The sequence below is a fragment of the Rhagoletis pomonella genome, unplaced genomic scaffold (assembly GCF_013731165.1).
Source record: "Rhagoletis pomonella isolate Grant_MI unplaced genomic scaffold, Rhpom_1.0 Rhpom_scaffold_00010, whole genome shotgun sequence".
NCBI classification, from domain to species: Eukaryota; Metazoa; Arthropoda; class Insecta; order Diptera; family Tephritidae; genus Rhagoletis; species Rhagoletis pomonella.
Window position 1 is genome coordinate 35,249,189 of NW_023458564.1, and position 72,089 is coordinate 35,321,277.

The 72,089-nt window shown below is 34.5% G+C and overlaps 2 protein-coding genes across 2 annotated transcripts; both read left to right on the forward strand.

Annotated features, from left to right (window-relative positions):
- Positions 1 to 29,718: 29,718 nt before the first annotated feature.
- Positions 29,719 to 36,739, forward strand: LOC118746284 (cuticle protein 8-like). Its single transcript, XM_036480125.1, has 3 exons — positions 29,719 to 29,884; positions 30,200 to 30,337; positions 35,367 to 36,739. The coding sequence occupies exons 1-3, from the start codon at positions 29,870 to 29,872 to the stop codon at positions 35,733 to 35,735; spliced, it is 522 nt and encodes a 173-aa protein (XP_036336018.1). The 5' UTR covers positions 29,719 to 29,869; the 3' UTR covers positions 35,736 to 36,739.
- Positions 36,740 to 63,490: 26,751 nt separating this feature from the next.
- On the forward strand, positions 63,491 to 63,925 carry LOC118746362 (histone-lysine N-methyltransferase SETMAR-like). The gene has a single exon (XM_036480217.1). It carries the CDS (start codon positions 63,491 to 63,493, stop codon positions 63,923 to 63,925), a length of 435 nt encoding a protein of 144 aa, XP_036336110.1.
- Positions 63,926 to 72,089: the final 8,164 nt, after the last annotated feature.

The window sequence follows — 72,089 nt, forward strand, 5'->3', positions numbered from 1 at the left end:
GTGTCGTGGAATATTAAAACGAAAGTATTTATCATTTATTTGGTATTTTTCTATTTTTCCTATAAAAAGATTGGCTTTGAAATGTAGATGCTAAAGATTATTAGTAAAAAATTTTAATTTTGGATTTTCTTAATTTTCGGGTTTCAGCTTCTTTTTGCATAATTTCGCCAAAAGTATTTTTCGAGCAATGGAATAATCACACCAAACGTTGGGAGAAAAGAGAATATTTAAACCTATTAATTTTTTAAGTTAAAACTTTGTTTTCTGGGAGTGGAAAGAAAGAAACAAAAATCCAAATCTTGGAAGGAGATGACAATCGTTCCCCAAGGTGCATCAGTCTGCTATTCATGATACGTAGACAATCACACTGAATGTGCTCTGAGGTTTCCTCCGCCAGCCCACAGAACCTGCAAAACGTCTCTACAGAAAGCTCCATTTTGTTCAGATGGTACCTTAACTTGCAGTGTCCTGTCAGGTAGCCTGTAAGAGTCCCTTCTGAGTTCCTCCTGGAATGAGTTATGAATTTCTTTGATTGTCTGATTCCCTTTGACTTATGACAGTGGGCAGCAATCTGAGATTCCTCCCAACTCCTAAGCAGTTCTGCAGTGTATACTCTAGGTGTACCACAGAAAGGCTCGGGACCATGCATTCACGTTTGGGCTCCACGTTTTGCGAGATAAACAGCCCTTTCGTTGCCTTCAAACCGTTCATGCCGAGGGACCCACCACAGCGTAACTCTATTATGGGCTCCTGGGCTATTCAGAAGACTTTTACAACTGTCCACAAACCTTTATGTCGCTCTAAAAGAGTCAAAGGCCCTTAGTACTGCCCGACTATCTGACATAATATTTATTATGGCCCCGTTTGTCCTTCTCCGAAGGCATTCTCGAACACAGACTTCGATTTCGACGATGAGCCCATTGGCAGACTTATCTGGAACCTTGGTCCAAGCACGTCTGTCCCAGTTTTCCCGTCTTCCACCTTTGAACCATCGGTATACCATACTTGGGACCCTTTGTCAATTATAGATATTATCGCTTTACAGCAGTCCCTTTCAGAAATTCTGATTTTGTAGGGCTTGTCAAAAGATAATTTCGATCGTATGATATCTGTGGGCTTGATAGCGGGATCTTCCAGAAAAGGCTTGAGAATCTCGAAGGGATACCCTTTTCAGAGTTAGATACACCATAATAAAAAGAATAAGTCTTAAGTTTTCAGATCAAGATTTCAGTTGGCTGCATCTTATATTTGCTTGAATCTTATATTTAAACACTCATAGTTTTTACTTGCAAAAATAAAACTCAATAAAAATTATTACCTCTGAGCGAAAAAATAAAAATCATAACATATTCAGTATTTGATAGAAAAAATAAAACTCAAGTAATAATTATTGAGTTTGACGAAATTACCACAGATGTATGGGTGGTAATGTTCTTTATGTTTTTCAATGTTTTAGTGTATTTTAAATGTATGGGTCTTAATGTGAAGTCAAATTTATTCTAAGTGTACATACTCGCCCCTGATGATGCTAATCTAGTTAGAGAAATGTTGGACAAAGAAGTGGAGAAGTATTTTTTCTTACACATGGAAAAGTAGATCGACCAGTCCATAACAGTAATCACATATAACAAAAAAACTAGATCAAAAGCCTACAAAGAATAATTATTTCCGTTGAACGAAAATATTCAAATCAAATACTGATTTAAATGATTTTACTTATAATGATTACAGCGCCAATTTTATACAAACTTTCTTGCTCAATTCACAGAGTTTTGCAATTTCGTAACCAAAGTCAAAACCGACTTCGGTTTTTTTAAAAAAAATTTTTTGTAACGTCACGCCAGCGTATATGTACATATGTTTGCTTACATATTTAAATCTGTACTATCAATTTTTGTAATTTTTTCTTAATAAACAGTCAACCCATCTACGGCCTATCGAATTATTAAGAATATTCATACATATATACATATCGTCGTTTAAAGTAAAAAACCGCGTAACTGACATTTGCTGCCAAAAATTGGATTTACTCTCACAAGCTCCTTATCCATTCGTCCTGAAATATATTAGCCAGAAATGAGATTGCTTTATAAAAAGAGAACCATTTAGAAATATGAGTGTTTTTATTCTCTAGAAAATAATTTATGCAACCTCACATACGCGGTTTTGTACTTTAAACGACGATTTACATATGAACATAACCAATTTATTTCCGCGATTTCCCTTTCTAATTTCACCCATTCGCATAAATGACATACAAATTAATATGCCAATATTCCACATTTCAATGCTTAACTATATTATGTCATCGGACATTCAAAATTGCACATTTTGTGCGGTACATTGCCCCAAATCTGCTGCTGCCAAGCATCACCGTAGTAGTGGGTGGAATATATTCAGCCACAAATAAAAATATGAAACCAGCGACCCAATAACCCAAAATATCTAAATCGAACATTCTCTTGGCTGTCGGGATACGAATTTGTTATTTTTTTTTTTTTTAATTTATTGGTGAATGTGTTGGTGCGGGTGGCATAGCCTTAGTAGTGGCGTACAATAAAAGCGCGCCCATGCCCAATGGTCATTCTTGCATAAGCGTGTCAATTTTTAGCTTAGCTTCGCTCAAGTCAAATCCCGCCACACGAGTTCCGAGCTGATCGAGCCGCTTTAGATTTCTGCGTCTGCCTCCTAGCGTATTCACGTACATGGAGCTAAGCAAATTTAAATTGCATGCTTTGTCATACTTAGGCTAAACAATTGTTTGCAATGAACGCTTTTATCGTTGTAATTTCATCGTGTGCCACAAAAACTATAACACACAAATCAAACACTAGAAAATTAAGGCAAAATGTTAAAAGAAATACTTACAAATATGTATACATAATGTAACTATGTCCATTATGGCATGTCGAAGTTGTGGCAGGAAAGCAAGCAAAAAATCGCCTTTGTTGTATGTAAAACCACCGAAGCACAATTGGCGTCTGCAGATATGGACCCTCAGCTGGGATGTGGCGGTGGCAATATTTGTTGTAACACAGCAGCCACATGGCAGTAACGACTTTTGAAATTTGCACTCAATAAATGTGGTAAATTAAGCGCATAATAGGAGCGCAATCGGCGGCTAGCAGACAGACTGTGTCAACTAGGAATGCGGGCAGCAACATATTGGCAAATGTGCAAGATGTGGCAAGTTGCTACATGCATACAAACATACATGCTTGTACATTGTATGCAAAGCAGTAACATCAGATGAGACACACTAAATACTTGAAGAATATAGAGAAAAAAACTGAGTCATCCAGCATCTTCGCTTATATTTTGACGATGTGCTTTTCTTTAGCAAATATATTTGAATGTTAAAATATGTTAAGTTATAGTGTAATATTTACATAGCTAAAACAAAGATAAGTTAGGCGACTTACGGAAGGTTTTAAGACTACGGTGAACTTTTGTAAAAACAACAATGGCGACCTAGTGACTGATGTCCAGAGCGTACTTAAATTATGCAGGGAACACTTTTCCACTCTACTGAATGGAAGCAGCAATGAAGGTAGTGGAGAAGACGAACCCAAGCCCACAGTCGATGAAGAGCGAAGCGATGTCCCATCAGGTGAATATGACGAAGTCCGCATAGCAATTACGCAGCTGAAAACCAACAAAGCTGCTGGAGCTGAAGTCACCATAAATTGAATCTGCTTAAATTCTACAGAATTTCCTCTTTAATTTGATACCCATACTTCTTCTCCAACAGCCGGTTTGACCAGTAAATTAAATGGAAAATAATGTTTTTTTTGTCAATTTCCATACAAAATTAAAATAATTTTTCACTTAAATTGCTTTCGTGAAAGTGGCTGTAAGCACAATTTACATTTTTGATTTACTGACTTCAGAGTGAAAAACTAAAAACGCAATTTTACTATACTTGGCCCATGGTTTCGCGAATGTATTGATTTTTGTGTGTTAAATTTACTGTCACACGGTGTTATATGTGCAATGAACTAGACATTTATAAAAAAATATGAATATTAAGGAGCTCACATTACTGCCATCAGTGGTAATAACAAATTCCGAAAATCCCGGGATTATTTGCCAAGCATACCGGGATTTTCGGAACCTAAGAAAGGCCGAGATCCCGGTATTAACAATCCTAGTAGATACATATCTTGTGTATTTATTTTATTAGAAAATTTAAGTTTAAAAATTTGTTTGAAAACTTTTTATAGATAAATGTCCTTTAATCTCTTTCGTCTGACATTGTTACCGATATCCTTAAATTAAAATTAATTGGTGAATTAAGTTTAATTTGATTTTTTATATATGTATACACGTGACAACCCTTCTGAGTAGAAATTCGAAATAAAGCCAAACCCATTTCGATTGTTACCATCATTTAATAATTCATTTCTTCATCGGATGAGGATGGATTTCTGCGCAGGAGTCCACACAAGTGGGACAAATTTTTACTGCCATTCACCTGGGAGTTGTCAGAAGCGATTCTTGTACGTAGCGTTCAAATTGCAGCTCACAACGTCCAGATATTTATATCGACGTATCCTCTGGCTGAAGTGAGAAGGCGTAAAACCTAGCGCACGCGTTCCCGCCAGGTTAAACCCCCGCCCAATGAAAAAGAAAAAATAGTTCATTTAGCTTATTAAAAAATTTGAATTCAATATTTTAAATCGGTGGCAACCCTCTTAAGATATACCAAAAATATTGTAAATAATCAAATTAAAGATATCTTACCACGCTTTTGATTGACACATATATTTTTAGATTCTATATAACTTGTGGAAACCCTCTTCAACATTTTTCAAACTAAAACCTTCTTAAACCTCTTTCGCCTGACACCCATTTAGATTTATACATCTACAGGCCGAGCCTTTAATTCGACACCTTAGTTTTGAAAATGGAACTCGCGGTGAAGACCTCAGACGTTAACAGAAAATGCCTTCCAGAATCATTTGAGTCCTTTTCTGCATAATATTGTACAGTTATTTTAATCTTGATCTAAATCCCAATCTTCATCTTAGTCTTAATATTAATCGTGACCAATCACACCGGTCATCACTTACTTTTTCCTGTTGCTTTTTCGTTTGGAATTACATAACGTCGGGTGTGTCGCATTTTTGTTACATCGATGTTTGCATTTACTTCCAACCGAAGGCAAAGAAAATTCGCTTCAAAAATATTTAACACAAATGCACCCAAAATAAACCTTTGTTAAAGCGAGGAAAAATCCATTCCACATTATTTTCTCCACGCGCGATTACGAAATGTGTAATAATGACAAACATACCGTTACGTAGCGCGAACTCGAAACATCGGAGTTGGCGAGTATTATCCTGCAAGTTTTTTATTTAATCATGCTCTCGTACGTACATACCGTGGATGTCAATTTCGTGATCCCGGGATTTTCGGGTTTTTGTAATTTCTTACAAAGCATTTGAAATATAGACAGGAAAATCTCCTTTTATAGCAAAAAAGCAACATTGAAAATCATTTTGCGATTACAACGCGGGGGTTCTTATGTTCAATGTTAAACTCTTCAAAAGACTGAAATAAAAATATTCGTCTTGTATCAAACCGGCCATTCAATTACACGATGTTACAAAATAAAATAAAAATGCACGAACTTTTTAAGTGACTTGGTACAGGTCTTAGAGTTGGCCGAGTAATTCATGAACCTGTTCTCAAAATATTTCCAACACCCTCAAATTCTCAACTTATTCTTAAAAAAACCATCTTCGTATGACTTTCAGCACAAAAAAATTTAGTTCGATTATTTTTAAACCAATTTTAAGTTTTTATATGGCTTCCGAAAGAAGTGAATGTTGTAGAATTGGAAAAAATTATAAAAATTTGTGTAAATTTCAGATTTATTCAAAAAATTTTCCATATTTTTACAATGTCCTCACAAAACTTATTATTCCTTAAAATAAACAAACTAAAATTTTGTTTTGTGCCAAAAGTCATGCGAAATGGTTTCTTAGGAGTAGGTTGAGAATTTGAGGGTGTTACAAAAATTTTAAACGAAGTTTCGTGAATTACTCAACCAGCCCTACGACCTGTACTAGGTCACTTATAAAGTTCCTGCCCAGTGTAACACCATTTTATAAATAATAAAATGAAGTTCTGACTTTACCATATGAAATTCAAATCATATTACACAGGTTTTGTCCCGCACAAAAAAAAAGTTTATAATATTTGTACAAAGTTGGAGATGCGCATTTATATGCAGTTGTAACAACGAGACAAATTGGCATCCCTAGTATATACATACATACATCATATTCCTATGTATGTACATAATAATTCTATCCCTGCTGTATATTTGGCTGTGCTGAAAAGAAATTTGTATGCTTTTTTATGCAGATGCCATAAAAATTACCATTTCTGATTGGCGACAGTTTTTTACGTACTAATTTTTTAAAAGAACAATACTTATTTCTTTAACATAGTTTTAGCAAAAATAATTATTTCTCACCGATGCTGTTGTATTTTGGGATATTTTTTTTTTTATGTACATTTTAATAATAATTTTGTACAGTTGCTAAATTTCTGGTTATAGCATGAAATTTTGACACGCTGATTACATCAATTGAAGGACGTTATGTATGTGCCAAGAATTGAGTCAGCAAAATGAGATAGGGTACCTAATGAGTAAAACGGTGACAATTCCGTCTAATTATACTACGTACCCATGCAAATATATGTATGTACATTTGGGTGGTTCTTAAATGTAGGAAGCGAATTTTTGCATCAGATTTTCTAAGCCTCAACCCCTACGTCGATGCTACTACTTATAGTCGAAGATATCACATATAAGACTTGGACCCGATTGGAGTCGGTTAAGGCGTGTCGCACAGGTGGCAAAGTTCAGATTACCCTATGAAAACGCCTTAACCGACTCCGATCGGGACCAAAATTTTTATGTGATATCTTTGCCTATGGTAGTATCGATTTTGGGTATAAGATGAAAAAGAATTTATTTTTATTTTTTGAGCCTCTATAGAAGAATCTGAACTTTGCCCCCTTTGCGAGATGCCTTAACCGTCTCCAATTGGAACCAAAATTTATATGTGATATCTGTGATCGTGGTTTTACCGATTGATGGGGTGAGACTGAAAAAAATCATTCAGTTAATTTTCAAGGACCACCCTAATGTACATACATCAAGTTGTACATATAAGCGTAAGAGTTCAGACATGTCTGTTTTTACATATATTATATAGAAATTAACAAAAAAATTGTGTGGCAGATCAATTAAAACCACAACAGAGACCTGCGATTGCGCGAGCTCCAGTTGGGTGGAAAAACATAGCCGCCTATAAAGTTCGCTTGTATATACAATACATAATACAAGCTGCAATAGAAGTAAGTACAACAAAGAAATATAAGTAACCAAATGTTAGCTTAGATGTGGCTGGGAATATGCGAGCACCTGAGCAAAGCCTGAAGCCAATATGCACTCACGTACACACAAGTACTAAGTGGCATACACCGGATATAACTTACGCTCAATTCGAAACTTATTGAAATCGATGCCAAACCCAAGCATTAGCCACGAAATTGCGCATAGTCTTTCACGAGTTCTTAACATTTGTTTTTTTTCTAAATGGTGACGCAAATCCGTTTACAGACTTTGAAACTCCAGTTTGCCGAACCAAAGTTTTTTTTTTTTGTTTACTGCGGAACTAACCACCGGTGCATTGTTGAAAAAGTTGCATGTAATTTGAGGCTTCTAATATGGTTTTGCATGTTTGAACGCGAAAATTCACAGGCATACTATGCCTCTCAGCGATGGTGTAGTTGTATTCGAAATGGATGACTTCAACCACGGTATTTCCCAACTAACTTCCAGCGACATTATTGAAGACAAGCGGTTTTATACATTTACATATGTTGCAAGTAACCATATTATATTAAGGGGGAATCATGAAAATATGAAAACATTTTGAATGGCAAAGTACTTCGAAACAAAACCACACAAATAGCAATATTTAACCAGATCATAGTATTGGTTGAATGACCTGAGTTGGTAAGTTGAACCGGCTGTATGGATAAACTTATTGGAACAGCACTATTCGATGGTGCATATATTTATGTATGTATGGATATGTACAAACGTTTAAATACATGAGTGAGCAAGCCAAAAGGAGGCAAATTGCCCTAGCCGGGCCCTTAACAAAGACAAAAGAAATTCAAATCAAGGCAATAACCTGCAGAAATACTTGCTGTTCCTTTTAAACCGCTTGGCTAACGAAGATAGTCTTTTCCAGCTGGAGCGGTGCTATTTGATAGAAGATTGGCTGTCTTTTCTATAGTATACACGTCAGCTTGGAAGTCGCTGCAGGCAAAAAGACTGACTGATCTGCATGATGCCCAATTACAGACCAGCATTGGTTCCTTTCGTCATCTTTGAACCACCAGTGTAAATTAGGGCTGCCATAAACCTAAGCCCATCGGCCAGAACACTTACATATTATCAAAGACGAATATGCTAGTAAATATGGTGTTAATAAATGTATTCCTTATAAGTACAGTTGCCTTGGTTCTGGCGTTGCATTATTCTGAAGTAATTTCTTATATTATAAGCCATGCAAGTATGTGACTCCTTCACATTCTATAGAAGCTAAAACCAGATTTCAAGACCAGGAATAAATAGGCCAATCCAAATTTTTTGAGATGAAACTTTAACTTTTTCATTGTCTCAAACCAACGCTCAAAATTTGACTTCATGATAAAAGAACGAATTTCTCTTGACTTTGACGTAAATTGGAGAAATGATTAGCGCCTCTAACTTGGTATTGAATGCTTGCCTTAACACCATTAGCAAAGTTCGACATATCCCACAATGCGCTTCGAGATCTTTTTTGCCACCTTGCATATGTATAACTGGAAGATAATTTAGGTAAGCTATCTTAAGTGAAGACCTTCTAAAAGACTTACCTAATAAGGGCTGAAAAAAGTGTTTCCCTGCGTGCCTCCTAAAAAGGTTTTCCTTTTAACTATTTACGCGAATATGCTTAAGTATATGTTTATATTAGGGCAATTCATCTAAATTCGTAAATGCCTCGGGGGAAATAAATGCCTTTCAGAAAAGCCTGTAGGGAGAAACTTAAGCTCCTGAAATTATCTGTTGCGTAGCATGATATTGTTAAATATGCTAGAAAAAGCGTTTAGTTATCGATTTTTAATTACTAATAACAAAAAGCTTAGTCTTCTTTTCATAGGAAAAATCTTCCAAAAATTAAATATGAGTCTGCATTGGCCTTAATTAAAAAAAAACCAGGACAATTTAAGTGTGGACCAAGACACCGGGACAATTTGTCTCAACCAGACCGCTTGATGTTCGATCATTAAAATCGAATGAAAAATAGTCATTCAAAAACTGATAAATCTGCAAAACCGTATTTTCTGGTCTAAAATGAAAAGTCGTGACCTCTAAATGATTTTTAAAAAATCTTTAAAAATAGGTAATAATATTTCTCATAAAAAGGAAGGAAATAAGGGGGTAGGGTCTTGAAATTAAAAAAAAAAGAATTTTCGATGGGCACTCTGAATATACATATTTAAAATTTTGGTTTGGCCTAATGTAAAAATTATCGATTGTAAAAATTTAAAAAATTAAGAGAAATATGTTTTTCTTTTATTTTATCCGATAAAAAATCCCAACAAGTCAGGTCCGAAAAGAGATTAGTATATACAATTTTAAATGCCTGTATATCCTCTTCATATTCGATCTTTGAAATCGAATCAAAGATAGTCATTCAAAAACTCATAAGTCTATAAAAAACCTCTAAATGACCTTTAAAAAATATGTAAAAATAGGCGATAATATTGCACATAAAAACTAATAAAATTAGGGGGGCAGGGTCTTGAAATTAAAAAAAAAAAAATTCAATGGGCGCCCTAGTATACATAAATATCGCCCTAATATGCAAAACCGCGTAACTGACATTTTTTGCCAAAAATTTAATTTGCTCACACAAGCTCTTGGCTCAATCCTTATCCATTCGTTCTAAATTATACTAGCCAGAAATGCTATTGCTTTGTAGAAAAGACAACCATTTTGAAATATGAGAGTTTTTACTTTCTAGAAAATTATCTATTCAGCCTCACATATGCGGTTTTACATTATCTTCATACGCGGTTTTGTACTTTAAACGACGATACGTATGTATATAAAATGTCATAAAATTGATTATTTCTTCCATTATTTCAGTGGGTAAGTAGCACGTAATTTTTTCCATACTTGACCCACTTTTTAAAGTTAGACAGCGAATTTGTAAGACTAAACAATACTCTTACAAATAGATATCTACCGAATCAGTCATTCGCATATAACTATGCGTGTGTTTGTTGTTATTTAGTAAAACACCCGCACAGTGTATTTGCTAGATTTGACCTTGAAGCGATTACCACCAATAAGTTTGATCGCATGTTTGTTATAGAGCCAATTTTCATTATTCTATTGTATGTATCAGGTTTACTTAGAAATAGAAAGGTCTTACAGCGTACTTCCTCTCACAAAATCACAGCATACCAACTAAATGGCAACCGTACAGCCTAATCTCTTTTGAGCTGAATTGTTTTTTACCAAGCCAATTGTAAAGAAATGTGGGCATTTAAGTGCACATAAATTTATACGCTGTTTATTCAGTTACAAGGCCAATAGGTACATTACATATTTTTTTTTTGTTTTTCACCCGCAAAGATGACAACTACGTAGAAATATACATATACATACATAGTATGTACATATGGACAATGCACTTTTATATCACGTTTATTTAATACATACATATGTGCTTACATACATATTTATGACTGATATATTAAATCGATAAAATTACTACCGCTGAGTCAAATTCCATTTATTTCTCTTATAAAAATCACAAAAATGAGTTCGTTGCGACAAATATAAAACCAAATTTTCCAACTGCGAAATGTATGCAAACAAATATATATGCACCAAAATTGCATACCAACATAATTGTGTCTATGCTGTCTTACATACATATATGTATGTATCACTTATTCTTTGTTAAAAGTTAACCAAAATTATGCAAATTTATTACTTATAGCGTGAAATGAATAAGTACTGAGATATTTCTTAATTTAAAATTAATAAAAAACAATGGAATTTCAATAACGTTTTATAGCTACATATATGTAAGTAACTTAATTGCCAACATTATTTAAAAATAATGACATCTATAATAGTGGAAAATCAATTATCATAGCTATTCGCCTGATGACTTCAATTATCAAAAATGAAACCGTTATTGAAGATTACAAAAATAATAATAATCGTATAAGTGTAAAAGGTTATACCACAAGGACGAATTAGTTACATACATATATCGTCTTAATTGTTTATACTTATTTACTCATTCCACAGTGTCCGCTGAAAATTACATAGGCAAATTAAAAATGTTAGCATTCCGATACCCTACTTATCCTACTAAGGAAGTTTGTATGTTTATGTGTTTGGATGTTTGGGAAACCATCACGCAGAAACGACTGAACAGAATTACATGGGATTTTCTACACACATAGCTTATGGCCTAGATTAGAAAGTGGACTATTTTTCTTAAGAGTTGCCACCTGTTAAAAAAGTTTAATCTAAGTAATATGTGGAAACGACTGAACGGATTTGATTGAAATTTTGCACACAGATAGCCTATGGCCTCGATTGAACAATAGGTTACTTTTTTTAAGAGTTGCCACCTGTTAAAAAAGTTGAATTTATTTTATATGCGGAAATGACTGAAATTATTTGCATGCAATTTTGTACACACATAGCTTATGACCCATATTGGAAAATAGGTTACTTTTCTTAAGAGTTGCCACCTGCTAAAAAAGTTTAATTAAATTAATATGAGGAAACGACTGAACGGATTTAAATGAAATTTTGCACAGATAGCTTATGGCCTCGATTTAACAATAGCTTACTTTTTTTAAGAGTTGCCACCTGTTAAAAAAGTTTAATTTATTTAATATGCGCAAATGACTGAACTTATTTGCATGAAATTTCGTACACAGATATCTTATGGCCCATATTGGAAAACAGGCTACGTTTCTTAAGAGTTGCCACCTGTTAAAAAAGTTTAATTAAATTAATATGTGGAAACGTCTGAACGGATTTGAATGAAATTTTGACAGATAGCTTATGGCCTCGATTGAACAATAGGTTACTTTTTTGAAGAGTTCCCACCTGTTGAAAAAGTTTAATTAAATTAATACGCGGAAGCTACTGAAGGGATTTGCATGAAATTTTGCACTCGGATAGTTCATGACCTGGATTGAAAAATAGGCTACTTCCTTAACCGGTTTCCCGATCAGAAAGAAATTTGGCACACTTGCTACGGATTTCACAAGGATGGTCTTAGACTGAAAGTAATTGCAAGAGCTCGAGGCCCCTCCCATACAAATTGGAGTTTTTATAATACATACATATCTCTGGAAGCTATTGTGGGAGAGAACTGGAACTTGGTAAGGAGATAGGTATGTATGTGAAATCAAATTCATACTCACAGAGTAAAATGGACGCTTTTGGAAAAGAGGCGTAGCACCTCCCATACTGACTGAAAGTTTCATATTGCATGTCTCTTCAAGTACTTCAAAGTACTCAAGCTTGGTGTGGAAATATATATGTATGTATGTATGTGAAACTAATACCATACTCATGGAGAAAAATCAGAGTTATTGGACAAGGTGGTGTGGAAACTCCTATGCAAACTAATTTTTCTATGCTGCATATCTCTGGAGGTGTTTATTGCAGAGGACTGGAACTTGGCACCGAGATGTGTATAGAAAATTAATTGCATACTCATGGAGAAAAATTTGCGTTATTCGAAAAGGGGGCGTGGTACCTCCCGTACAAATTTATTATATTATACTGCATATCTCTAGAGGTGTTGAGGGTACTGGGTACATACTAAAACTTTCTTAATACATATGTCTGGAAGGATAGAAAATCTCTGAAAGTATTTTAAATTTGTTATGGAGATTTATTTAATAAGTGCCGTGCTGACAGAAAACATTTCATTTAATGGGAAAGGGAGAGCCGGCTTCGGCCATATAATCTAAAGCTCTCATGATGATACATACCTCTTGAGGCATTTAGCTACTGTACTGAGAAGTGATATTTTATCAAGGCCAGGTTACGAAGTGTGAGTTGGAAATATTAGAACCCGCCGTGGCACCTCACGTTCACGCGGCGTATCCCTGGAAACATTTTAAGGTAAACTTAGAGGGATTGATATCTTTCGTATGCCTAGCTTGCAGAGGAGATTTTATAATATCATAGTTTTAAACGGCCTAAATACCTAAAATCGCTTAAAAAAAATGTAGCACAGAAATAAAAAAAAAAACATCATAAAATTATTTTTCATATTTGTATCAAAACATAAATACTTGTGCTCTGAATCAAGAATAGAAATTTTAGTAGGTGTAATATTGCTTGATTAGCAAATACACAAAAAAGTTTCACAAAAGTAGTTAATGGCCTTATTCATAAAAAAATAAAATGGGTTTACAGAGTTTTATAAAATTACATTTTCATACACATTTTCGATTCATAAAGCAGTTAAAGTCTTCTTTATTTTTTGTGAATTTAAGTGTAAGGCTTCACCTGCTTTTTTTTGCCAAAACTGAATTTAATTAATAATAGTTAAATTAAGATTGAAAATTGGTCACCTGCAAATGTTTATGCTGATTGTCAATTCTTATTAAACACTCCAATGAATATTTTCCAAAACTCATATGGCCTTTTTCATAGGAAATAAAATAGATTTTAAGTGCGATTTTCATAAAAAATTCCGGTTCAGAGTGTTGGCTAATATTTTTTTAAAGGTATCATAAAATATCGAATTTCTCCTGGAAATTCAATCTATCTATGATTTTAAAACTCGACTCTATATATGTATATCCCGTACTTTCTTCAAAGGATTGTTTTTGATACTGTGCGCAAAAAAATATTCAAACAACGTACACATGTTTGTCTACGATAAAAAGCTTTATAAAGACTTTCAAAACAATATTAACTAAGAGTTTTGGATATAGTCAGAGGGAGTAGCGAGACAAAAAAAGTACTTTGAAGGCACAGCGAAGCACCACTGGTATTTGCTAGTTTTATATAAAAACAGAGAACATACATATAATAATTTCCTTAGTTATAAAGAAGTTTCTATACAATGAAGGAACTGTCTGGTCTCAGACTATAGAGAAGTTCGACTGCAATATAAATGTACTTCCGTATTTAATGCCACGAGTTTACCGCTGCTAAAATTTAGTGTGCCTTATATTATTAACACCAAAAACGGAAACAAAAGATATTTTATTTATAGAAACAATAAGTTGGAAAACAAGAGATTATCAGTACCAAGGGCTCTCACACTATGTAATGCTGGATGTCCGTTAGGCATTAAATGACAAAGTTGGGCATTGAAAAATATTCGTGTATACGATATAAAATAAAAATTAAGTTCATTTCCAAGCGGCATTTTTTAAATGGCACCAATCTTTTTTCATTTCAATGCCTACTGGAAATTTGGCATAAGAATTACTTATTCTGCTGTTGTTGTTAATTTTTGTAAAAAAATCGTTATTAACTAAGTCAATCTGTTTTTCCAAGTGCTTTAGAATTATGCCGATAATTTTTATACCCGAGCGCACTTGTGCACAAGGGTATATTAATTTTGTTCACATAACGGTTGTTTGTAACAGCCAAAACGAATCGAGATAGATATAGACAAATGTATACATAAATGCTTAGAATGAATAGAGAAGTCGATTAAGCCATGTCTGTCTGTCCGTCCGTCTGTCCGTCTGTCCGTCTGTCCATCCGTCCGTGTACACGATAACCCGAGCAAAAATTGAGATATCTTAACGAAATTTGGTATGTAGGTTTCCATTAATCCAAGGTTGGTATTGAAAATGGGCGAAATCGGACTGTAACCACGCCCACTTCCCATATAACGGTAATTTCCAGAAATACGAAAACTGCGATATTTTAGTAACTACTGTAGATAATTTACTCAAAATTGATATTTACAATAATTTTCAGACAAAAAATAAGAATATTATAAATTTTTGGAAAATGGGCGTAGCCACGCCCACTTATGGTTTCATGTGTATATCTTGGTAAACGCTGCACCAATTTCTTCCAAACTTGGCACAGTTGTTGGCCTTGGTACAGCATACTAAATGGCCGAAAATTAAAAAAATCGGACAATAACCACGCCCACAGCCCAATATAACGGTAATTTAGAGAAATACAAAATCTTCGATAAATCAGTAAATATTAAAGCTAATTTATTCAAAATTGATGCTTGCAACAATTCTTTACCAAGAAACACGCTTCTGGTAAAATTTTGGAAAATGGGCGTGGCACCGCCCACTTATGATCACATATATGTATATCGGTAACCGTTCTACCAATTTGTACCAAACTCGGTATTTTTATTGTGCTTGCCACATAAAAGCAAAATGTTGAAAATTATTGAAATCGGACTAAAATTACGGCCGCTTTTCATATAACGGTAAATTTCAGAAATGCTTGGAACTGCAATATTTCGAAATTTAAGGACGCTAATTTACTCAAAATTGATACACCCCGGCTTACCATCTAGCGGCAAGTTTCGGAAAGGTGAAAAAACATATATTTAATACTTGCGCCTGGTATTTAATGTTCGGCTCCGCACGAACTTAGACTTTCTTACTTGTTTTATTAATATTTGTGCCAAGCTTTATCTAAACCAGCCATTTCATTCTTTCATCATTTCATTCTTTATATAAATGAATATAATTTCAGATTTATATATGTAAGTGCTATCTATGCCATTTGTTTAACATACGCGGAAAATTTTAAGTACATAAATTTTGGAAATGTGGCAACTTTCTTATAAAACTTTCAAATTAATTTGGTGTAAAATACCTCGATATAGTATTTCAAATGTCTAGTTTAGTATATTAAATTTTACTTTTAAAATAGGTAGCAGGCCGATTCATTTCGAAGAAAAAGCTAATTTCTTTGTTTTTTCTTTGACACCAGTATTGTGTTATTCCAAATAACCGCTCCTTAAAATGAGATGGAACTTTTAAACAGGTGGCAACCTTTTTAAAAAATAGTTTCGACATACAATTTTTTAAACTCCTCTCGCTTGTTAACCACACAGAAATATTTTGTTTAATTTGTTAATAAGAATAATTTTAATTTTGTTTTAAAGATGGCAACCTTCTTCGCACCTCGATATAAATCATTATTGATACCTCTTCGTGACACTCACATTGTTGGTATATTTTATTTAAATTATTCACTAGCCGATTTTAACTTTTGAAAAAGAAATTCCCTATATAATGATCCGGGCTATAACCAATCTGTGTAGCCAATTTTATTGAAAAATATCCAGTCGCTTTTGGGTGATTCTGAACAGAAACTCCCTGGGAGTTTTCGCTCTTTTCCCTTTCCTCCTATCATGAACAATAATTTCCTAAGGATTTTTTATTTTAAGTGGCGTAGTTGAGCTGTCACAAAAGTGTCAAACGAAAAGTGTCCTCCCAAATTTTCGGTGAAAATGCTACTCCCTGGGAGTTAATTATTGGAGTTAATTATTGGATTTAGTTCTCGAGAGAAATAAATTCCCGGAGAACAAACTCTACCGAATGGAGCTGATTTTGATTTATTAGTTTTTTTGTTTAATCAAAATACATATCGTACATTTAATAACAAAGAGAATTAATTGAAAAATTGTATTATTGAAGATTTCAACATACAATTAATAAACCTGAAAAGGAGAATATGTTCAGTCTAACAGAATACTAAACTCCAAAAAAATGGCAAATCTATGCGTCTGTCCAGCTGTTTTTTGTATACCAACTATATGAATTGTTCAAACTTAGATTGCATTTTCCCACAAAATGAGAATTTTGAAATACTCATCATTCCGATTATTATTAAACGTGCGATATGTACATTAAAGTGGTTCTTAATTTATACGAAAAGTCGAATAAAGGACAAAAAACTTACGGCTCTTGCTCAGCTATGCTTTATAGAGCAACCAAATATTCGATTAATGTTTGGACAGTTACAATGCCATATACATATGTATTTCAATGAAATTTTTAAATTATCTTTGAAGAATACAATCATCGTTTTTATGGAATTTGCTGGTATCGCTAAATCGATTCACCAAAATGCTACTCGTTATTATCAAACACATATATACATGTATATATGTACATATGTATATGTGCTAATAAATTCTCTTGACCTGCGTTCAAACAAAGGTAAGCAATTATTATTATTTTACCATTTTGAACTCAGCTGCGGCATAAATAATCTCCACAAAAGACTCGATTCGTCAATTGCAATTTTTCGCTAATAGTCTAACCAAGTTTAAAACAATACTTTTCTGTCAGTCAGTTCTTTTTTACATTGCAAAAATTATTGTGTCGACGACAATAACATAATATCAATTCAGTTGCAATAACTCCGCTTCCATTCGTCCATATACAACATATCAGCAAATCAAATTTAATGTTCCTCAACCAATATTCACAAGTACAATGGAATTTCCTAAATATATACATATTTATTATATCGAGTGGTTAAGTGCAACAGCAGTGCAACGCAAATTGAATACATGGAGAACTACCAAAAAAAAAAAAGAAGGAAAAATCAAATAAACAAATACGCTAAGCCGGTAATTGTTAACAATTCAGCAACGCAATGTATAACAACACATCACATATTTAGCTGCCGGCGCATAGTAATTAACATTTCCAGCAAACATGATCCGTTTCTACGCCGCTTAACAATCTCGCTCGCACTCCAATGCACACCGACCGTAGTACACTTTGCATACTCTTTGCTGCTCCAATTTGTTAATTACGTGCGCCTCTAATTAAAAGTAATAGATTTTGAGTAAATTTTAGCGATCGAATTTTTGTAATGGTCTTTCGTCTCGGCTGCCTATCAATAACAGCAGGCGTCAGTGCGAATGCCAAGAAAATGGTCGGCCATGCCAAGCGTTCTACAACATATTTTCTTAGAGCTACCTAACAAGGCTCGGGTAACGTCCAGTGGATGTACATGCATATGTATGTCTGGCGATGTGTTCGCCTTGTTCAAATGCATGAATGCATACATACATATATATAAATATCATTCAGTAAAACGTTCGAAAATTTACAGCACCGCATGTCGTTGTTACAATTAAATTTGCCACTCACTAATTTCAGCCAATTTCGTTTATGAATTGGAGCAGCTGGCGTTGCTACTCGGTTGGTGGGTATGCTGCGCACCAGGTCCCATCAATTGGCTGGCGGGGCTATGTCTGTGACCAAGCGTTATCATTTAAAATTGCACACTTGCATTTTTTTATTTTATTTTTTACAGTTGTGTTTGCATACATTATTGAGTAGATACTCTTTTAATAAAAGAAGTCATAAGCTGGTGTTGTAATACATTCATATACATACATACCCACATATATATATATAGAGTATAGTAAATGACACAGCTGTTCTGCGTATTCTGATTTAATTACAATTAAAAACAAAAAATTCAACACCGAGATATGTATTTAATTAATGTTCGGTGACGCTTGAAATATTAGACTTACAGCAGCGGAAATGCAACGAAAATTATTTAAAAACCATAAAGTGAAAGGCAGCTAAGTTCCCATTGTAGATAAGTAAAATGTGATTCAGGCAAAGGTGTCGCTATGCAATATTTATTCAGGAACGATTGTTATGCAGAGGTTGGAGTTATATGGTGTTTACATGGGGAGATTTTAGAGGAAATTTAGTTGAAAGCAACAATCGTCTGGTGTAAACGGCCTTTCAACGCAACTCTTTCAATAAAGTTGAAAGGAACACAACTTTTTATTCAACTAATCGCTTTTAAAATCGCCTCATGTAAACACCGTATTAGTCGCCAGGCTGCTGCGAGTGAATTTAACACTCGTGCAGGTGCACCCACGTCAACAGTTTGCCTTTGTATTCACATAAAAATATTACTCCAGGTTCGATTCCTGTTTCGAGAAATATCCAAAACAGGCATTAACTTAGCAAAATTCCGACCATGAAGACATTTTTTTAAATATAAAAATTTGTCTGCTCTTCGGTGGCGGATTAAAAATGTGCTTTGCTGTGTGTGACACCAAGGAGACGCACGGCACTAAATGGAGGAGAAGATTTCTCTTAAGACTTAAGTAGTAAATTCTAATAAATAAATTAAAGCCCACAAATCACCCTCATCAGATAACATAAACAATTACCTACTCAAAGTCAGACAGACGCCGGAAGATCGCTTGGACTCTGCTTACTGTAGGCGGTGCCATATGGATCACCTAACGAGCGTCAACTAGATAAGGTATTATTCGCTCCAAACTAAATAAATAAAAAACAAAGGTAAATAAAGCTGATTGTAGATTGACTCACTACTGTTGCAGAATGAAAACTCTCCTCAACCTGGACAACAGATGGCATGAGGAAATACGACAAACGACAGCATGGACATATGCACATTTCCACGGCAGCTGGTTCTACGTATCGGAATGACTAGGGTTTTACCCAACCAAGGGCTGTTGTTTCGGCGATTTAACCCCGTTTGGGTTGGCGAAATCTCTCAAAAGTGGTTCGTCCATAGGGCTACACCTGCTTCGCATACTTCTGCTCAGGGCTGGCATCGAGTCAAACCATGGGCCAGAAACGTATACCTGCTCTGTGTGCCAGAGACGTCTACACCATAACTTCTGCAACGGGTGGAGTCACGTCCGAGTTCCGGTGAACAAAGCCAAACGTCGAGTGACCAGAAGGTTGCACAAACTGCCAACACAAAGTTCTCATCTCGTTTTCACCAGCGGTGAGGTTCAGGTAGCCAACAGGATGGCGAAAGCCTCCAAAGCCATTGGTCCCGACGGAATATGCATGATGATGCTGAAAAAATTGGATCCTGCGGGCATGAATTACCTTACCAAGGTTCTCAACCTGTCCATGGCCACCCTCATCATTCCAGATATCTGTAAAATGGAGAGGGTGGTCCCAATGCTTAAACCGGGGAAACCGACCAATAAGGAAGAATCTTATCGGCCTATAACTCTCCTTTCCCCGGTGTACACAAACCACCTGACCCCAGCGAGGCATCAGCATGGATTCCGTAAAGTGAATAGCACAACAACAGCGCTTAATGTGCCATAAACACTCAGATAACACGTGGCCTAAACTGAAACCACCCCTGTGATAGAACAATCCTAGTAGCGTTAGATTTGACAAAGGCATTTAACACCGCCAGTCACTCCACGCTACTAGAAGACATTGAAGCTTCCTCCCTCCCATAGGGACTCAAATGGTGGTCGGCGAATTATCTGAGTGGTCGACATTTGTCAGTCACTTTTGGAGATAAAGCCAGCAAACCGGCAAGAATTAAACAGGGGGTTCAACCGGGTAGTGTCCTTTCCCCGCTGCTGTTTAACTTCTACATATCAAAGCTTCTCCAACCAGAGGGAGTCTCGATTGTCTCTTCGCTAACGATTGCTCGATGATAGCGTCTGGTAATGGAATTGATGACTTGTGCTCGAAATTAAATGGTTATCTATCCGGTCTTTCTTGCTTCTTCACTGCAAGGAGCCTAACCCTCTCATTCGAAAATTCTCGGCAACCCCTTTTGCCACCTGGAGGAAGGACGTCAGACTACAGCTGTGTATTCACGTCGATGACGAACCAATTCCGACCCAAAAATCATACGAGTAACCTTCAAAAGTCTCCTCTCCTTCTCGGCGCATACAATCGCAATTGTCAATAGAGTACAAAGCCGCAACAAGGTCCTCAAGCCGCTATCCAGCAGCACCAGTGGCAAGGACAAATATACGTTGTTGGCAACGTACAAAGCAATTGGATGGCCGGTTTTGAACTATGCTGTCTGTGTGGTCATCGAGGACTAGTAGAACGCAGTGGATCAAGCTACAGGCTTGCCAAAACACCGCGCTCCGGACAGCGACCAGATGCTTTCTGAAGTCGCCGCACGACGAGGCTCTAATTCTCCCAGTTAAGGAGCTCTGAAAGAAACTCTTAGTAGCGTGTCACCGACGTGGGCATACGAACAGACATTTGCTTTCGGAAGAACCCTCGCTACGGCACGTCAGAAAGTATCTATTCGAGCTGGCGGACGAAGTCTAGGGGTTCATAAAGCAACCTCTAGACCCGATAGCATACCGACAGGCCTTTAACGGCATTCACAGGGAGTCAGTCTCGAGTTATATAGACTCTCGACCTGTGAATGCCGTTTTGGGCACACAACCACCACGCGTGGAAGACACAGAGCTTCATCTGCCTCGGGAGACTCGGACCGCAATAGCCCAACTTCGCTCTGGCGACTGCAGCAGGTGAAACTCTTACCTAAGCAGAGTAAATTCAGATGTGCCAAACAAGTGTTCGGTATGCGGAGAGACTCCTCCAATTAGAGACATCTCTTCGCATGCCCACTAAACCCCACTCAACTAACACCTCTGTCCCTATGGACAGACCCTATAGAATCTGCACGCTTCTTGGGCCTCCCTTAGTTGAGCTTGACGACAACGACTCAGAGACTAACGAATCTGGGCGGAGTTGTTGTAGCCGCTACAACAAAAACAACAACGAAATTTAGATTTATTTTTATCGTCATAACAAGAAACAAGAATTCCTGCCTATTTCCTTTCGAACTAAATAATACATACATAGATACTTTGTGTGTGTATATAAAGGAATAGAGTTTAGAGTAGTCGAAAATGCCACTTAAACGAATTATATATTCTTCTCCTCGCCCGGATCAAAACTAATTCAATTACTTTCACAATTTGTGCAAATGCTCTAATTCTCACAAATCGATTAACATCGGATTGCCCGCATTCATTTCGCCATAGACGGTAAAAAAAAATTACAAATGAAATGCTGACCTTTTAAGTGATTACTCAGCACAACTAGACATTGTCGTGCTTGACCGCTCATTTATCGTCGGCCGGCCATCTGGTTAGCCGGATTTTACAGTATCCGTTCAAAGTGTTCCGCGTTGAGGATTAGCATATGCTCTTTTAAATCATTTTCTGGCTAATCATGGCAGTTTGACAGTAAAATAAACATTCATAGGCACACTAGGTTGTTTTGGTGAAATTATTTGTAAAAATTAAATGAAACAGAAATATATAAATTTTAAATATCAACAAGTAATTTTTAGAAAAAAAAACTGAATTCAACTCCCATATAAAATATATATATATATATATATATCTCATGATCCACTGATCGGAAATCGGTTGACGTGGTCCAAAGTTATGCGGTAACATACATAAAAAAAATAAAAAAAAAAATTAAAAAAAATAAAAATATTCCGACGAACTGATAACCTCCTCCTTTTTTGGAAGTCGGTTAAAGAGATTTGAATTCATAACAACAACTTTAACTAAGCTAAAAATATACATGTGTACATATCGATACCTGAGTGGCAGGTCGACCTATCACGGCAGCCAGTTCGAAAACGCCCTATCTGAAAACTTTTCAAGAACGCCCTACTTCAGAATTTTATTTAAAAATGCCCTATTTCATAACTTTATTGAAAAACACTCTATCTCAGAATTTGGTTGAAGAACACCCTATCTCAGCTGCCGATTCAAAGACGCCCTATCTCAGCACATTTTCATTTGAGATTTTCAGCTGAGATTGGGCCTTTTTCAACCGAGTTCTGAGATAAGGTGTTTTTCAATCAAATTCTAAAAAGATTTCTGAGATAGGTCGATCTTACACTCAGGTGTCGATATATTCATATGCGTTTGTTCTATTTCCTCCATTTACATTACATTATTGGGCCATAGTATGGTCTGTATGTATGTGGTAAACCATTTGCGTCACAAATTGACTGCGTCGCCGCAATCGCATCGTGCTCTGATTCATGTTGAACTTTTTGCCATGCAGACCGCACACATACGCAATTGTTTATACAGACGTACATTTGTATACATAAAATAACATACACATTCACAAAGATGTCTGAGTGAAGAAATAGAAACACACTTGCCGGATTGCATTGCGTCCAGTGCTTACCGGCATTGTTGCTGGTAGGCAAGTATTCGGGCGTATTGCGGTTGATTTCGCTTTTATAATTTTCCACTCTTTTCATTTACAATATTACCTCAGCAATTCGAACGGTTCACTCAAACGTGATAACCTTGAAAGATATGCAATTGTACGTATGTATGTATGTACATACATACTAGCGTACTTACAATGATGTACAATACATACATACATACGTACATATCTACATATTTACTTTTATTTGGGCAATTCATGTTGGTGTAATAGCAAAATGTGTTTACAACGAAAAATACCAAGAATGCGGGAAATTCGTAAGACAAATAAATACTAATGCAAGAATTATATTTGAATTTCATAAATTTTGCCAACACGCATACCTGCATACATACAAACCATATGTATAATGCATCCATCGTGAGTTGGGCATAAGTTTTTAAATAGCCAAAATGTACGTACAAAATATTACAATAAACAAGGTTGAAGGATTGGGAGTAGAGAAACCGAGTAGAATGGTAAAAACATAAGCTTAGCATATCGCTCACCCTCTTCAAATGAGGTACAACTTAAGAATCAATTACAAAATCGATAACAAAATCGATCAAAATATCGATTGTTATAACGATAAGTACCGAAAATATCGATAGCAAAATCGATAATAATATCAATAACAATAACAAAGTCGATAAAAATATCGATAACAAAACCGACAAAATTATCGATTATTATATCGATAAGTACCGAGAATCCCGAAAATCTCTCCAAAATAGTTCCCAGATTGAGTCTCTGTGTCTCTATCTATATCCTTTTCTCTATAATTACCTTTATCTTAATCTTTCTTCTTCTATCTTCACCTTTACTTTTGTCGGTATCCTCATTCTCATCTTTTTCTTTATATTTATCTTTGTTTTTACTTTTATGTTTATCGTTTTCTTCATCTACATATTCCGATCACCTTTTCCCCTTTTATAAGTAAAGTGTTTAAATTCGCCTTGGTCTTCATTTTTGCCTTTATCTTTACGCATCTTTGTTTTTGTTTTTATATTTACCTTTGCTTTTATCCTTTTCTTTATCTATGCATGTACGTACTCACCCTAACTTTCATTCTTGTATTGGTATTTTCCTAGGTGTTATTCTTTAACCTTTTATAAGCAAGTTTTTGTTAAATTAATACCGTGTGCATACACTCAAGAAGCTCTTCCGTTGCACCATTTCCGTGTGCAATTTCCGTTGAATTTGCCAATTTACTCCCAACCAACCAGCCGCCGCTAAAGAAGTTTCACTTCAAAAATATTTGCATTAATTTGAGATACATTTCACAAACTGATTTATGCAAAAAAATTGTCCTACATTTTTTCGAGTTGTGACCCTTTTGAGTAGGGTGTGCGATATGTGAGCAGGTATTTATGTAATGCTCAAGTGAGGCGAAAATGAGAACCACTGAAAAAAATGCAAAGCCACACTGCTGGGTCCTATTAATTGCAGTTATTCTAAGTGAATTAGTTGCTGTCATCAAAACCCCTATTTCGAAACCCTTTAAAAAAATTAACCAGATCGATTAGAGCTAGCTTGCAGAATTATTGCAAAGGAATCAGTAACCAAAAAGCTCTGTGTATAGTAGTGATGCAGTGAACCGAGAAACCGCAACAAGTGAACCGTATCCTTTAGAGGACCGACCGAAACTCGAACTGACAAGGAGTTCTAAACGAACCGAAAACGGATCCTACAGAAATGAAAATTGGCCACGAAGCGCACATTGCACTATATAAATTCATTGTTTTGGCATATGAATATATCAGCCTGAAATTCGGTTTAGATATATATTATAGAGTTCTGAGTTGATCTAACAAATTTTGTTCGGTTCGAGGCTATATATCATATAGCCGCCATCAAATGCGATTTTTGTATACTATCAACTTGAAATTCGGTTTGTATACGTACTAAGGAGTCCTGAGTTCACCTACGAATCTCTTTTTCAATTCAAGGCACTCTATCATACAAGCGCCATATACCCGATCTGGTGTACCTACATGAACTTTGTTGTTTTTGATGCCATCGGCTTGAAATTCGGATTATTTACTCTATATGGAGTTCTGAGTTTACCTTCAAAATTGTTTTCTTTGAATTTAATGTTATGCTGATTTTCTTCCTTATCATTGACGCTTTCAAATCGCTATCAGCTGCAAGGCTACAGCACGCAATTGCGGCACAGAGCTTTTATTTACCTTTCAGCAAAAGCTGGAGCAAGTTTTTGTTATAATTTGTTAAAAAAAACTTAAGGTACCTATACGATTAGCATGTGCTAAGAAATAGTTTTTCGCAAGCTTGTAATTTTGAGTTGTGCTTCTTTTGAAGACGGTGGGCGATTTGATGCCTTTACTTCATTCCTTTTATTCGTGTTATTAAGATAAGTAAAAGTGCATGTTTTGCCTACTTATCCTTGTCGGGCTCACGCATTTCATAATATTGTCGTTTTAAGCAACCTTCTTGCCTTTCAGGGCAACTATCTCCTCTGGCAAAGCTTCGAAGAGCATAGGGTGAGCCTTTTTTGTCTTACTAGAGTACAACATTTTAAGAAACGAACACATAATTTTCCGCTTCAACTAACTCTCCAGAACAATCGGTGTCGCTTCATATTACGAGTACGCCTTTAATTAAGCTCTGCAACAACCAAGTATTTTAACACCAGATACATGTATTATATTTTTATACTTTTGATTAAATCTTAATCTACTACAAATATATGTATCTACGTTTATTTTGAAAATAGTCCATATTTGAAAGAAAAATAGAGGCAATAAAAATTTTTTTCTCTGCAATTAAAAAATTTTTTACGGAGAAAAAGGCTTAACCGACACTGCGTGCACAAAAAAAATTTAAACAGATTACAATTAAGCACTTAAGCCAAAATTGCTTTTGCTTTAACTTTGTAACGGTTCTTCGTAGGTCTTTGAAATTTTGACAGCTGGTGCGTATGGTAGTAAGTAATCGATTTCTGTTAAAAACATTTTGTTGCTTACGCCCTTTTGGCGGTTAGGGCTCGATATGAAATGCATTAGTGTCAAACTCGTATAAAAAAGTACTTTCAAATGACTCGTTTTGGAATAAAGGACCAAATAGTTTTTTGTAAAAATAAAGACAGCATAATTAGAAAGAGGACTGTCCTTTGACATAAAGTACGGATGGTTACCATACCTACAAGCCATCGGTGCGGTTTTTTTATATACAGGTGTCCAAGAAGTACCCTGACAAACTTGAGGAGAAGGTAGGTGGGGGTGAGCTCCCTCATAAGCAAAAATATTTCAGGTAAAATAGTTACCGTTTTTGAAATATCTTGATATTTTTTCAATTAGCTCACCCGGTGACAAGTAATAAGGTCAATGGAAATAAGGTCAATTGACTTTATTTCCCACTCTGGTGCGAAATAAAGTCAATTGACATTATTACCTTTTCGAAAGCGAAATAAAGTCAACAAAAATTTGGAAATAAAGTCATTGACGCTATTTCCCATTCAAATGGAAATAGCGTCAACAATGCTTAAAATATGTCGATTCATAAAAAAAAATGTTGTTCTTACAATAAACATTGCCCCGTAAGTGTTGTTTTTTAATAGATGAAAAAGGCTTTTGCCAAATCCTCAGTCTTGTGATATTAATCCACACACAATCATGAACTACCACCAATTGATTCTTTTAAAAAAATTTAAATTACGAATATGTAAAAACACGATGCGAAAAACTAAACGCCTGCGCAAAGCTGGAATACGACAAATATTTGAAGAAAGAGTGGAGAAATGATACATAACTTGCAAAACATTTTTCGTTTCTACAAAAATAAAGCGAACACTATTAAATTGAAGAAACAGTCCATGTCCAAAAACCCCGGAGGAGCACTGAAGGCCTTCTGTGTTTTAGATTAGCATATTTTGAACGCATTCGGAATGTCTAAGGTGGAAAAGAACCCAACCTTTCTATAAGGAAACAATTATAGAAAAATAATTTTCTTACACTGTATTCATGTCTCCGCCAGCAGTCATTTAAAAGCAGCTAAGGAGAACGACGACACTATTTATTAGATGGCACATTCAACGAGCCAATGTGCCAAAATGCGGGTATAAACAATTATTGATTATTTAATATCGGAACCGAGATCATATAAGTTAATTGATTTGTTTTCACACACTTTTGAAACACAAATTATATGCTTTTTTACTGCAGACAAGCTGTTGCCCAAAAACACAGCAGAAATCTTCCAATCAGGGCTGCCAACTCTCCTTAGTTATGAGGTGCCATATTGAGGATAAAAAAAGTGCCAAATAGAAAAATAAAAGTGCCAAAAAAGGTGTAATTCCTTTTAATCATTCACATTTAGCAATAAAATAAGGCCACATTTTCAAAACAAAAGTGCAATGATAAAATAAGATAAACCAGTTGAATAGCCTTTATAAATTAGAAAATTTTAGTTGAGAAAAAGAAGTGCACGCAAAGGATTTCACAAAAATGTATTGAAATGTAATTTTTTTTACAAAAGTGCCATTTTGGCATTTTGTGCCAAATTGAAAAAATTAAGTGCCATTTGAAGTAAAATAGGAACAAATGGCACGGTTTGAGCCAAGTTGGCATCCCTGCTTCCAATAACTTACAAATATAAAAATGTGAAATATCGAGGGCTTGAATTCATTAATACCCTCTATCTGCAATTTGCACAAAAACTAATTTGTGATTTTAGAAACCATCTGGGACTTATTACCTGTCGTTATATAAGGTAGCATTAATATCACCGATGACAGTTAAAGCTTAGGTGGATTTTTATATCAGAATCTAATCTTTGTGAAATGTGTGCAGATAGGGGGTATTATTGAATATAAGCCCTCGATGTTTAAAATATATAAAAAATTTATTTCAGCGTATACAAAAAATAAATCTACCTGCGTTACAGCACGTCGGGAGAAGGGGAAGGGGGGCCGGGGGGCGCGGCGTAGCGTGACGTGGTGTGCGCGCCGGTCGCGCGGGGTACGCTTGGCGCTAGCGCGGTGTGGCGCGCTGACGCGGGCAACCGCGAAGCTAAGCAAATTTAATGTTTGAAAGAGAAATAATGTCAATTGATTTTATTTCGTTTTTAAAATGGTAATAATGTCAATTGACTTTATTTCGCACCAGGGTGGGAAATAAAGTCAATTGACCTTATTTCCGTTGATCTTATTACCTGTCACCGCTCACCCCTCACCTACCTTCTCCTTAACTTTGGCAGGTTATTTCTTGGACACCCTGTATAAATACCCCATTGTTTTCCGCTCGCAAATGTTAATAGCCACTGTTTTTCAAACTTTTTCCTTCCCCGCTCTTCTTATATTCCTTTTCCACTGCTTGATGTATGATAATGGTATCAAAGCGTAGAGGAAACAAAACGAAAAAAATTGTTTTATTTGGTTTAAGCGAAATCTCGAATCTAACACATTAACTAACTATACACACGTGACACGGCCGTCAAACACCAAATATTAATTAATCAAGCAAGTGTTTAAAATGATTTTTAATAATCCTATAATTTTCAAATTAAAAACGCAATTAACCCTCAATCTGGCAAAAGCGAAACACACACCTCTCTTGTACTTATAGAGCGAAAGTGTTTGTGGCAGCCACGCCAATCGTTAATATTAATGCCATGTTAAATTGACTTCAATATCCATGGTCATGAAGTACAAAATTAAAGACAACAATAGCAACGATTGTTTTTTTACCCCTTTTCTAGCTACTTTTAGAACATAAATAAATGAAAACGAAACCGCCTAATACAGCAAGCTGAGCATACTCGTATTGAAGTGAAGAAAGCTAAAGGTGGTGCGAGAATTCAACAAATTTCAGCACAAAATTTGGCAGCGATCATTTACAAAAACAACAATTGTTTTGCTGTATATATATAAATACTAATTCAATTTATTTGTTATATGTAGCTTGAAATACATACACATATACATACTTATACTTACTTATGAATGGAAGCTATCTTTAAGGATGATCAGCAATTCTGAGTAGAAGGGAAACAAGATTCAGGCTGCTGCTTTAACAACAACTACGTAGAATTTACAGTAGCAGAAGTTTGCCATGTAAAAAAAACAGTTAAGCTAATGTAGTACATATTGTACATACTAGTGCAGCTATATCGATATATGTATATGCTTTTGTGAAGATTGTGTTATTACAAAAAAAAAACACTACACTGCCTAGAAACTTTATTTTGAACGCAGAGGTTTACTCTTTATTTTATTTGCGCCAAATGCCTTCAACAATAAATCGAATAGTGAAACCAAGCAAACAAATTCAGAGCGACGTCTCGCGTCGCTAACAAACCATACTACCACCACCACGACCACCACCACCACCTCCACCTCCACCTCCATCTACGTAGTTTGTGGCTAACTAACTAGCGAGCCAACTACTCAAGCAACAGTAATAACAAACCACCACCAATAACAACCACAATAACAACCACATCAAACAACATCAAAAATAGCCACAATTGCAGCACAAAGCTTCGGTTCGGTTTGAGTTCGAGCGCCACCAGCTCTTTGACTGAGCAAAGCTAAGTTCAAAAGTAATACAGTTCGTTCATTCGCATTCGCTGGCAAACGGGTGGAGTCAAGTATATAAAAGCAGCTTCCTTCTTGGTTCTAGTTATCAGTTGACTGCAGCAATTCAAGTCGCATAGACCGAAGTAAAGTGGGAAGTCAAGAGCTAACTGTAATTTTTTTAATTCAAAATAAAGCAACAAAATAAAACCTAATACAAAAATGGCCTTTTTCAAAGTGAGTGGCTTACAATAAAAAAAAATATATATATAGATATATAAATTATGAACTGTGTAAAACTGTGAAAATATTGAGAAGGATTAAAGCTATCAAAGGATGAATTGTAGTTATTAAAAAAAAACTCTGAAATATTTGAAGTAAAATAATATCCTTGTTCTTAAAAAAAAAAATAAAATAAAACCATTATCACAGCACATACATATCACATGTGCATTTGCAAACATACTTGCATACCGTTTCAAAGTGCTGCACAGTTGTGGAATTTCGCACCTTAATTAATTACTTTATTAATTTGTTTATTCTTCGTTACAGTCTTTGGTGTGTTTGGCTGTGTTAAGCGTTGCCTCTGCTGGCATTCTGCATCATGGTGGACACGGTGCCGGTTTATACGCTGCTGCACCGCTGGCGGTTGCACATGGACCTGCCCACGATGAAGGACTCGACTATTATGTAAGTGTGTTGAGAAAACTGCAAATAGCAACAAAAAGCTCTTTTTAATTAATTCTTAAACGTTGGAGGAGAAATTTCGATTCCACAATAGGAAATGTTTGGCTTTACTATGCTTTCGGGCAGATAGTTGGCATTTTGCCATAATCTTGCATGAGGATTCTAGACCACATACATTTATAAGCATTCCATAGGCGTTATGTGCTTCCAAAGTCTCCAAAAATATGAGAAAATTCACAAAAAGTGTTAAATGTTTACCAAGTTCAATTAGTAAGGAAGTTATATGAAAATATTCTTAATGATTAAATTCCTTTTTTTAGCAAAATAGGAACAGTTTATATCGAATTTCCAATCAGATTTTGCAACCATACATGGCCAAAATTAGTTCTAAAATTTAGATTTTCAAAAAACAAGTTAAATGCTCAAGGACACAAAGGAATATAAATGTTTAAAACTAAGATCAGTGGTAACTGGATTTAATATTCCGATTTCCATCTCTATTCAAAATCAAATAGTAAATTTAAAACCATTTACATAGCTACATACATAAATTTAATTCTTATACCTTGCTCTCAGAAACACCTAAAGCGAAATTTACTGCCACTAAAATTTGTGGCTTGGAAAGGGTTATTCGATAGAAAGGGTATATCAAAATTTCAAATTTTCGTTTGTCTTGAATTAAATTGCATTGGGCTTATGGTTCGCCTCGACAACAACATATATTTCTTTTGTACTGGACTCGATCCCTGCTATACTTTCCTGCTTAATTAGCTTCAGTTAGATTTAGTGTTCTAACACATAAACAGAACGTCAATTCATAAGCTATTAAAATTAAACACCACCAGTAGTAGCTAAGCGCCAGCTTATAGTCCATAGTAAGTCTTGAACGGGTCCGATCGATTTTCAATGCTTTCAGTTGAGCTTGGCTGTCACTTCCGACATTGATTTGATGTATCTAACCACCACCTTTCGCCAATAATCCAATTCCCCGCGTCACAGTAAAGCAAATTCTTCCTTTAAATATCCTATTCATTGCATAAAAGGCATTTGGGTTTATCTGCCAGTTAAGAAAGTTTTCAACAAGCCTGCAGAAGATTGGCGTCTCCATTGTACGATCGTAGAATAACTAACTCGATGCCAAAATAAAAGAACATCCGATTATGTAAGATACGCTTCTTGTGCTTTTAAATCTACGCAGGGGAGGCGGGTGAAATCAGTTTTGATAAAATGTTAAATTCTATATAAAATTATTACTAATTGACCCAATGTATGGGTTCACGAAAAGAGCCTTTAAGGCTTCCTCAACATAATCGCATCAAATAAATACACTGACGTTAAACAGCACTGCTCTAGAAGAAAGAATCGCTCAATGTAGGGAAAGCAAATATATTTGAAGAAAATCTTATACAATCTATACACATTTATTTGTATGGTGCTTGCACTAATCTAATAGTCCTTTTTCGCTTGAAATATTGGCTGCAAGTCAAAAGGTGCAACTATAAGGTCACCTAGTAATGAACTTTTAATTATCTGTGCTGCGCATTTCAAATAAAATAAAAGCATTCAACACGTCACTGAAAGCTAGGAGAAATTCTTGATATAGCTTCATAAATTTTCCTTAATTTTTATACTATATATTAGGCCGGGTCAATTTGTATGAGAGTTTTTTTTTTTTGCCACTATGCGCATATAGCACAGAAGCATTCAGCGTGTAATTCTAAGCCGATTCGCCGAAGAGAGCATGGGTCTAAAATCAATTTGGAGTTTGCCAAATTGCGAAAATAGGTTTCTCAGAATTTTGCAGTAGTGTCATAAATGCTTAAATTTTGTATAAAAATATGCTATAGAAGGTGAGGAATCCATTCCTGGACTAATCTGTTTCTTAAAATTTCCACAAGGGGGCGCAACAGTGAAAATTTTCAATTTTGCCCTAATGTATGTAGAATTGGTACCCGTTTCTGTTCAGAAAAAAGTTATACTTGCAGAGAAACAAATTCTGAAAAATAAAAAATTATGTCAGAGTACAAACATTAAAATAAATGGCTAAGATTCGGAATTCGTTAGAAATTTATCCTTCAATTTAAATGCCACTGCGAAAATTTATTATTTCTTAAAGCATTACAAGTATTCTTTGTGCCAAAATTATATAAAAATTTAGTACCTCAGATAAATTACAAAACAAGTAGATACAAGGTCACTCAAAAAGTGGAAACGTTTCTTTTTTTTTTTTAATTGGCAACACTGCTGCATTTTTCCCAAATTTGTGGCTTGATAAGCTGCAATTAATATTTTCCGCTTGCATAATTCATGAACAAAAGCGAAGATTAATAAGTGGCAGCGAGCACTTAATTCTGTAGTAGTTTTTTACAATTAACAAAAGACTTAAGCAACGAACCTGCATTTACATTTGAATCAAAGCTAGCAGATAACATATATGTAGAAACACTTTAACGCATCAAAGCCGACACTACAGAAATTAACGACTACAGTTTCGAAGTGTCACTCAATTATTGCTTGATAATCATTCGTGCCGCTCAAATCTTTATTTGATTGATTGGTTTGCTACAAAGACGATTTTAAACATAAAATTGAGATTTGAAAAATGGCCATTGCTAGACAATGGTTAAAGCTCAAAACAAACATTTTTAAGAGCATTTCTGCCCAAACAGCTATATGTGCTCCTATAGTCACCACCCACATCTCAATGAAAAATTTAGGTACACATTTAAAATACTGGGTGACCACCATTCTTCCCCTTTTTTTTCTTCTTAATTTCTTACAATTTTCTATTCGCTTATCTAGCGCCCAATTGACCAATTGTAATACAGCGCCATCGTTTCACCTAATTCTGCTGTAATTTCGCCTTCAATTCGATGATAAAATCAAATCCCATAAAAACGCAGTTGCAGCAAGTAGCCGCAGGCACTCAAAGCAGAAGTAATAGCAAAAACAAACTGCACGTAATCGCTTGCAAACGCTTGCAAATGCTGCCAAATGCAAAATTCAAAACATTACAAGAGCAAATAGTATTATTGTGCGCTAGAAATCGTTGTTACTGTTGCGTTTGTTATTGTTGTTTCTGTGGTTGTTTTTGTTGCTCTGGTTGTTTTTGTGCGATGTGCCATTTCGGATAGCAGCACTTCATTGCTCCAGATTACATGCTGCCGATATGTATGCGCCAGCAATGCGCTGACACGCTGACACGCAAATTACAGTAGCAATAACAACAAAATCAAAAAAAAAAATAAAAATAAATAAAATTACTACGACATCATCTCTGAGAAATCACTACAAACAAACAATTGATAGACAGAGAGCGGCGATGCACAATGCATTGCATATGCATACATACATATGTATGTACATACATAAGTATGTGCAAAAAGTCTGCCACAGCAGGCGCAATGCTTTGCCGGTGGTGGCTCGCTGCTCGCATCACACAATTTGGCAGCTGTGACAGTGGCGGCTTTTGCGGTTGTTGTTGTTTCTCTTGTTGCTGCTGTTGCTGAGTAAGTGTTGAGTAACAGTCTTCAGTGACGCTTATGATTATAAACAAATGACATGCCACATCGCCACTTCACTTCACTACGCTTCACTTTTGTTGCGCGAATTTTAATATGTCATACATAATACTAGATATGCTCTTTGTTTGAGTGTATGCGTGTGTTGAGATAACTAAATAAACATGCTCAACATTTACATACTTTTATAAACTAGCTTTGATTGTGACAACTTTGAAAGTGGTATTTAAAAATTGTATAATCAATCTCATAGTTGAAAAATGTTGATGGCGTTGAGGCGAAAATTAAATTAAAATTTTTTCATTTTTAACATCTGCAGCAAGAAGAGATATGCAAGAAATAAAAAGTGCTTAAAATTGCACGCAAGTCGAAAAGAAAGTGAGACCCATGTGGCTTTTTAACTGCCAGCAACACTCAACGTGTTGACTGATTTAAGGAAATGGTAAATTTACTTGTAGAATAACAGACAAATACTCCAGCAAGGACTAAATTAGTTATTTACTTTTAAAACTGTGGGGATGGCAACACGAATGACAACCCAATATCCATTCGATTACACTTGACTCCATCTTTTACTCCATAATTTTTAAACTAAATATCTGTGCCAATAGTGAACAGTTATCGCACACGTTCTTCAAAAGCATGAATGCTGCACTAGCTTTTGCCGGAAGGTGGTTATATTATATCATGAATTGATAAACTTCCTTCTTTTTTGAAGTCCGTTAGAAAGGAATAAATTCCTTATTATTCAAATACAATACCCAGATCTCTATTTCTCTCTCTCTCTCTCGTTACATATATACCTAGTTCTTAAATTTCCCATTATTAAAAAAACATTGACGGGCTATACAAATAATAGTGTGCAAAGTCACACAATAATATTTCATAATTCACCACCATTCCCTTTACTGTATCATTTTTTCGCATTCGTTGCAAGACTACAATGAAAACTTGTAATTTGGACATTGCAACATTTTACTTAATTAAATAGTAAAAAACAAAAATGCACTGAAAAATGTTCTCAGCAACACCTCTTTCCCGAATTAAATTACTTCAACGCCCCAAAAAGTGAATTTCCCATACTAAAGCGCTATGGCATTTGAATTTACTTGCGAACATTTGCATTATTTGAGTGCTGAGAACACGACTTCATTCACACGATGTCGCTGACCTTCGCAAGTTCGACGTGGTTACGCGGGCGTAAACGCTAATGTGGCAAGTCATTGTTATAGTGGTTCGGAGGGTTGAGTCATAAGCCAACAGCCGGCATGACAGCGAACAGAGGTGTAATGAATGATTCCCACGTTGGGCAATGCATTAGAGCCGTCAAACACTTTGACTAACCAAACACGCGAATAAGTTACGTCAACTAGCACATACATACATATACATATATATGTTTGAAGCTTTCCTATAGCTCAAAGCTTAGTATAATTAAATATTTATTTATTTTATTGCTTCATAAAATGTTTCTAATAATATTTTTCAATCTTCTTCTTATCTTTTGACAGGCCTACCCCAAATACCACTACAACTACGGTGTTGCCGACTCACATACCGGTGATGTGAAGTCACAGCACGAAGTTCGCGATGGTGATGTGGTGAAGGGCTCTTACTCGCTCGTCGAACCAGACGGTTCGGTGCGCACTGTCGAGTATACCGCCGATGACCATAACGGTTTCAATGCCGTCGTCTCCAAGAGCGCCCCCACCATCCATCATGCCGCTCCAGTTGCTGTTGCGCACGCTCCCGTACTCTCTCATGGTCCAGTAGTTGCGCACCATGTTGCCGCCGCTCCAGCTTTATCATTGGCGCATCACGCTCCCGCCGCCTACGGATATGCCACCCACGATGCGCACGCCCATGTCTCTCACTACTAAGATAGCGAAATGAACGCACGCTAATAATGGACCTGACCCCACTCCAAACAAACAAGCGTTAGAATTTATTTATTAACGAATATCTAATATTAATATATTGAAAATCCCATGCTACGATGACGACCGAAAAAGTGAAAGGAGAAGAAGTGGAGAGGACGAGATGGTGTATCATAAAATCGCGATTACTTATCGATCTACCAAAAGTCGGCCGATATTTCGGCACCGGAGCGCAGTGTGTGTAAATAGGGATTTCATAAATGTCTTCACAATACATACTCTACAGCCATATGCTTTCAATACTCTCGTATTTTTATAACTTCATCTGCTCTTTTCATTATCGTTCTCTAAAGCTAATGCATGCAAACCTGTAATCTTGGCAATAAAAACACTGCCATTCATACGAGTAAATATGTCCCTCGAATCAGTGATAGACCCTTATGTATTTTGTAAATATTACTTAGATCTCTTTTCGTCCCCGTAAACATTTCGCCCCACGTCGCTAGCATTTCCATGGCATCTCTCATTTCTCTCACCACCTCTTAAATGCGAATACACGAAATAATCGACATACGTAGCTGCTGATCACCGCCACTACACCCACCTTCAAACTTACTCATTTCCACTCAGTCATTTACTCAATTACTCACTCTCTCACTAGATTAACAGGCTCACTTAAGCTCAAAGAATACTCCCACTTGCCACGATAATTAATCTTCTGTAAATTAGTTAGGTAAAACGACAATATTGTACCTTAAAAACGCATATAAAAGAGAAAAGTCCAAGCGGTAGAATTTGTAAAAAGTCGGCAAATAGAAAAGAAGTCCGTAAGAATATAAAAATTGAATGCAAGCATATTGGAGAGATACCTGTACACTATGGAATATAAAATAATTCTCAATAGTGGACATGTCATCCCTGTTAAACAAATGTAAGCAAGTTTTTATTCTAATTGTATTATATTTTTTTTTTGTATCTGCGTTAAATATTAAGTGATTACATACATACATGCGAAAAATGCTATAAATAAAAAATGTAGTGAATTTAAAAATCAAAAATGTGTATGTTTTTTTTATTAAATTTAACAAAATTTTTCACAAATCTAATTTTCTAACGTCGACTGTAGCAGCAATATATCGCATCCCCGCTTAATATACGTATAAGTGTATATCGCTTTTTTACAGGAGCCAAATTTTTAGTGAAATTGTTTGCTGGGTTTTGTTGGAAAGCAAAAACCCAGCATACAATTTCAATAGAATCTTCGTCCAATCATATATAAAAAAAAGTATCGGTGAGCAAATCCGAAGAAAACGGAAAGGAAAAACCATTCACAACAATAAACATGAAACAATTTTATGAACCACATTTACAGCGTAAGACGAGGATACTAATACACTTTTTCAAATTTGACACTACTCGACGAGAGTTAGGAATATTAGATCAATGCTTTCTTTTGAAAATTTTGAATTTGGAAATTAAAGAATTCAATATTAACATAAAAATAATCACAACCGTCAAACACATTCAAGAAACACTACGTAATAGACTTCACGAAACGGATAAACAACCATACGCAATTCTCGAAGAAGATCGCCACAAATACCAAAAAACTCCATCAAAATAAACTGTAAGCGCAAATTTCAACGAATATCGCAAATTTTTTCATTTGTTTGATTGGAATACTGGTTCATCAACAAGACAAGCATCGCAATACCACAAGAGTCACGTTTATTACTCTCATTGGGTAACAAACTCGCAATGCCTGTATCAAGGAAAACATTTTTCCCGATTCATATCGTTAATGACTTGGAACAAGGAATAAATTAGATTGAAGACGAAAGGGAGAAGGATACGTTAAGGAACAATTTTGCAGCCAAAATTAACACTTTTTAATTTATAAAACGGTCGAAGCAGCTCGAATCTAGCAAAAAACTAAAATAACGATATATATAAGTAGTAAGTATAATTTCTCACGATGGTTCAACGCCACAAAGCATTTCCAACAAACGGTTTTATTTCATTCGTCTTTATTAAAATTTTTGAGCGATCTAGTAAAAGTGCGTAACTTTAATATTGTTTATTTATTTCTCTCAAAAATACCTGACTAGGTAATGAATTTGTCACATAGATTTTGCGCCCACGCATCGATGAAAGAGTAGAATGAGGCGTTCAGGGATCTCTTCTATGAGCGCTAGAGGTGCACCTACCATCAATGCGGATCTTTTGCGAATGCGAATATTGAAGAGACTGAAAATTGCAGTTATTTTTTTACGAGTTAAACTTGACCAAATATTTTTTATTCCGAAATAAACGTCCTATCCGGATAATAAACAAACGGCTTATCCAAATTAAACAAGTTTGGTATCAATGAAAGAGGACTGAAATAGCTTTAACACTGAAATGTCGAAACGAGGAAAGCCACACATTGAAAAATATTTCAATAAAAAATGTTAATTAATTACCATAGAACAAACATTGGGTCAGGTATGTATTTAAATGAATTTCTTTAGTATTAAGTTATAAAAAAATTTAAATAGAGGTGGTAACCTTCATTCGTTATTTCTGTTTAAAAGCTATTTCAGTCCTCTTTAATATGATACCAAATTTGTTTAATTTGGATATTTGGTTATTTTCGGTCCCTGGAATATTGTGCAAGTGCCCAGACGTATATCGAACCAGTCACGGAAGAAAGCATTAAAAATGAGTTACAAAAACTAAAATCGAAAAACTCGAATGACGTGACAGTTTCTCCAAATTCCGAAACAACCAAAAGAATGAGAATAAAGAATTCTTTGGAAAAAACGGTGTCTAAACAACGATTGTGCTATGATGCTAGATTGTGAAGCTGAAATTCAGGAGGATACATCCGACAATTGCAGCCCCGATGAAATTCTCAAAAAGTAACTATTGCACCGCAATAAAAATAAATAAATATAACTGAAAGTCCTCTCAACTGGTGCAGTGTAAGTCAAAAAGAATTTACAATTTTGCCAATTTTCAAATTTTTCAAGTTTTGTCGCCTCGAGCGCATAGTTATATAGAGGCGCAGGTTTGATTTACGACCCTTCGAAAGGTTTTTTAATATATTCCAACGGTTTTTATCCTCCATTCCCGCCCATCCGCACGAGGGGCGCAGTCCGCATGACGTACGGAACCAGTATTTTCCAGGGACAAAAATAACTGTTATCTCGAATTTGGACATTGAAAACGTTGCCCAAATTCTGAAATTTAACGAAAACGTTGTTTCATAACAGTTATTAAAGGAGAAATATTTTTTCCGTTGCCGATAAGAGTTATTTCGTAACGTTTACTTTTCAAGTTGCTTGATAACTGTTATTGCCCGACGTTTATTTTTTACGTTGCTTGATAACAGCTACTGCCCGATGTTTATTTTTACGTTATCGGATAAGAGTTATTTCACTCTCTCACTTTTATTTCATCATCTTTATCTTGTTCTCCATCTTCATCAATATCCTAATCTTACAACGTTTAACAGGCGACGTAAAAAATAAACGTTGTAAAATAACTTATCAAGCAACGTAAAAAATAAACGTTGGGAAATAACTCTTATCGGCAACGGAACAAAAATATTAAGTGTCGAGATCTAAAACTGTTCAGCTACAGAACTAAATTCATCAGCCGATTTTATGTCTTTATTTTAATGATTCATTTATTGGGAGAGGACAGTATCGATTTCTTAATGCTGAAAAGCGGATCTGATATATCAAACGTGCTGGAATGAGAGTTAAAATCCTGGCATAAGCAACGGAGTGGGTCGTGCAATTCAAAATTATTAAGTATAATGTTCCAATTTTTTAATTCAAGTACTAAAAAAAAATTCAGTCTTATCATGAGTTTAATTTTCCCCGAAGCGGTTCACTTTTCACTTTTGGTTTTCATGTACATATTTACTATGGACGGAATACAAATTTTGGGCAGAATTTTTTTTTCGGGCGAAACTCAGGATAAGGCAGATTATTAAAAATTATTAACCCTTCCTTTTTTTATTTACTTAAATAAATCACCCTATTTACCCATCCAAATTATTTCTTGAAAATACATGACATCCGCATTCGCATCCGCGGATGTTAGGTTTTAAACATCCGCATCCGCATTCGCATCCGCGGATGTCTAAAATTCCACATTCGCAACATCCCTGGTCTAGACAAAAAAATATTTGAATCACTGGACCTGCTTCTGTGGAATTTTGTCAACTGAAACACGTTTAAGAAAATTGCAAGGTTTCTTTATTGAAATTCAAACTACCAAACCTTTAAGAAACCCTTCTGAATGATAACATCACTGAAACCAGTGAAGAAGATCAACCCAAGTAAATAGACGAGTGCGACGGAATCGATATCCCACACAACTATGACGGGAGGTGAATTTCAACATCGCCACCGAAAAATAAAAAAGCTAATATGGTAGACAGAAGTGCAGCGGATAGCGTGTAACGGGCTGACGGGTGGCGAACTGCTGATCCATTTCAATCGGAAAATTCGGTCGGGTAAACACAATTGCGATGGGAACGGTAAATGATTGCGACGGAAATTGGACTAAAACACACTTAACATTTTTCTGCACTGCTTTTATTCATCTCGGGTGACACGAGAAAACAAAAAATAGTTCATACGTAATTACTCTCGCGTGTTTTGGGCCATTGACATGAAATGGTCAGAAAAGCAACCCTGAGTCTTCGACCCGGCGGGAAAAACGGAAATGAATCTAAATATTTTCTCGCCGTAAAAATAACCGACGCACAGTGCTTCCCTTCCATATAAAATGTGGGCAAAAATAGAGTTATGGACGGATTTAAATGAAAACTCGCTTCTTAGTAAAATTGAGGACGCTAAATTCAAAAATGCAATTTGTATTTGGATAACTGTCATACCTTTCCTGTAAATGCAGTTTGAAGTAGAAAATTTTGTGTTATTGTGGCTTTTACATAGGTATGTACATATAGTTCGTTCTATTTTCAAAAGTAAAGTGTCAAATGACAGGGCTTGGGATTGCCACGTGTTACAAATTTTATTAAAATTATTTAATAAGTCAAATGAACTAGATATTACAATATGGGTATCAATTGAACTATTTTTGAAAATACTTTACTTCTAAACGACAGGTAGAAAGGTTTCCACATGTTTAAAAAATCAAATTCGCTTTAATTAAGGGAATAAGGTAACTGAAATATGTATATCAATATGAGTATCAGAAAAATGAAAAAAGTTGACATATTTAGAAAGAAATAAGTGAAGAGTAAAAACATTAATGAGTTAATTTAAGAGTCCAGTAATTTAAAAGGAATGTAATCAGAAAAAATCACTGATTGTAAATGTATGTATTTGTAATAAAATAACAAATACGATGGCGTAATCCTATGGTTTGACGTAATTATTATTTTAGTTTAACTAAATTCGACTTTACAAACAGGTGGCAACCCTATTCGTGATATTTTTAAGCTAAAACCTTCTTAAACCTCTTTCGGCTGACTCCCTATGGTTATACCTATCTATTTAAATTACCTAATTCCTTTAATTCAAGTGGAATTTGATTTTTTAAACAGGTGGCAACTCTCTGCATGTAGTTGGTATACATTTCTATTGATACCCATCTCTTAACTTTCTTCATTTAACTTATAAAAATTTTAATCTAATTTTTTAACAGGTGGCAACTCTTAAAAAAAAACTTCTTTTGTTAACAGGTCAAGCTTTTTAATCTGACACTTCATTTTTAAAAATGGAACGAATCGTGCAGATCTCAAGGCAATGACAAAAAATGAAAAAATGATTTTATGCATTAGCGAAAAACACATTACTTCAGAAAGTGCAAAAAATTAGCAGGTTTTTATTTCTTCTTTTGAAAGCTAAAAGCTTGTACTATTTAATAAAATAATAAAAATTAACCTATTTTTACATATATTTTTTATTCATTCCATTAAATTTACAATTTTTTTGAAATTTTGTTTTAAAAAATTGTTTTTCTGGAATACCGCAGGGACACTCTGTGTTTAATTTTATTCCAAAATTTTAATTCGTGTAATTCTCTACTATCTATATGGAAATAAGAAACGTCAAACCAACATTTTATTTCAAAGAATATATTTTTGACATTTTTTTCTGTGAAGAGCATACGCATGGCTATGCTCTTATATGCAGATAACGAGTTTTTCGATTTTTGCCCACTTAGGCGGCACTGTGCGACGGCAAGAAATCCATGCCATTCAATGTGTTCTAATTTTGACATCGGGTACCCGTCAGCTCGTTATCCGCTATCGGCTGCAATTCTGTTTACCGCATAACGCTGAGTTATTCGAGTACGGTGGCGACGAGCCGATAATTTGCATGCATAAATTCCCATTAACGAACTGATTGGACTTTTTCAGAGTGGCTTTAGACGTCGTAAATTCACCATAAACATGTTGTTCACCAAACATAAAATATTGGAAAAGACCGGTGAGCGGAGGATCAACCCTCACAAAGAAGTCCATTTATTTTTCGATTTTAAAGTCACGTTCGTTAGCACGAAGAGGACTTTCGGAAAGGAGCTGTCCGAGGCGTTTTATACAAAACGGGGATACACAATGTATACATATAATATGATATTGGAGACAACAGTAAGTGCTACACAACTAAACCGATTCGGTAAAATTTATTATAAGAGCATACAGTTACTGGCGAACACCAATTATATCGACATCATCGGCCTTATCCAAGTTGAATATGGAAGCAAATCGAATGGAAATGGTCATCTCACCGCTAGTCATTCCAATAAATGCTTTTCCAGGCTTTTTAGCATTAATTATGCTTATTGGCATTGCTTGGGTATAATCAACCTTTGTATGGTTTGAAAATTAAACGATCTTAACCTTACTCGAAATAGTGTGATTATGGCCTTCCTTTCTCGATCTAATTTCGAAAGCTTCTATAGAAATTCGGTTTTAAATTTTCCTGCAAATTCCCCTGGTGGTGGACTTCAAAATCGTCATTCGCATAAGGGATTCAATATTGGTGACAAGCAAAATTCAAAAATGTATGAAAAAAATGTAGAATTTCGACAATTGGTCGTTACTAGTCTATGTAAATATAAACAATGAATCAAAATCTATTATAAACCAATCCAAAAGGTTACACAAAAAGGAACAAGACTTTGGTTTATAGATCTCTAATTGATCCACATTTTATATACTGTCCAACCATGTTTTTCATAATGAGAGATAGTCAAATTCTATCTATCAGAGATACGCTATCCATATAGATAAAAACTTGCCCGATTTCTTGAAATATGTACATACATGTGTAAGTTGATAATGCACGTTCCAAAAATACTCGAAATAGGAAAGATTTCAACACACCTGCTAATAAAACTGAATCAGGTAAGCCTAAATTGTATTAAAAAAGAATTAAAATTTTATAATGAATTGACAAATGATTTTAAATCCAGCAAAATGAATGAAATCAAACAAAAAGTGTGTAATTGCCATAGGAGCCTTCCAGTTTAGTGATACATGGGCAGTCTTTCGGTCTTTAAATCGCAGTGCAAACATACATATGTACAAAGTATACTGTTGCCCACATATAGATACTGTTCCAAAACGCATCCGAAAGGTAGTCGAAGCTCATCCCGAAGCGCACCACTAGATTTACATATGTCAGAGCATCGCCATTTGGATGCTTGCTTTGCACTTCACAAGCATAAACGGCCTTCATACCGCGGCCGACTGTTACAATCATTGTATAGAGATAAATTGTAATTCGGAAAGCCTTTCTTTAAAACTTGTTTTTGGCAATAAAACACCTTAACACTTTCAGTACAAAAAATTCAACGTTGAAGCCAAAAATCTAAAAGTTTGTATTACCGGCTAATCAAGTGTTTAAAAAGGAAGTGTGCTCGTTTTTTAGTACTTCTTTTAATAGATTACAACTCGACTAAAGACCTAACAGCTACAAACTTTTTTCGAGGTGTATGAAAAAACAATGCATATTTGTCGTTCTATTATTCTATTATTATTTTAAACTACAATCATACAAATAAACTTATATTATATGGACGATTTCTAAATACATATATTTGTATAGTTAAGAGTTCTTTGACGATAAGCCAAACCACCACACGAAAATTAAGGAAAGTCAAAAATGAAGTATTATTTCATAAATGTTTAACACATAACTTTTCGTCTGCACACCTTATAAATATTTATACTTACTACAGCAAAGAAGCTTTCTTCGAGAGTTTTTGCAATAGCTGAATGAAACCTCTTACCTTCAATCTTGAGGTATTGCTTTGTCGCAATTAAACTCCCACTCCAACCTCTTTTTTTTGCGAATTCGATATAAATATTCAAACTAAAATGGCTAAATTTTCTCAACATCTAGTTATACACCTACTTACAGTTAATTCTTAAATTAGTAGCGACATGGAATTGCATGTAAGTAAGTATGAATGTATAAATCCACCTGCGATAGCTTTCCTGCAGGGTCATGCTATTTTTCATAACCATATACAAATATATATACAAATGTACATGCAAATAAGTAAATGTTGTTTGGCAAAGCAAGCCTAAATTTATTTTAAGTTATAGCGACTTCACATTTTTGCGCATTCCGTGACTATTAAAATTAGCATACTTTCAGGCATACTCATATCTCATATGTACAATAATGATTATTGTATGTTTAAATATTTATATACATATCGTCGTTTAAAGTACAAAACCGCGTATCGTTATACTGCAAAAGCGCTTAACTAACTTTTGCAGCCAAAAATTGGATTTGCTCACACAAGCTCTTGGCTCAATCCTTATCCAATCGTCCTGAAATATAGTAGCTTTACAAAAAACAGGACCATTTTGAAATATGAGTGTTTCTACTCTGGAGAAAATAATTTATGCAGCCTCACATATGCGGTTGATACGCGGTTTTGCATTTTGTTGATACGCGGTTTTGTACTTTAAACGACGATATGTTTGTAGATGCGAATAAGTAACCTGCACAAATCGCGGCTACTCCATGCACGCAAGTAAAGAGTGCTTCCGAAGGATCAAGGGGTAGTCCAAAATTAACCGAAATGCGTTTAAAAATGATCCAATTAACATTGCGTTGTTCCAGGTCAGAACCTTATACTCCAGCACAAAACTAATCTAAGGTATTATTCCATGGAGTACCTACCTCTTGACAACACAGCCCAATAAACATCGTGGGGATTACGATCGTTAAGAACCGAGTTGATCCGCTACTATATTACAGAGGAGTATTTTGTAAGTATGTAATCCAATATGGCACAAATAGACCACTACGCACATACGTATATGTATATCGAGTACATTTGTAAGTAAGTTCATTATACACTGCAATCCATCATAAGAAAATATACATTTTTGATTAGAAGGAAAGAATCGATAAAAAAATTACAAAAGAATATTAACATTTAAAGTACGTTTCCACGAGCCACAAAATTCGTAATTTGGGCACCACTCTCAAGTTCAGCTTGAAATCATGATGTTTCTGCATTTGTCCATAAAACAAATGTCAGCTGAAATTGTGTCGAGTCTTAATTTGGATGAAATTTAAAAAAGTAAATCGTGTTTTTTTTTACCGACAAGTAAAGCCTATTTAGACAATACTACACAGTTTTGTAAAATACCACTACAGAGTTAATATTGTACGGCATACATATGTATGTACATTAGGGTGGTCCTTAAGTACAGGAGGCATATTTTTACATCAGATGCTACTATAGTCGAAGATATCACATATATGTTGCCGCTGTTGGCAGCTTTCGATGAAATTGGGGTTAATATGTCGTACAAAATTCATCTCTTGCATCAGCATCTTGATCAACTCGCTCAACAGTTGCCAACTGAATCTGATGAGCAAGGCGAACGTTATCACCAAACTGCGCTTCCATTTGAAATAAGGTAACTATAGAGTGTGCATATTTTGAATTCCTAGATTTTTCTAATATCTTTGTCAGAGTGCACAATTTAAACATGTTAGCGATTGAAAACTATTTTCGTTTCAGGTACAGAGGAAAGAAATCTCCAGATGCAATACTCGCTGAAATTTGTTGGTGGTATAAAAACACCTTTAAAGAAGAGGAAGACGAGGAAAAAGAGGAAGAAGGGGAAGACAAAGATGAAATTCCAGAATATCTGTTGGACGAAATTATCGACCTTTCTGATGATGATGACGATGACCAGGATATTAGAGAGAGCAGTGATGTTGATACACAGCCGCCTGCTAAACGGCAACTGGCCAAATCATTAATTTAATTTATTTAATTTTTTTACTTAAAACTTTTCATAACTAACATTTAAAAATTATATTTTTTTCCATATTTTTATAATTTCTTTTTCAATGTTTCTTCAAAACCAACACTGAAAAAATTGGTACATAAGAAATTAATATTAAGCTGGAAAACGCAAGTTTTGTATTATGATTGTTTTCTTTTCAAATGAAATTTATTGAAGAAACTGAGAAGCATATTATAGATCCAACAGAAAGCAAAAAAGACTTAGTTTTGTGGAAAATATGTTCAAAAAGCATGAAAAAAATTTTCCAACATTTTGCTTCATAAGCACTACAAAAATTTTCTAAATAATTTTTTTTTAATTTTAATTGTTGCACAGGTCTCTAGCAATAATTCGGCTTTAACAGATTGAAAAAATATCAATTAGTCGACGAGTTATAGCCAAAAAAACCATATAAACAATATGCTAAAAATCGGCATTTGACTGCAAAGTTCGAAGGTCGATTAAAAAAAATTCGAACTAACATAAACAAACGCCGCGATACGAGTCTTCTAATTTAGCCTCTATTTTCACCCCTCACTCTCAGAATCGACCTAACTTTTTCTAACCTAAATTTATTCCACAGTGTTATTTTATCGTGAAGAAGTTAATGGTAATATTAAAGTTTCACATGAGAATTGAAGTCGGTTTTGTTTTTTGCTAAAAAATAATAGTCTACCAGGGTCATCTGCAAATCGATAAATTATTTTAGTGATGATTTCGTATTGTTTTTTTTTTTACAAAACCTCTGTGAACGCTAAGCATACCTAAACCTAAATTCAAGTACAAACTAAGTAGAAAATATTAAAAGATATTAATTATTTCACCTTTTTTTAAGTAAATTACCGATGTGATTGAGTAAAAATCTTGAATTTTGTGCTACAATTTGTGTATTCTATAGAAATAACCCCAAACAGCTGTTTATAAACATAATATATCACACTAACAAAATTAAGCTGAAAAGGACGTCCACAGTTGATAGGATTATCGAGTAACAACCAGCAGTTTACCAAACCACCGAAATGGATTTAAAGACTCCTAAAGTTTTAGTTTATTGCATACATTTTTTGAATTGGAAATTGATTATAAATTCATAGAAAGAAATTTACAATGAAACTTTCGAATTTAGGCTGCGCAAACCTGCATACGCCCATGTATCACGTTCTTCCGTGTGACCTGGAACCAAGAGTAAATCAAGTTCTTTATACATTAGCTAAGCCTTGTCTTGCGGAACCAGTTTAGAAGTAGTTATGCTGTTGGCCAATGTCTTGCCCGCAGCTTGGCCGTCACTACAGATACGCAAACTCCCACATCTCAAATTATGTATTTTGAGCGAGCTTCAGTATTAAAAATATCTCAGCTGGGAGCACAGGAAAAAATTCCTAAAGAAAGAAGTGAAGATTATCAACATTACCTCGGATGAAACATTTTCCGGCTCAACAGAATAGAAACATTTCTGCAAAGGTTGTGGTCTTCTATCCTGAGTATTGAAAAGCACTCACGTCTAAATCTTTATCTCCAGCCATACGGGTTCACTCCTCACTGCATCATATCAGTAGCAGTTTTCTTTAAGTCTATAATAGGCTTTAACCCTTTGAAGACCGAATTAAGATTGGGCTTAATTAGCGACGATTTTGACGGTTCTTTAATCCTAAAATATTTTTGGTTTTAACGTTACGAAATGTTGCTTATAAATGTTTACAAAGTTTCCTAACAAAAACCAAAAACATGTTTCAAGGTTTCATGTTTTTTCTTTCATTTTCTTTATTGTATTTTCCCAGGTAGCAAAATTGCCAGAAATCTTTGAATCCGCCAGACTCGTCGGAAAAAAAGTCAGAAATCTTTATGATTTCTGGCCGATATCGGTAAGAGAAGCGCGTGAAGAGGTTGACAGGACGTGGGAAATTCTGGCTTAATTACCGACGATTCTGACGGATATCTAACAGATGTCTGACCAAATAATCATGGAAAATAAGAATTATCAGACGTGTATGCCCAAAATCGGACATGATTCGATCAGACATATCGGATAAGGAAATAAATAAAATTCTCCAGACACTTCGCGCAGAAATCTGTACGAAACCTGTAAGACTTGTCTAAATAGTCAACTTTTTATTCAGACATTTGTCCCATATGTCTGATATCAGAAATGGTCTGGCAAATGTGCTAGCTGGGTTAATACTTTTGTTAAAAAATATATATATAATTTATATTGTGTGCTTTTTTTAATCTTGTAGAACTGCTTTAAGCAACATTTATGTTGCGCACAAGTAGTCACAGGTAAAAAATTTGAAATACAATTTTGTTAATTTAAAAATCGAATATTAAATTAATTGCTGCTTCCATCGCTGTTGCAACACCTGGTTTTAAGGATACATCAACAAAGCATTTTAAATTTTCTGCTCTGCCGTGTTTACGAGAAATGTGGACGGGGGCTTGTGGAGAAGTGCACAGCACTAGTCTAATAGTCTATAAGTATTTATATGTTCAGTTAAATACACCTAAAATAATTAGTAAAATCCCCAGGTATAGTGTCGTAACAGCGGTTTATGTTAACAAATTATTGTAACATGCAGATTTTTTGCTTCTCCTGGAAAATTTCTAAATAGTGACGTTATTATTATAGAAAAGATCTACATGGGTATGTACATATGTATGTTAAAAAATTACCATTTTCAAAAAAGGGTAAAACTGTGCTAAAGTCCATGAATACGCGGAAGGCGAATTCATATAAGGTGGTATCGATTCACCAAATACAACAATTACTTGCATTTTGTTTTTTCTTTTAGCGGGTCATTGTCAAATTTCAGGTATTCTTCACAGAAAACACAAACACTCTCACGTTTTCACTCACTCACTAGCGAAATATGTACAAACTTTTGACACTCAAACGCTACTCACGCTATTCACCGCGAAACGTCCGATAATTGATTTAGGCTGATTGACTTCGCTAGCATAAAAAGATCCATCAACTGCTTGGCAGCCTCCAGATCTTAAATCGCAAAACTAAACTGATCATGTTATGATCGACGGAAGGCACGCTTGCACGTACGCATGAGCTGAGGACTAAACATCGAATTACCATAAAATATATTTAACTTTTTTACAATTGAAAATTTGCAATGATGTAACAGTTTTATGTTTCCCTTATGCGCTTCTTTCCATGTACCCATGCCACAGAAATTTATGTGAATAATTTTAGTCAATCATAAGATATTAATTTCCTTGGGCAATTTTTTTTTTTGGTCATGAGAAAATCGTTGATCTCATTCTCATTCGCTTAGTTGAGCTGTATTTCAACGTTTTTATAAGAACCTGAATGAAAAAACTTACCCTGCAGGGAATTTTTCAACAGTTTATGAAAAAAAACTAAAACTGCTAAAAGTGTGTTTACACAATATGTATTTCCATCTGTAAATGTGACTGTTTCGATACATATGTAATTGCATCTGTCAGCCTACTTCACAGTATTTAATTAACTATTTAAAATTACGTTCTTTGAAATCGAAATAAACCAAACACAAATGCTTCAATCTGTATGTCAGATGAAAATAGAAACATTTCTATTTCGTATGTAAGTGCATCTGCTTTGTACAGAAACAAATCTAATTTGCCTTTACACGATATGTTGGCATTTACATACGTAAAAAGTGGCATGTACACATGCAAATACATATAACACTTTAAATATTGTGCCACTAGACTAGGGACGAGGGCAGAGGTTTCGAAATTTTTCCTCTATTGTTCTCACAACTTTCTTCATTTGCTTTCGAAGCAGCGGACTTTCTATATAGGTCACCAAAAAATGTTAGGAATTTTCCAAAGCTAGCGTGTTTTAGGGATGCACAGCTAAGTGGCGCAAACTAATGAACAAGTTTCAGGAGTAATTCTTTATTTTTATACTTTTATATACTTTCTTAAAAATGGCTTCTAATAACGGGCGCCAGCCGGCGGGCAACAGCAAACCTTCGAACGAATTTCCGCTATGAAAGAGATGCTCATAAAATTCCATTCGGAAGCGGGGTCAAGTTGTAGATATCTCCACTCAAGAGACAATAACAAGAGGTATACAACAAACTGGAGCAAAAAATTAAGCGCTAAATATTCCTACGGGGTACCTAAAATAATTACTAATTACATGCGCTCACATACTTACAAAGGTGCACATATTTATGTAAATATCTCTGCTCTTTATTCACAATTAAGTATTTATAATAGTTGCGACAATAGCAAAACGCTACTAACTTTAAACCAAAAAAAAAATCGTAGACAACATTTTTCTGGTCCAACGTCTATCTTCTCATTGTAAGTGTGTAAGTGCATAAATCAACTGAAAACAAACATAAAAATAACTATTACAACGTTTAGAGCGTAATGGCTGATTACATACGTAGATACATATGTATGTATGCACATAGTACTAGTATGTGACGTACAGATCATGCACCACTTCTGCGGCCAAACATCAATGACTTGCCCGAAAGTCGAGCGTGCGAGTAGCCTTTAACTCGATAGCCGCAGAAAATGCAGCCAACGCAAAGTCAAAGCCGTCGAAAACCGCAAACATTTGAATAACCAAATCTTCGAGAACACTTCAACAACAACAACGCTACTGACAGTGGCTTCAATAAATGCAATGCTGCTGCTGTTGATGATAATGATGATGGTGGTGATGGCAGTGGTAATCGTGGCAATGACGGCAGTTAAATGACATTTGGTGGTATTTGTACTTGAAAATTAGAAAAATCAGTGCAATCGGAGTAGGTTAATTTGGAATTGTAAGACGTGAGATTGTTTTACACATTTGGTATTGCACATTCATGCATTTGGTAGTTTTGTGAACTGACGCAGCAGTCCCATAAAAACATGTATTTAAATAGTAACTGCTCTACGGTCTGACTACAACCGATTTTAAACTTCCGCACAAACAATTGTTTGCATATGCAAATCTGTTTAACTGAATACATACATACATACATACATAAATATGTATAAGGCAATGTGGGCAAAATGTTTGGGGAAAAAAAGAGCTTTTTGGCTTCTTCCGGCATATTGTAACAAAATTTATCACTCATAAAAGCAAGTAAACGCTTTCCGGTCCATAAGCTTCACCACACGTCGTCTCTACGAGCATTCATATTCACCACGGCCTTTTCACTGAACAAATTCGTACAAATTAAGCAGACATTTGTATGTTTGTATCCATAATGTTGTTAATTTGTGCTATATTTCTTACAGTTTGCTTGCTCTTAAGTCTACAACGAAAATTAGCGGAGCGTATAAATGCAACTGAGGGTAAAAAATAAAAATAAAAATTCGCCGTAGCAGCAGTGTAGATCTGTTCCATCTCCCAAAACATAAAATGTAAATTGTATTTCTTGGCTTCCCTAACATCAATTTCCTTGTCTGTGTGTTCCACTACCTGGTTTGTTTTCAGCTTTTTTCCCAACTGCCCACCCACTAATGTCCAAAACTCTCACATACATATGTAGCGCTGCGTGCCGGCAATTAATTTGTAACACATTCCATGTGATTAGCATCGGGCAAGTTTAACAGTTAAAGGTCACCAGTTTGTGTGATTCTTAGTTATTCGCCCATTTTTTTACGCACAGTCTATTGCTGGTGGGAATTTTCAAACTATTTTCCGCATGCAAATTAAAATATGCCGGAAGGAAGATGGTTGAAAATGATATGTGCTCAGTTATGGCAACAAATTTATTATCAAAAATAACTGATCGCAATTAAATTTAAATGCGTTGGTTCCTTAAGGAAGTTCTAAAATTAATAAAACAAAAAACAGTTTGTATTCGTATAATCCATCTTTATATAACCAGCGCACATTTTCAACGAAATACTCTAGAAATAATTGCAGGCAAATAATCGCAATAGCTCACCGCCAAAAAGTTATGAAAAACGTAAAATAAATCATTGAATTCAAAAAACCAAAATTTTTTTAGTATTGGCATCTTGGTAGAATAATTTGCGACAAACATAATAATCCTTGTTATTAATTTTATCGAAAAAAAAATTTAAACATTTTATTAAGAGTTACAAGACATCAAAAAATGTGTATATTTAGGAATTGCAAGAATTTAATGTTCTAGGGTCATCGAAGTATGAGCTATTAAAGCAGCAGCATCCTCGGGAGTTTTATATCGAAGGACATCTTCTTAGGAGAAAATCCTAGTGGCATAACAGACGGATTCCCTTAGCTTTAATCTAGATGCAAAGATTGGTAAATACATATACGGTTTAAACAATTATGGACTCCAAACTAAATTTTCAGTTGAAATAAGCTCTCATTGCATTGTAGCCATCTGCGCCTTCTGCAATTTCGTCCTCTTCAAATTTTGGCAGCTGCGATCATTCTAGTGTGGATTAAGACCAATTTCTGATTTCAGTAAGTCAACTTCGTAAATTTTAATGCCTGGTATGCTAAGCATAGAAATCTTCTAGATCGAGCTGACATCAGGTCACTCATTAGCTATTTATCTGATCCTCATAAGTACCGTATTGATTTATCCACAGAGACACCGATACCAGAACTTTATCTGTGGGACTGCCGAGTAATAGCCACACAAAGACTAAAACACTTCAATCAAACTCACTTCTCCTTTGGCGGTTTAACCGCCTATGTGATTTTGGCCGAGTTCAACAAAGCACGCCAGTCGCTCCTTCTCTGTGCCAACTGACGCCAAATGGGAAGGCCAAGTGAAGCCAAGTCCTTCTCTTCTTGGTCTTTCCATTTTAATGGAGGCCACCCTCTTCCTTTGCTACCACCAGCGGATTCCGAACTCAATACTTTCAGAGCTGGAGCGTCGGTGTCCATTCTAAATCTTCCGCAAAATCTTTCTCTGGAATACTCCAACAGCCGCCTCATTATCATTGTCCATGCTTGTGTACCATATACCAGCACGGGCGTTATGAGTGACTTTTAGAGTGTGATTTTTGTACGACGCGAGGACTCTACTTCTTAATCCCTACTCAGTACAACTGTAGCACTTGTTGGCAAGAGTGATTCTGCGTTGGCTTTCCATGCTGACATTATTATCGGTGTTAATGCTGGTTCCCAAGTAAACGAAATTCTCTACTTTCTCGAAATTGTAACTGTCAACAGTGACGTGGGTGCCAAGGCGTGAATGTGCTGACTGTTTGTTTGATGACAGGAGATACTTCGTCTTGTCCTCGTTCACCACCAGACCCATTCGCTTTGCTTCTTTGTCTAACTTGGAAAAAACCGAACAAACTTCGCGGTTTTTGTTACCGATGATGTCGTTGTCATCAGTATACGCCAGCCATTACACGCTCTTGTAAAAATTTGTTCCTTAGCGGTTCAGTTCTGCGGATCTTATTATCTTCTCCAGCATCATATTAAAGAAATCACGATAAAGGAAGTGTCCTGTCTGAAACCCCATTTGAGGCTCGGAGAAGACATTCCCAATTCTGACGGAGCTAGTTGTATTGCTCAACGGCATTTTTCACAGCCGTATCAGTTTTGCGGGGATACGAAATTCAGATATCGCAGCGTATAGGCAACTCCTTCTAGTGATGTCGAAAGCGGCTTTGAAGTCGACAAAGAGGTGGTTGGTGGTGGTAATTTATGCTGTGATGTGAACATAGTTTTAGTTTCAGTTTAGTTCTTTCATGATTTCTATATACATTTGATTAACATGCCTATGTACGAGTGTGGGTTTTTACTTGATTTTAAGATAAAAGGCTGCATACCTTTGGGTGTTATTTTTATAAATTTTGTCAAAAGAGGTAGCAAAAATAATTGAGAGATTGGTTTTTCTTCATTTGGTTCTTGATTTATGTTAAATTAACTCCTCTCTATTTAATTTATTGACAGATTTTACTACGCGTAATAATTTTATTTCATCTACGTAATGAAAATTGTGTAAACAAGAATTTTAAATAGGGATCTTCATCTAAAGTTATAAACTGCTGATAAACTTGAAAACATGACAAATTTATTAATTTAATAAATGAACTGTCAATCTTTTTTCCAAAGTTTATCGCTTTATCAAACGATTTTGGTGAATAAACGTATAAATTTTAGCAAAATTCAACCCCGATAGGTTGCCGGCTGGTCGCTGTTGCTACGAACACATAAAAGGCAAATGAACACAACAGAAAAGGTAAGAATGAAACGTATGTACCTAGCCATATAAGTTAAATAATAAACAATTTTATGCAATTATTTACCAAGGCGCGTTCATGTAAAAATGCGGATAAATTTATAAATTTAAGCAATTCAACCCTGCAAAATATTTTGTATTTTCTTTTTTAATAAATCGGCTATATTAAAGCCGAGCTTATAACACTGAAATGGGGTGGTAAGTAAAGACCTATACTTAGTCTATGTGTGGAGAATAGTTTGCTTCACCGCTATTCCAAGCTAACCTACGCATTGGCGTAGATAAAAGATAGGAGAGAAATTAAAGATTTTTCAATGTGGTATGCCTGAATTTAATACGGAATTCAAAAACCATAAAATACGTTGTTGCTACTGCAGTCATATTTAAACTACCGTTGCATAGGTAAAGTTAAAATGCCCAAGCGTACTTGCGTGCGCCAGTATCAAAATTATGATGCATTGAACCACCAACAACACCAAGGCCAAAATTTAAATAAATTAAATTTAGAAGTTACTACTTTACTAAATCTCTTATAGTTATATGTTTTGTGTTAATATTTAGGCTGTTCAAATCAAAACATTTCGGCGGAAGATATGTATGTGAAAATGATATGAAATAAATTATGTACAAGTATTTTGTTGCGCATTTCAGCGATTGTTGATAGGTTAAAATAGATACTAGAATCATCTTACGAGTATTTTTTAGAGGCATTGAGTTTATAATGTGCAAATAATTGCTGAAGTTCTCACTTGCATTGATGAATAAAAAACTTCAGGCCTATACAAATATTTCACAACTTTTTTTAGCTACATACCTTTAGAGGTAGTTTAAATATTAATCGCTTAGGTTATGTATTAGAAAAGTTATGCACCCTTTTTATCTGTCAAATTGATGTTTGCTGGTGAACATTTGCGCCTACAGCACTAAAATGGCGGAAACTTAATTCAAATGCGTGAGGGAACCAACATTTTATTATTTGTCACCATAATCAAAAAAATTTATACACAGTTTAAGATTTAAGATGTAATGTAATTTTAAAATCTTGTATTTTAGCTTCAATGATCCTAGTGATTTCAGTTAAAAATCAAAATTGTCTACATTATCCTTAAGGCCTCCTAGGATAACTTTCCTAACTCTAAGTCTGATACAATTCCTAGTACATACTTCAAAAATCCGAAGTTATGACATCTAGTGTGTGCTTCAGTATAAAAATATAGACACTAAAATTTTTGTATAAAAGTTAAAAAATGTTAGTTAAATAGTCTCATCTCGTTTCACACGAAAAACCAAGATCTCAAATTTTGAACAAAACAGAGCTTTTCAATTAAATTTCAAATCCATTCTGAGCCTTCATAAATATGTAGCAACATTATCGCATGTAATGTAGTGATTGTCTTTCAGTTATTTGAACACATGTGTATGTAGGTATGTATGTACTATGACAAAAATAAAATAATTCAATTATGTTATTGGAAATGGCCTGTCATTGCCGCAACGAGCATCAAATATTTTTATATCTTAATACATATGAAAATAAATTAAAATCCAAATACCAGATACGCTTCGCTTTGAAAATAGTCTACATACAAATGAAAATCGATCGTCAAGCTCATCTACAGTGGATGGCAGAAAAGGCAAGCAGTGTGTTAGTGTGTAAACATGATTGTACTAAATGTAACATTATAATCGATCATTGGTGACTTTTCTTACTACTATAGCTAATAGATAGAATAATAGTACAGCAAAAATCATGACATATCGAATAAAAGTGACGCGCGGTTTATACATAGAAGGCACGCAGAAACTATCAATGTGGAAATTGCAATAGGTACGATGTACATTAGGGTGGTCCAAAAATGCATGTAAAAAAAATAAAGTCGTATTTTTTATGCTCTACCATTTTTTCAAATTATTGTTGCTTTTCCACAATAAGTTTTTCATTAAAAACGGCCTCAAACTCAATAAAAATTGTTGAAAAAATATACCCATATTTTTTATTTTGAAATAACAAAATATTTAGAGGTCGCCGAAAGCACTCAATGTTTTCCATGTATTTTAAAAATGAATATATTTCGAACTCGGAATAATAATACCCAATTGTTTATTTAACCAGTTTTTCATAGCAACTATAATTTATAGGTCCGCCAAAAACCCTCAAAAACCCCTAAAAATGCAAGGATGGGACCAATAAAAAATTGTTGGTATTAAAAAATGGTTAAATAAACAATTGGGTGTTACTACTGAAAGTCCCCTGAAGGAACCTGAGTTTTCCGATTGAAAAATATTGATTTTCAAGAATTCTATACCATTTCAATCTGATATATCAAACGTGCTGGAATGAGTGTTAAAATCCTGGCATAAGCAACGGAGTGGGTCGTGCAATTCAAAATTAGTTTTAAAAGCTTTCAGAAATAGCGAACAAATGAGCGTTGATACCCGGGAGGGAACATAAAGGCTAACTTCACCCAGAAAAAGCGGACTTGAAATTGAGCCTGCCTGCGACTTTATTTTAATTGAATATAGTAATTTTATTAACAGGTGGCAACCCTGCTCAAAAAAAATAAAACATTTGTGCTTATCTAGAGGCCAATCCCTTTTATTTGACACCTCATTTTTTGTAATCCAACGAACTGCGCGGATCTTATAATTTTTTAGACAGGTGGCAAGCCTATTAAAATTCTAAATAAAAAAGGTCACTCTACTATCGATACAGAGTATATTAGAGAAAATCTCGTCAAAGTCCGTTCAGTAGTTTTCGAGATTAGCGAGTACAAAGAATCTCCACTTTCGTGTATACTATGTATATTAGGGTAGTCCTTAAATGTAGGAAGCAAATTTTTACATCCGATTTCCTAAGCCTCAACCCCTACATTGATGCTACTATAGTCGAAGATATCACATAAAAAATGTTGGGCCCGATTGGAGACGTGTAAGGCGTGTGGCACAGGGGCAAAATTCAGATTCCTCTGACTCAAAAAATTAAAATACATTTTTTGTTCATCTAATACCCGAAATCGATACTACTATAGTCGAAGATATTACATAGAGGCATTTGGCCTTTGACCCCTTTGCGACATGAATTAACCAACTCCAATCGGGACCAAAATTTATATGTGATATCTTGGACTATGCTAGTAGCAATTTCGGGTATTAAATGCAAAAAAAAATCATTTTGATTTTTTGAGTCTATAGAGGAATCTGAACTTTGGCCGCCCCTGTGCGACACGCCTTAACCATCTCCAATCGGGACCATTATATTTATATGTGAAATCTGTGACCGTAGTACTACCGATTAGGTGTGAGACTAAAAAAAATCGTTCATTTGATTTTTTTAAGGACCACCCTAATGTATATATAGATAGACAATATATGTACTTAGGACCTCAGCGTAAGTCTGTATGGATAAGCTTTTATTCAATATAAAGTGTTTGTGTGAAGATGAATGAGTTGTTAACCATTTGAATTGGTTTTTCATTCAGTGTAAAAAAACTATGTATAAAACTGGATTTTACTACTCAGAAAAACTCTGAGACTTTGAAGATCAATTATTGCATAGAATGTAAATGCAGACATGATATATGCCGTGAATACTAAAATATATCGTATTTTTAGCTTCAAACAGCATAACGGGCGCGTGCATATACATATGTACATACATACATATGTACATTAGGGTGGTCCAAAAATTCATATGAAAAATTAAAGTCGGAATTTTTATGTTGCACCCCCTAGGATTGTTCTACGCCGCAAAAAATATACCCCACATCTTTTTTTTTGAAATCAAAAAATATTTAGAGGTCGCTGACAGCGCTCAAAGTTTTCCAGGTATTTAATATGGAAGAAAGAAACAACTTTTCGTAGATATGGTATGAAATTCTTGAAAATAGAATTGTTTATTTAAGCATTTCTTTATAGTAACAATATTATATAGGTCCGCCAAAAACCCAACAAAATGCAACGGGGGGACCAATAAAAAATCGTTATTATTAAAAAATTGTTAAATAAACAATTTTGTATTATTGCTGGAAGTCTTCCGAAGAGAACTAAAGTTTCATGATCGAAAAATATTGATTTTCAAGAATTCTATACCATTTCTACGAAAAGTTGGCTTTTTTCCGTATAAAATATATGGAAAGTTCTGAGCGACTTCTAAATGTTTTTTGATTTCAAAAAAAAAAGGGGTACATTTTTTCCATAGAGAACAATCCTAGGAGGTGAGAGCAATAAAATTTCGACTTTATTTTTTTTTTGCCATCCTAATGTACATACCCACATACATATATGTATATGCAATTGATGGCATTCCAACTTTACTTTTTTTTGGGCCACCCTAATTCACATACCTAAATACATACATATCTATGCAATTGATGACATTATTGTCGTACGCATACGGTAGCCACTTTCGACGCAGATCAAGATACGCTGAACTGGTTATCATGCTCTTGTTGGCTCCTCATTGCAAGAGGTTTTCTGATCGTGCTGGTCATTCCGCTTGCATTTTTGCATGACTTTCGATTTTCAAAGTCAGCTAGCGCATGTGCATCAACAATGCAGTCACTATAAATGTCAACGATTCTTGAGTACACTCAACCAACAATCAGTCCAATTAAAGTAGCGTTTAGAAGATTTTCTTGTGCACAGGTATCTATCTATGTGTTTTTATTTCCATAGGATAAATGACACGACGATATTAAGTCTAAAAAACTGCAATGTCAACACAAACCTAAAACGCGTAATTTGAGACGCTCAATGGCTCTTAAACGCTATCACAAAAATTATTCTGTGATTATTCCATTGTAATATTTTAATATCATTGAAAACTAGATTTCAATTGATAAACAACACAGCATATGTCCATAATTTTATCACAAAATTAATTTAGTATTTACCATTTTTCGTTAGAAAGTAATTAACATTTAGGTAGCTGTATTCCACACAAACTTCATGTGTTTCATTTGTTTCAAATTTTTAGGGTTGAAGCATAAACATAAATAATAAATAAATATGAAATTTGAGCTTGATTAACAAATTTTTAAAAACTTAACTCCACAAATACAAAAACAAATCGATTTAATAGTTTTCCAAATATCACACATACACACATAAAAATTCTATATGAAAAGACATATTAAACAAATTTTTTTTTTTCTTGAAAAATTTTTCACATACAAATTTTTGGAAAAAAATAATAATTTTTGAAAATATGCCATCTCAAAAGAAAATTAAAAAAAATTGTTGTATTTAAGTATAGTATTACGGTGTGCACAATAATTTGAGTTATGCATTTTTTTTCACACCGAAGTTGAGCAAAATGGGTACATTACAAAATTACAAATGTTTTTCTGAATTTTTTTGAGTATGCAGTTTTATTTCCCATTCAATTTTAGTATATTAAAGTGCAAGTTCTAACCGATTGCAAAACCGCCGTATATTTTTGTTGATTTTCTTTGAAAAGGGGTTTGCTCATTTTCTTCCATAAGAAAAAAGTCCAAAAGGCCGGCAGTATAAATTTAAATTTGTAATGTACTCATTTTACTCAACTTCGGTGTAAAAAAAATTCATAACTCAAATTATTGTAGAGTACTCCCCATAATACTATACTTAAATATTGCGCAATACTCAGGGCTACCATTGTGATTTTTTTAAATTTTTTTGGAGATGGCATATTTTCAAAATTTTTTTTTTTTATAAGAAAATTTGTATGTGAAAAATTTTTGAAGAAAAAAAATTTTAAATATATTTCTTTTCATAAGGAATTTTGATGTGTGTATGTGAGATTTCTTTTCAAATTTTTTACTTGCCCCGTTCTCGAGATATTTGGAAAACTATTAAATCGATTTGTTTTTGTTTTTGTGCTGTTAAGTTTTTAAAAACCTAAAAATTTTAAACAAATCAAACACATGAAGTGTGAACCCCGTCCGTTTTGGTATGGAACGCCCCATATACATACATTTATGTATAAAGAAAAACGTAGGATAAACATAAACAATCCTAATTCGTAAAACCGCACGAAATCTGCAGTGAGAAAAAGTCATCATTCTTCCCAGCCCACCTCGAAATTCTATATTCCAATGGAAAACGAGTAAAATAACCTCATGTAGGAATATACGTGAAAAGTTATGTTGCCTTACATTTAGTAAAGTTGTGTATGTTACTCGTGTTTCTATAAATTACCGTAATTTGGGAGGTAGGCGCGGTGATAGCCCGATTTCAAAGATTTTGAACATATTTCTTAGCTGGGTGGGGATGTCAGTGGCAAAAATACATCGATGTTTTTCTTTGATTCGACGCATCGAAATGTACATCGATATTTTTCGATGCATCGAAGGGCATACATCGATGCATCAATTTGCATAGGATTTTTCAGATAATATTTCACAATAAAATATGTTATTAGCAAAATTGTACAAAATTTGAAATAAATTACTGCAACTGAGCTAGTTATGTTTCTAACGGAACTTTTTCGAGCCGTTTCAATTTTATAGTCAAACTCACTTTTTTTTTTGTGGAATTGAAAAACTGGAACGATGGCTCAATGTATTAAAGATGCCAGTTTTCAAAAAACATCGATGCATCGATACATCGACTATTTATACATCGAGTGGAAAATTTTCGATGCATCGATGTTTTTCCGACATCCCTATAGCTGGGCCCTAAGCCAGACAAGTGGGTTTTACGAGGCCGGTAGCAATCCTAGGGCAAAACCCATTTTTGGGAGTTGGTATATAATAATTATGACTTTTAATTGGGTTATAGAGCGCTCGGACGTGTAGGCCGATGACAAAATATTTTTGATTAAAGCATGTCTATACTATACTTATATCACCTCTAAGTATTAATCTGTTACGAATTACCTTTCTGTTGAAAAGTAAGTTCAGATATAAAATAGATACATGCATATACACACATAACTGAAAATTTGTGAAAATCTATCTGTGTATTAGTTACTTATGCAACTAGTGTTAATTGTATGAATAAGTGGCGCTAGGTGCTTCAACATTTGGATATTTAACTATTGTGTATCTCGTAAATAAAACGCATGTAAGACAAGTCATCAAAAGCATGTAGCCCCTCAAGTCACACAGCTACGCAATGCCCCGACGAGCAACTTTATAATCTCAGAAAATATGTAACTGCTACACACCTACTTAACGACATACATACATATGTACATAAACACACATTCGTAGTCAGCTGTTTGCCCATCACGTTGCTTATTGCGGTCATCACTTGGCAATTACTACAACTACTTTATTTTATTAGATCTGCTCCGGCAATTGTCAAATGTGCGAAAACCAGCTGTAACTAATTAATTATTCACGCCTTTTTATCATTTGAAAAGGGAATAGTGCAATAACAACTACGATTTCGTTGCTCATGCTCGTTTTACTTTCCGCTCAACTGTTGGGCATTGGCACTGAAAATTTGGCACAGGTCAGTTTGGTGCGAAGTTTTGAAAATATTTTCACATTTTTCTTCCCACCACGAAATAACTTTGAGTTATACCTTACTCAAACTCATAGTGGGGTAGAAAATCTCGTGGTTTTACGAGTGCAGTTTTCTTTGGCCGAATGTATTTCTAATCTTAGATTATTTTACGTTAAATGTTAAACGTGTAAGTAGAAAAATGATACTCAAACTCAAATTTTTGTAATAAATACTAAATATGTTAAAAGTTGTACACACCGAGCTTTCAGAACGGGCGACCCTGTCTGATATTTTAGAAGATTAATATGAGCTCAAAAACTAGGGTTGCCACTGACGAAAAAATACTTACCATCCACTTGAAATCTACCAAATCTGGAAAATACCTACCAATAGCTTTTTGTTAATTATTTTAATAAAAACTATAGTTTTGTCTATTTTTTTAGTTATTTCAATAAAAATTATAGAAGGAACATTTTTTTAAATAATGGTATGCTATTTGAGATCATATTAATGACATTTTCTCGGTTTCCTTCAACCAAAAGCGAAAGTGATGAAACTGGAGGCAACTACGAAACTTTATGATTTGAAAAAGCTTCAACTGGGGTTACACATGTTGTGACCATAGCTCAAAGAAGTACAGGACCTGAGAACTAAAGTAGTATGAAAGTAATGAGAACTTCGACAATTTGATTAATTAAAAATTTAACTTTATTCAATAACAATACAAACTTAATTTAACACTTTGTATTTTATTATATAGATAATATTGTGGCGTAAAAAAAATTTTTTTCGAGAAAAATGGAAAAGGCGACAAAGTCTTAGCGGTGGAGCTGCTATTTCGGAGATCTCCAAATCTCTTCATCAGAATTGTTTTTCTAAACTTCAGCAGAGATCGAACCCGCTTCATCGATGTAAATACAAAGCCAGCAACGCTAACCGTTAAGCTAAGCACACCTTATGTTTAAGAGTTCCACCTTTAAATTTTTCTTAATTGAGTAGTCATTCATAATGAATTTTATCAGCTAGAGAAGTGAAATGTCATAATTTATGTGTTGTTCTACGAGTATCTTATTTAACAGAAATTACTAACCTTCTATAATTTTGCGAGTATATCAAAGAAAACTCAACTTAAAAAGTAGTACAAAATATTGCATACAAGTACACTTGACTGTACTGCGAAGTACAATGGCTCAAAAAGGAGTAATGTACTCCCGAATGAAGTACGGTTGATCACATTAGTTATACAGTGACTCAAAAAATCGTTCGGTGTTGTTTTCATATTCACAATGTTTTTCAAGTAAACATTGATTTGTTATTCCTCTTTTTTTTAAGAAAATATTAACCAAACTCATACAAATCAAGCATTTGAGCTTGAGCATTTAGAAAAATCCAACAATTTCGTCTAATTTTCGAGTTTTCTACTCCGACGCTTAAGAACATTTTTGGCTAAGTAGTTTTATAGACCATGGAATTTTAGTATAACCAAGAATATGTAGCAAAAAATTTCCGGTTGATTTTTTAAATTTTTTGCTGCCGATCTTTTGTGCTACCTGTCCATCTTTTTATTTTTACTTAACGAATCATTTAAAACATTTAAGCAATGAAAAGCTCCTCAGTTTTGAATGGCGCACGATATTTTCGCCTTTTTGTCGATACACATACATACACTCATAATAACACAGGGTTTCAATAAAAAAAACGTTTATGCATATAAAACCAAACTTATATGTACGGGGGTGGTCTTAGATGTACCCGGCCTAAGCTAGAGATGGCGGTAGTTGTTTGAAAAATATCACTGTATTAAAAAGTACACAATCTATAAAGCATATGTTTCAAGTTTGAAGACACCACGTTGTTTAGTATTTGCTTGGCAGCCGTCAATAGTGAACGTTTTCAGTGAATTTATGAAAATGGTGAAAATTGCTCATCGTTATGTGCAACAATACTTATATTTGAAAGGCCTCAGCCCATCCAATAAAAAAGCTGAAATAGATTCTACTTTGGGCGAGTCTGCTCTTTCGTTTACAACAGTAAAATATTGGGTAGCTCAGTTTAAACGAGGTCCTACGAGCTGCCAAGACGAGCATCGCAGTGGTCGACCAAATGAGGTGACTACTCCAGAAATGGTGAAGAAAATCCACAAAGCGGTAATGGATGATCGTCGACTGAAAGTTCGCGAGGTAGCAGATATAGTAGGCATTTTAAAAAGTATGGTACATCGCATATTATCTGATGATTTGGAAATGAAAAAGCTGTGGGCAAGATGGGTGCCGCGTTTGCTCACACCCGACCAAAAGCAGTGTAGTGAAGAGGTTTCAATTGAGTATTTAGCGAATTAATCTTTGAATTGCTAACTCATGTTCCCTATTCGCCAGATTTAGCCCCCTTGGACTATTTTCTGTTACCCAACTTCAAAAAATGACTCCGTGGTCAAAGATTTTCTAACGATGAAGAAATGATGTCGGCAGTTAATGGCTATTTTGAGGAGCAAGACAGTTCTTAATATAAAAAGGGTTTCGAACTTATTGAACATCTCTGGGAAAAGTGTATAGAGCTGAAAGGAGATTATGTTGAAAAATAAATATATTTTTCCCCAAAATTTTTGTGATTTCTTTGTTAGTTCGGGTACTTCTGGGACCACCCCCGTATATCCCTATGTTATTCGACACGCTGAATGCGAATATGGGGGTCCCTTGATTTCTCAAGGTCATTTAGAAGTCATGTCAAGGCCATCCTAAGGTCAAATTCAGAAGAATTGTATTGAATTTTCAGGTTTATTCAATGAATTTTTCCCTACTTGACCTTCAACTGACCACAAACCTGACGAGGTGGAGGCTAATAGACCTCGGATTCGTATTCAGTTTGTCGAATAACATACACTGAGGGAAATAATGCATAGGTAAAATGAATACGTTATATTTGATTATCGTTTAAAAATGTTTGTATTTAAAAATAATATTTTCATACAAAAATTTATTACTCACGTATTTGACTGTTCACATCTGAGTATTTATATGTAAGTGCACATACGCATCCCAAGCATGCCGAGCGGGGACACAACACACACACACACATACATAGTACATGTATATCCGTAGAAATCCATGCAAATTAAATATTTTTTTTTTTTTAGTTTTTGTCTTGATTATTCACTTCACGGATGCTTTTTCAGAACGAAGGCGGTCATTTTAATATGCGCGTAATTGAATTGAATATTTACCAATATAAATTACTTTCGTTGACGTTTATATTAAGATCAATTACATTTCCATTTGATTTTAATATTTTTTCCCTCAGTGTAGGGATATATAGGTTTGGTTTAATATGCATAAACTTTTTTTTTATTAACCTGTGTAATTATTACCTGTTGAAATAGGTAAACAATTTAAAATGATATTGTTTGCAATTTATGTTTATTTATTTAGTTTTAAGAAATTTAATTTAAAATGTATTTCATTTTGTAACAGAAGCCGCATAAATAAAGGTTTCAAAGCTTGCCCAACTTTCACAAAAAGTCAAAGTTAATCAAACTCAAAAATGTTCTTCAACATTTCAAAGGTTTTATTCAGAAATTTTTGAAATTTTAAAAAACTTTCGAGTATGCAGCTTTTTAGTTCATTTAATTTTAGTAGGATAAAGGGCAAGTTTAAAGTAACTAAATATTACCCTTGATTTAGGATTTTCCTCCTGGATATTGCACATTTTCTTCCAGATTTTGTTCATACGTTAATTGGAAGAAAATGCTGAGCATAACAAAAATCAACGGTAATTTTTAGTCTCTTGAAACTTGCACTTTGCTACGAAACTGCATATGCAAAAATTTTCTAAAAGCTCTGAATGAAAAGTTCTTCCAAAGAAGAAGCTTGCCAAAAAATCTTCAAAGTTTATTGTGGGGTAGTTTTTGTTCGACTTTCCAAATTTTTCTCTGTTACTGTTTAGAAATAGTCTTTGTTTACTGGTAAAAACTAAGGCAAACTGTATTATTGTCTGCATATAAAATAAATTGCGAATAATTTTCTATTTTGCAAACAAAATATTTCACCGTGGAGATATGTATTTTATTTTCAATATATACATATATGTAAACTATTATGTCATGATATTAGGTGTCAACAACGAGTGGGCTAGCTAGCGGCCTTTTGGGGAGTATTTGTTTCTTGCTCAATAATTATGGCGCAATGCAGGAATCATAGCTAAGAACTCTCTAAAAATTGCTACCAACGCTTGCATTTGATAAACAAAGTAAACACATAAATTTTAATTGAACTAGTGAAATGTAAATCGGATTAAGAACTATTTTTTGCAAGCTCACGCAGATCATTCATCGTTCAAAATTATACATACGTATTTCCTAAAAAGAGCAACAATAATATATACTTATATAAATACATAAACACATACGTGCTGCGTGCAGCATAACTACCCACGGTCTTCACACTTTTATTTTTTCGCTAAAATACATTGACCTTACGGTAATTGCCTAACAGTGATTACATTTTACAAATTGAGATTGAGACATTTTTGATTTCAACCCACAAATTACCAGCGGCCCAATCGCAATCATTCATTTCTCAAATTGACAAAGCTAATTTTATTTAGCAAGCGATCCGAAAATAATAAAACTACAATTCACGCATCTCTTTCCACGTTACTCCAATTACAAATTTTGATAGCTGCCAAGTTGCAAAACTTAAATTGTTCAGCCAATTTACTCGTCCCATTGCCGAGTGTCATAGTTGAATTGTTCATCAATAAAAATTTCCAACTTGCATTTGACAATGAAAAATCTGCAAATAAGTGGACTCTTTTGCAAAATGTTTACAATAGATTTCAAATGTAAATGCTCTACAAGTCATGCACTTCGTGCGAATATCGCGCAATAATAAATAATTATTTGTTAAGTTGTAGCGTTTTTATGGCCGCAAATCTAAATGTGTCGAAGTCCGCTACTATTTATAGACTTTTTTTTGTGTTGGTCACTGTTAGCTCCCTTAAATTGGAAATATGTAAGTATATAGAAATAAATTGTACATTTGGTTTAAAATTGGTTATCTATAAATTATAACAATTATTACAGCTACAGTTATTTTGCGTGGGTTTATAATTACGGTGACCAGATATATGTGCATAAAAATCGGGACATTTTTAAAGCATCGATTCCGAACATACAATTTTGTTTTTAGAATAAAATGAAATAACATCTTTTAATACAAAACAAAACAAAGAGAAAACTTGAAAAATGATCGCAAGAATTTATACACACAATATATACGGTGGCAAGTTTTGGCCACTTTTCTTTGTTTAAAATTTTTTTTATTTTTTTACGAAAATATAGCTTACTAACTAGAAAAAAATTAAGCGCGCCTGGGCCACACTGGAGAAGTGAAGCTTACGTTAAATATCTATTTTGTCTCATAACCAATTTACATACATATGTATCTGTGTTTGTATGGAATAGTAGCTTATGTCGAGAAGCTGGCTTTAGTATAATGCGGCATTCCCTTTATACTTTAAACCACAAGGAATTTTTTGATAAGACTTAATAAGAATATTAACTTTCTAGTTACTATTTGCCAAAAGTATTTCAACGGCTTGGCGCCAGTGAGTCGTTCGCAATCGTATGCTGCGAAATCCGCATTATACTAAAGCCAACCTTTCAGCATAATCATCTATTCCTAAAGAACACAGATATGTACATAGTATGTACATCAGCTTTTGCTGAAAGTTATCTTTTCTCTTTTTACTAGATCCCTACCTTTGCCCCTGTTCGTTCTAATTACATATATTAACGTTATTCTGTTTGCCTTTATCCTCATTTTTATCTTTATACTCTATCGATAACAAAATCGATGGTAACATCCAACAAAATATCGATAACTAAACCGATAAAAATATCGATGACAAAATCTATGAAAAATTCGATAAAAATTTCGATAAAAAATCGATAAATCTATCGATGACAAAATCTATAGATAACCAATAACAAAATCGATTATAAAATCTATAAAAATGTCGATAACAATATCGATAATAATATCGATAACAAAATCGATAAAAACATCGACAACAAATTCGATAACAAAACCAATAACAATATGATAAAAAATATTGATAACAAAACTGTCAAAAATATCGATAACAAAATCGATTATTATATCGATAAGTTCCGAAGATATCGATAGCAAAATCTATCAAAATTTCGATAGCAAAATCGATAAAAAGATACCTCCCGAGAATCCCGAAAATCTCTAAAATCCCAAGTTAGTTTTTATATTGAATCTCCATGTCTCTATCTGTATCCTTTTCTCTATATTTACCTTTGTTTTAATCTTTCCTCCTCTATCTTCATCTATAGATTTATCGGTATCCACTTCCTCATCTTTTTCTTTATACTCATCTTTGTTTTTACTTTATGTTTATCGTTTTATTCATCTACATATTCCCCTTAACCTTTTCCCTTATATAAGTAAAGTGTTAAAATTTACCTTGGTCTTCATTTTTGCCTTTATCTTTACGCATTTTTTTTTTTGTTTTTATTTTTACCTTTGTCTTCATCCTTTTCTTTATCTATGTACGTACTCACCTTTACTTCTATTCTTGTATTGGTCTTTTTCTATGTGTTATTATTTAACCTTTTATTAGCAAATTTTTGTTAAATTAATACCATGTGCATACACTCAAGAAGCACTTGTTTCAGTACCAACCATTTCCGTTGCACCATTTCCATGTGCAATTTCCATTGCACCATTTCCGTTGAATTTGTCACTTTACTCCCAACCAACCAACTGCCGCTAAAGAAGTTTCACTTCAAACAACCATGTAAATGAAAATTTGAAAACTTTGTAGAACATTTATAAAAATTCGACGAATTTTCACAAATGTTGACCAAAATGCTTAACATTTTAATCAGATTTTTTCGAATTGTTTTTATATTGAGTTTTGTAGCCCATTCAATTCAAAGAGCAAGTTTGAAGTAGCTTGGACTTACCGTTGACTTTTGGAAATTTTTTGTTCGCACATATGTTCGCAAAGTATGTTCGACAATTTTTTTATATGGAGGAAAGGAGCAACACCTTCCACAAAAAGAGTTTTGCAAAAACCAACGGTAAGTCCTAGCTACTTAAAATTTGCACTTTGAATTGAATGGAAAACTGAATACTCAGGATACTCCTAAGAAATCTTAGTAAAAAGCTCAACATTTTGTTGAAATTTTGTCTAGTTTAGCTAATTTTTGTACAACGTTTGAAATTTTGACTTAAATACATCCTCTTTGTTAGAATTGAAATTAGTCTTATTTTTTATAATTTCTCTAAATTCAAGTTGAAATCGTTTCATGAAAAAAAAACTTAAAACTTAATTAATAATTGTAAAAACCTTAAAAAAAAATTCAGACAAGGGTAATAGACTGCAATGTAACGACAGTAACAGTTTGACGGAATAAAACATAATCAAAGATCAATGGAAAATTGTTTTTGGATCAGAGTACAGGGAGACTCTAATTATCTTCATAAAGAAAATACTGAAAATCGGGATTTAATCGGTATAAATATATAAAAACTCCAGACACTTATACTTCCCGACTTTTAAAAAATATTCAGCGGGACAATTTCCTTCAAATCGGTACTGTCCCGCCAAAATCAGCACGAATTACCGATGGGAATTATTGAAGATTTTGTATTTCTCTAAATTACCATTGTATGGGATTAAAACGTGATTACTTTCCGATTTTTAAATTTGCTTAGCCGTTTATTTAGTATATTTTGCCAGGACCAACAACTGTCACAAGTTTGGGAGATATTGTTGTAGCGATTACTGAGATATACACATGTAGTCATAAGTATTCGGGGCAGCGCCCATTATTCAAAAATTTATAATATTCTTATATATTTTCCGCCTAACGAACATTGTAAAGATTTATTTTGAGTAAACAAGCTGCCGTAGTTACTAAAGTCTCGCAGCTTTCGTATTTCTGCAAACTACCGTTATATGGGAGGTAGGCGTGGTTATTGTCCGATTTTGCCTATTTTTACCATCCGTCCTACGCCCGAAATAAGTACACGTACCTAGTTTAGTTAAGATATCTAAATTTTTACTCGAGTTGTCGTGTACACTGGCGGACAGATTGACGTATGGACGGACATACAGCCACGGCATAATAGATTTCCTTTTGCATTCTGAGCATTGTCGTAAACATTTGACTATATCTATCACGATTCCTTTAAGTTGTTACAAAAAACGATAATTTTATTCACGGGGTGAGAGATGACGAACGGTATGTCTATAATATCGCCTGGTTCAGCGGATGGTGTATTCTCATTCTCAAGATAATCGGTACTACAAGCTCGAGATTTTCCCTATGAAGGAAGGTTAAGATCGGTGAACCCCACTAAGTGTGAATTCTTCACAATTTTTTTCCCGCTTTATTTGGTATCCAAAATACATCCCACTAATTTGACTTCACTGATTTCTAAATTAAATCTATACCTATTTTTAGTATGTATATAAGACTGCACAATTTCTGCTGTAGCTTAATTTGCTACAACGTTCTTCACACCATTTCAAATATCTAGTTAGTTTGGATAATTGAGAACTACTGGTGACATTGACAACAACACCACACCAGGCCACACCACCAATCGGTGGCATAGAAACTATCGCAAATGGTGTATCATGATACCAAAACCTTGAACCCTCACCGTGGGAGGCAAATCATCAACCGCACAGGAGCGCCCGTGAAGACCTATAATATGTAAACCCTATATTAAATTAAATACGAACTTGGCAAGCAAAGCCACAAGAATTCCAACTAGTGCACACACAAACTTTTACGTACACATATGTAAGTACATACGTGTATGACTGAAGATATAAATATTAGGGCGGGTCGAAAATCAAATTTTTCTCAAATCCCTTGGTAATAGTGAAAATATATTGTATTATGAAGTCAACAACAAGCCTGCAAAATATTAGTATTTTATTTTAATTGTGAGAGCCCGCGCATCGACCGCCAAGAGACCCACAGCACACTAGTCGAATAAGACCAATTCTTGTTAAAAATTCTGGGTTCAGTAAAAAGGGTTGGTGCATATTATTAGATAATGAATCCGTTAACGCAAAAGATAAAGTCAAATATCATTTCTCGTAGCACTTTAGCTTATCGTTAATCTGAAACTTAACTATTTTCAAGGTTCCAAATATTCTAATCTTTTTTTAATATTAGCTATAGTTTGCGAATTTTTGCAAATTTAGGATCAATTTCGGTAGCCCTAATAGAATAGCCATTACTTTCCATCATCGTGGAAAACTTTTGTGTATGCAAATGAGTATGGAAACACTGAACAGGCACAACTTCTCGAAACACTAATTAGTTTACTTATGTTTATGCATACAATTTAAAAATTGCAAATATAGCAAAATGACAAAAAAAATTTTGTTAACCTTTTTTTTATATTAAAATAACTGGTTTATAATCTGAACGATTTTTATCACATTATTCTCATAAATCAGTAACAGTAAGTCTCGCCTTCAATTTGTTAATTATTACGTACCGATCGAGTAACATTTACCAAAGTTATATCGAAAAACTTAAATGGCTCTCCAGTTTTTTTCTAAAAAAAAATATCTTCAATTGTATAAATAACCTTTAAATAAAAGAATCGGATTACAGAAAACTGTGCCAGCGAGTGACGTTTTTCGTTCAAGCTGAATGCAAAGCAATATCGTCCAATTGGAGAGTCCTCAAAAGGATTTCCCAGGACTTTTTCACATAATGGAATTAACTAAAATATTTATGTATATCTAAAAACTTATTGCACGTCCCCTACTAATGAAACCATTCCGCACCAGTTTTCAAGACTGCAAAAATGGACTTAAAATGGGCGGTTCTCACCCTAATTGTAGTATGCTAATGTATGTTAATTCTTATATGTTTGAAACTACTAATAACTTGTCAAACGATTCCTAATCTTTGACAATACATTCATTCACCACGATCTTGAAAACTGACCAAATCGGCGTGACTAAGTCTATGGTCCCTCTAGAATTACATAAACATCCGAAAACATTAAACCGTTTAAAATAAATCTCGTCTCACTTGTTTGTATTTTTCACTTGGTTGCTGAGGTAATGAAGAATTTAATATTCATAAGGGAAAATTATAGTTTTTGTAAGTTTTATCTTGATATCTTAAAAACTTGTAGACTTATTGAAAAATGATATATGAACGTGAGGAACTAAATTTAATAGCCCTTAATTTGATATATCATCCTTTCTATAACAATAACTCATTCCATAGATATTACAAGCCAAAACTTCATTTTCGAAATTCATACACTTTGATTTAATTGCGCGGGCTAAAGATAAGTTTTAAATTAATCTTTCTTGGCCAATAACAATTGGCTTAGGCCTAAAACATCATAATATTACTATTACAATGCGGTCAAATGACTTTTATTTTCCCCCATACAAAATCGACCCAGCCTAATAAATATCTTCTACTGAAAC

Bases quoted from the DNA above. Each gene is read 5' to 3' on its own strand.
- LOC118746284 (XM_036480125.1), top strand. The intron at 30,338-35,366 runs GTAAGTGTGTTG...ATCTTTTGACAG, and splicing joins ATGAAGGACTCGACTATTAT to GCCTACCCCAAATACCACTA.
- LOC118746362 (XM_036480217.1), top strand. From the start codon at position 63,491: ATGAAAATGGTGAAAATTGCTCATCGTTATGTGCAACAATACTTATAT.